The sequence below is a fragment of the Lotus japonicus genome, chromosome 1 (genome assembly GCF_012489685.1).
Source record: "Lotus japonicus ecotype B-129 chromosome 1, LjGifu_v1.2".
Lineage (NCBI taxonomy): Eukaryota > Viridiplantae > Streptophyta > Magnoliopsida > Fabales > Fabaceae > Lotus > Lotus japonicus.
Genome location: NC_080041.1, coordinates 76,762,196 through 76,833,293, shown reverse-complemented (window position 1 = coordinate 76,833,293; position 71,098 = coordinate 76,762,196). Strand labels below are relative to the sequence as shown.

The following is a 71,098-nucleotide window of genomic DNA, read 5'->3' as shown; positions in this document are numbered from 1 at the left end:
TTCTTTGCCCAAAGGAGAGATGGAGTGATATGTTATGGTATTTTCCTTGATTCACTAAATGAAATATGATGTATGATTAAACCCTCATGCTTGTAATTTATTAATGGTGAAGAATTTGAAAGTCGACCAGGATTAATTTTTATCCCTGAAGAGCCATAGACGCACTTTAGTATTGTAATGTTTGATGTATATGGGTTTATACTCTCTTATGAACGGCATGAAGTACTAGAGACAATTGTTACAAGGTTAAATTAGCGATTTGGGATGTAATATGATATTACTAGACTTGATTAATATTGTTTTCCATGAATTCTTTTCTTATATATTTCCGCTGCGTTCTTGAATATAGTTTTTAAAAGAACCATTAATTGGAGTCAGCATATCATGCGTCATATATTATTTTGGTGCTAAGCAGAATATCCTACTATTTTAAAGGATTTAAATGAAGTTAGCATATCTTCCAATTTCATAGTGATTATTGTTGGAAAGAGTGGGAGCATATGTAATCAAAAAGTGCAATTTTTCAATACTATTTTGAATATGCATTTGCTTAGAAAGTTATCTTGGAAGATGATTCTGTGATTATCTTGATAATTATCAACCATAGACAATGCATGTTTATTTGTTCAATAAGGTCACCATTGATAATTTTATAACAATATTGTAATGCTATGACATTTGCTTCAATTTTGATTTGATTCACTTTTGAGACTGGAGCAAATTTCACGTCGTGAATAGTCTTGAAATGACCTCATCATTTAAACGTGTTTGACACAAGGGTAAAATATTTTACCTATTCCTTTCATTGGGGTACGTTTTCTCCATAAATTTATTCATATTTATGATAATGAGAATTCATATGGAGAGTAATAAAAGGTGAATCATTTTATTTATGTTCCAGCTGATATTTTCAAAATAATATTCTAAATAATAATAATAATAATAATAATAATAATATACCGTGTACTCTGATTTGATTAAGTGGTGAAACTGAGTTCTATTAGCCTATTTGATGTGCTTGGTTTGCAATTTTATTGGGTTGTGAGTTTCTATTTGAGCTATGCAACTACAAAATTTAGAATGCTATTTGAAATTCATGACCAATAGTGTTTATTTATGGATGCACATGGGCTTGAACTGAGTCATGATTTTGGCAAGAGAAATATTATTTCCTATGCAAGAACTTTATAAATTATTATGTGTGATACCACCAAAGTGAGATTACTCATTTTAGTTTATATAAGTCTCTTTGTAGTTTGAGGAATATTTTCAATCACTTCAAGCCTTTGCCTGTCCAAAGGGGTTATTTTATGTAGAGATTGATTAAGATTGACTTATGGATGAAGCTATTGGGGGTACATTGGTCTAGGTGGTCTATCCGCCCAATGGGGGTAGATTTCTAAACCCAGTGTATGCTCATTGAGTAGAATATTCTTGAAACTATGAATGTAGTTATTGGGGGTGCATTGGCTTAGAGAATTTATCTGCTCAAAGGGGATGTATTTTCAAATCCAATGTATGCTCATTGAGTAACTTCATTTGAGGTTCTGGCCTTGGTTGCGACCTTGGTGTGTACTTTCTTCCCAAAGGAGAATGTGTACTAATGTTTGCCTCATTAAGATAGCTTATGTTGATTAAAGCTATATATCTTGTTGTGCTTATTCTAATGCATTCCAGTTTGAGTTGATTGTGAAAATATATGTAAACGTTGATCACCAAAGTGGATCATTTACATAGATTGTAATGACAATTTGTTTGACATTGTGCTATGATATATCTCTTGTCTTTCTCTAAATTGTTGCATGTGACTGTTTCTCCAAAGAGGGCTATCATGTGTAGTAATTTAGGTGAATTTCTTTCTTAGCACTTGCAAGGAGATAAAGAGCTTGAAGAGTTTTATGCTCCTAGATAATAATATATAATAGTAGAGTTTGCTTCAACTGGATATAAAAGGTTAAATACTATATATTAAAGTCTCAAAGTTAATATTGATCTTATCCATTTATTTGAAATTATAGAGAATAAGAGGTTGTATTGTATATTATTTTCATTTAATTGTCATTTAGTTAAGTAATTTTCATTGAAATTTTCCTTTTCAATTTTTTCCCCCTTATTTTTAAGATGTACCATGAAATTGAGCATTGAGATGCTTGTGTTAATTGATTACTCATATGAATTAGTCATAGTAAGGATCTTGACATCAGTGGGAGGAATATAACCAAAGTCATTATTTGATGTCAAGAATTTGAGTAATAAATTTGTTATAATATCTCTTAGAGTATGTTGGTAATGTACGTGTAATGATGCATACTATATTACAATATGCTAGTAAGTTGATTTGTTAAGGAACTTGAGACATGACTTCATGTAAATAATTTTGTAGTTATTCTATTGACAAATATTATGCGATAGTTATATTTTGTAGTGGTTTTGAACCTTTTGATGTGAGGCATTTGATGTCAAATATATTTTGAGAAATAAAAACACATTAGTTGAACAGATTGATACCATGTTTAGTCCCATAACCAAAGGACTTAGGCCCATGGTGTTTATGAGCCATGTATATTGAGAAAATGGGCATGGTAAGTTCTTTTGATATGCTTGGTTAGTGGGAGCATTGTATTAATATTGTCATGTTAAACCTTTATCCTTGGACACTTATAGTGTTGGATTGACATGTGTTCTAAGCAATTGATAATACACTTTTGTTTGTTTTATATATCAGTGCTGATGCTTCTGTTTATGTGTATCAATTGCAAAATCTTGGAACTCGGTGTTGTCAGAACCATCGTGCTCATGGTTGACACCAGAATGGAGTTTGGGGCATACCAAATATTAGGAGCTCGGCGTCATTTGGGACCTCTGTGCCGGTGGTCGACGCCAGTTTGGAGCTGAGGCATATCGAGGCTCGGTGTTTTTGGACCACCATGCCTGTGGTTGACACCAGTTGGGAGTCTGAGGCATATTGGAACTCTATGTTGTTGGACCATCATGCCTATGGTCGACATTAGAGTTCGAGGCATAATTATAATTTTGAGCTCAGTGTCGTTGGGACCACTATGCCGGTGGTCGACACTAGATTGGAGCTGAGGCATAATGGTTTTAAGAACCATACAATTTCTTTGGCTCTAATGCATTTGAGAGAAATTGGTATTTTAGCTCGACGTCAATGGGACCTCTGTGCCGGTGGTCGACGTCAGTTTCGAGCTGAGGCATGATGGTTCTAAGAACCATACGATTTCTTTGGCTTTAAGGCATTTGAGAGAAATCGGTAGGACCAACAAAGAAAATAGTAGTTTGGTTGTTGGATCACATTGGCATGCTATTTTCTTGCTACACACCACACTAATGACTAGTCGACGGAGTCAGTGATGTTTGTAACCATGGAAGGTCCTATACCAATAAATGTTATGATGACCGCCATGATTCGATATTACTTGACTTTAGTTGGACAGAGTCTCAGATATCGCACATTGGATCATGTGTTTTCAAAATGTGGCCACGTAATAAAATTAGTCATTAGCCCGAGAGTCGTTTTTAAAATGTTTTTCAAAATATAAATTAGGCAATTGATTTTGCCCAAGTGGGAGAATGTAAGAATTATTAATTCTTGTGGGCTTCAATCAATTGCAGTTTTTGTTTTTAATAAAAACGGGCTAATTCATGATCCAGAGAAGTGCATATGTAAGCCAACTTAATCAGTTAAGTCATCTATTTATTTGGGCTTGGATATCTGTATTGATTAGTGTGGACTATAGTGTAGGCCTTAACCTATAGGCCCGTGATGGGAAGGGACTAGGGTTAAATATATGTTGGTTATGTCCCCTCTGTAATCACTAATCTAATCTGGCTTCACAGCTTGCCCCATTAATGTCTGTGAGAGGAAGCCCTAGTCATTTTCAGTCACTTGACTGTCACAAGATCCGGTGATGAAAACATGAGTCCTTATTTCGTTCATGATTTGTCAGGTACGCAATCCATCTCATTCTATTCGGCGTTCTATAATCATGTATGGATTCCAATTTATACTTACACTAACCACTAACATTTGCCTATAAAAAAAACCAAGGGTTTAATAAACATGAATTAATTTTGAGTTAAGTTTAAATAAGTTTTCAATCTCATATATATATATATATATATATATATATATATATATATATTTTATACTTAAATTTAGTTTGGAACTTTACCATCTAATTCATACATTTACATATAACTTTAGTTCCAATCCTCATTTTATAATGCATTAATACTCATTGTTAACTATTGGTCGTGTAACTAAAGTCTATGATTGGCTCAAAGAATGTCGATCTTGAGACTCAAAATTGTCAATGATATAAAGAGTAAATATGTTTCAAAAAGTGAATCAGGTGCAGTCTGTTGAAAAAGAGGTTCAATCACATGTATGAAGGTTTGTTGAAGAGAGGACACTTGACACTGAACGGTTGCTGACTGTTGGGGAGGTGATGGTGAATCAATCCCCTTGGACGGACAATGGCGGTATTGATGGTGGAGACAACTTAGTTTTGGGCATTACTCTTGGAGTTGATGAAGATCTTTATGGTCAAGGTTGGCTTCTTCTATCAAGGAGGATTTGAGTAGGATTACCCCTAGACGTAAGGAAATTGGTTGGGGTCATTTGCTGTTAAAGCCCTTAGGCCTAGGGGAAGACCCACAAAGTTGAGAAAATAGGTAGGAAAAAGGTCGAGCTAGCTAGGGTTTCCAGGGGTTGTATTTTATCTGAGGATATGACATTTGTGGAGGAAAATGAGGAGAATCAGTTGATGCTTCTACCACAAGACTTTTCGGAGCCGTAGAGGTATGATTGTACAGATGAGGTTGCTTTTGAAATAAAATTGAGGCCCGAATTCATGAGCGCATGCATGCCTCCTTAGGGGTGGTGGTCGGTGGCCTGGTGGTTTTGAACGAAGCTGTTTTATTGTTTGGCGTTGTTCTGGAGGGTTGCTCTTATGGTCTTTGAGTTCTTTTGGTCTCTAACTATTTTAGCTCTTGAGTTGGTTTTTGCGGTGTGGGGTTTCCTTTATTTTTGGTTGGTTTTCATTCTTGGTGTTGTATAGCTTTTTGGTTTGGTTTTTATTTATGGAAACCGCCCTTTAGTGTTGAGTGGTTATCTTTTTGTGGCTACTAATCACTCGTGCCTTCTTTATCTCCATTTAAGCTTTGTTCTTAAAATTGTGATTCATACGTCTTTTTGCTATATTTTTAAAAAATTATGTTCCTCCTCATGTCAACATATTTTATTGTTTATGGGAAATTGCACCTACTTGTCTTTTAGTCCAAGTAGCCATGGGCTATATATGACTTTTAGATCATAAGATGAAAGTTCTTTACGAAGATACATAACATTTTGATTAGTAATAGAAAGAGTTTTTTTTTTCATGGAGGCAAAATAAGTTACTGATGGTCATGACTCATGATCAACAAATTTAGTCATCCACGACTCCACGAGTTACCAATGATGGTGACCGCAAGAAGCGCCATTGGTAAATTTTACTGACAAAGTTCACAACAATCTTGTAATAATTTGTAAATTGTCAGAAACATCTCATTATTGACATTTTTTTGCAATCCATCGATAAAATTGAGTTTTCTTATAGTGATTTGGGTAAAAAATTCCACGTAAAAGTGAGAACACAATTTCAATTCTCAAACACGAGTTTAGTTAGAATAGATAATTGCAGTTTTTTTTTTTAAAGTGACAACATCTGATAAAGAAAGAAAAAATTAAAAATTAAAGTTACACCATACATTCCACAAGTTTCATTAATTATAGGGACCACCTGAATGTATCATGTTGTATTGCTACGAATGTGCACTAATTATGCATTCTCTAATGACAAGTGGAAAATTAAAGGTGATATATTATCCAAACAACAAATAGATGTCATTTGTCAATGCCAAAATCCAAAATATCCATATTTCAAGCCTTAATGAAAGCGTAACATGCATCTTCCCATATTAATTAATTAACATAACTACGACAAATTCAATTTCAATGAGCCGGTTTTCATTTATTTTGTTTGTAGAAAGTAATGCATGTGAAAATAATACTACTAGTAATATTCTTTACTAAAAACACTATGGTATCCGTACTTATCATAAATATTATTAAAATAACATTTCTTGATATTATTTGGTGCCCATAGTTTGTTTACTAATACAAAACACTCAATTTCCTCTTGTAAAAAAAAAAAACACTAAACAAGTCACCATAACATATTAATTAGTTCAAGTGTATGTGTTCAATTTCTCTTTAATAAGTTATTGAATTAAGTCTTGAATATGAAAAATATTAACTCTATTATGATGTTAATTAATGTTATGATGAAGAATACGTATTTTTATACCTATAAAAACGTCCGCATGGCACATTATAAAGACGGGGCCAGCTGCGGCGGCTGCATGCGAGAGAAATTGAGGGGGCTTTAATTCAGAAGACCTGAACTCTGAAATGAGTCCAAAATATGGTGGCGAAGCATGACCCATGAATGACAATGTAGTTACCAATTGGTCTTATTTTATTTTTATTTTAAAAAATCCCTGCTTGATTAACGGATGGTACAAGATATTTAATTTCTATTCTTGTGGGTGAGTGACATAGTTGGCATGGGAGATAGGAGAATTGGTGGCTCACAATCTGTCCTCTGTATGTACAAATTACAATCGTAATGAATTTTTGTAATCTCTTTAATAAATGTCTAACACGATTGCTAGATAGTTAAACTTCTTAAACATAAAATTCAAACATACTTACTTAATGTGATATATTTTTTTTTAAAAACTACTTAATGTGATATTAAAAACTTAAGAAAATAAGTATCATGGTTATATGATTGCTAAAATTAACTCGGTAAAAAAATTAGAACAACTTTTAACATCAATCAAACCTTGCCATACCACCGAAAGATGTTGCTCTACTTTTAGTGGGTCGAATTAGATTTCGATAAAAGTGGTCACGAAAGTTTGAATTAGGTGTGTAATTAAGTGGGTATAGTCTGATCCACGAATTCAATCAAATTGATTCGAATGGTAGGTTGGATTGGATCATTGGTTCGGTTCAGTTTTTTTACTGCATGATCACCATCGATTCGGATATCGGATTTGGAGATTGAAAATCGATCAATCCAAACCAACCTAATGAATTGAGATTTTTCTTTTCACATTCAGACAAAGCACTCCAACCCATTGCATCCCTATTTAAATTTGTATTCAAGATTTTGGTTTTATTTGGATTATATGGAATATGTCATTATCAAAATGTTTTGTTATTTGAAAATGTTGGATTTTTCAATTTTCTTTTATAATATTTCACGTTTTTAAAATAATTTTCGTATAGATTTCTAAATAATATTTTTCATTCTAAATTCGACCATCTAAATCTAACTAATCCAATTGATACCGGGGGTTGGTTTGGTTCGGGTCTAGAAGTAAAAATTAAGAAATTTAAACCAATCAAAATCAAACATGTTTAATTGGTTCACACATCTAAATGCCCTAAATCCGAACAAATCAAGTTCAATTATACTATTACCTTGAAGTTTGTAAAAATTATATGTTAGGAGGAACTGTATAATTACTCAAAATAATTTACACTCTTAAAAAAATCGGTTTTACATTACCCCATCTCATCATGAATACCCCAACAGAGAACTCCGGCCCATATTCCTTTTGAATATAATAAGATCAACTGCTCTTAACGACTGTATAGGGCCCAGAACAACTGTATATGTATATATTGTAAGTGCAAAAGGTGATAAGCATGCTCGCCTATGATTGCATATGGGCTTGAAACTCATTTGCTCCACATTTGTCTATGAGTAAGAGAATATAATATAACCTTTAATAAATCTTGTTTTTTATCTTTGAAAACTACACGTATATTATATTTTCTTATTTTATTTTTAAAATAATGCAAAATATCATTATGTTTGGCTATTCATAGATTCTTTACATTAATTAAATCTTCTAATAATGCACAAGGTTGATTATCATCTAGCTGAAGTGTCACTAAATCTTAAAAAAAAATCGTCTAATCAAATTGATTTTTAAAATTGAGTTATTTTCACTTCACTTCACTTTTTAATCATGTAATTAAAGATATTTTACATAATTGAAGAATTAAGTTGATAAATTTTAAGATTTAACATGAATTTCAATGTTATGAAAAATTAATGGGTCATCGAACTTGTAAATGTATTAGTCAATGATCAGAGGCGGTGGAGGGAGAAGGATATGGTGGTGTGATGAACCTCCCAATCTTTGATGGTATACTTTAGACAAAGTCTATAATGTCAAACATATTTAACCTAGGAATAATGGAAATAAAGAGATAAAGAATTTCTACCAATAAACATAAATAAGATAGCATTCAAATCACATTACACACAAATAAGAATAACACAAAAATTAAGTAAATCAGAAAAATTAGGTTTGAGATGCATGCTTGTCTTCAACATGAGAGGACCTAGGACGAGGTATTTAATCTGATGAAGATATTTTTAGAGTCATCTTTCAAGACTTGAATTCCATCATAACTTAAATAGCTAGTATTGTCCATATTTTCAATATGTTTTTTTTTTTGTTACATTGTTTGTATTTTGAATTAGGCTTGTAATGAGTCACTTAGGTTTAGTATTGGGTTTCATATTGGGCTTAATAGCTTATATTTAAGCCCATATATGATTTAGAATTGAGTCTTACACTTTTTAGACCAAAAAGATTATTAGCATATGAGTGATGAGTAGGAGAGGGGTAAGTAAGGAACTAGACCACTTAAGCTTGACCCAAGCTAGCTAGTACAATTTTGTGGCTTATAAAAAAAACAGCTAGAACAAATTTGTGGATTTTACACCCTATATAAAGGTAAAGTCTTTGTATTTTTTCACAGTTTTGGTCATAATATATACTAAATTTGTATTTTGCAATGTAAATTAAGAGTTTCTCTCTAAGAGAATCCCTTCATGGTTATCAATCATCTTTCCTTAGCTTATACGTGGCTCTTCTTCACCATATGGCTTATCAATATAATCTCCTCCTCATAGGGCTGATTGTGGCACCACCTTCATCACCAGGCCATCTTCTAGCTAGTCTTCCACACTATCCACTTTATCCGACTTGTTCTTGAAGATTCAAGATGCTGGATAACAATAACTTGAAGATTCAATCATGGAGACAAAGGATGAATATCCACATCACTTAACACCTAATATAATTAATTTGTTCCTCGTATATATAAACTTTACATATATAAAAATATGTAGGGTTAAGCGTTATATTGGTCCCTGTCTTTGTGTCGCCGTCTGAATCAGGTCCCTCCCCAGAAAATTTATTGATCTGATCCTCATTTATGAAATATTCTTGGGGCAGATCCTCGCCGGAGGACGGAGCTCCGGTGAGTGCATATGGCATGCTGACTAGCTTTAATGAAGTGAGGTGGAATTAAAAAAAAATAAAAATTCAAAAATAAATTACACCTCAGTTTTTTAAACACAATTAACATACTCTTAATTAAACTCTAACTTGATTAACCAAAACTAATTCCCCCCCAAACTTAACCCAATTCACCTCACTTAACCCAAATTCCCAATTTCCAAATCAATCTGAAGATTCACACTAAAGAACCCTAAAATCAAGATTAACCACTCCCTCCAAACCTAGAAAATTTACCCACAAATTAACATTTTCCAAAACAACAACCAACCCACAAAAATAAATCACCCAAAATCCATAAAATCTGAAAAATGTGAACTGAAAAATCAGCAAGCAGAGTAAACCCCAAAACTGCTTCATCTCCTCCTCCTTCATCTTCTTCTTCTCCAACCAACCCCCACCTGCAATCGGTACCCCAACCCCAACCCCACCTGCATCGAAGGTTTAGAGCGTCCAAAACCCCAACCCAAACTGAAGGTTCGGAGCGTCCAAAACCAGAGCGTCCAGAACTAGAGCGTGCGATGGTGATGACCGCGGAGCAAGGGCGTGGGCTCGGAGGAGATCCCCAACTCAGATCTCCATCGATCTGCTTCGTCTCAGTTCGAGAGAAGACCCACCGTGCTTCCAAAAGTGGCGGTGGTGGCCATGGAAGAAGAAACCCAGGATATTGAGACCCAGAAGTGGTGGTGGTGGCGTCGATCCCCTGTTTCTCTCTCGCCCCATTCTCTGTTTCAACCTGAATCGTTCTCTTTGTGAAATCTGGAAAATCTGGGTTTGGATTTTTTCTACTTTTGGGATGAAAGGAAATAAAATTTGGGTTCTTTATGATGGAGATGTTAAAAGGGTTTGTGAAAGGAGCAAAGGAGCTATTTGTTGCTGCGTATGAGGGAAATTGGGGAAAATAGCTTTGGCTACTGATTAGGAAAATTGGGGTTCGTCAAAATCAAGTTCCTAGACTCCTGGGTATGAAGAAGAAGCAAATAGCTTTGTGCAGCAATCAGATCGTGGAGCTAGCATTAGGGAAATTGGGAAAAAGTGATCTTTTGATTTTTTTTTCTCTTATTGGTTTATTTTTCTTAATTAAATTAAAATTTCTGATATGTTATTTAATTTTTTTTTTCCTAATCTTCAGATTGATTTGGAAATTGGAAATTTAGCTTAAGTGAGGTGAATTGGGTTAAGTTTGGGGGGGAATTAGTTTTGGTTAATCAAGTTAGGGTTTAATTAGGATTATGTTAATTGTGTTTAAAAAATTGAGGTGTAATTTATTTTTGAATTTTTATTTTTTTTTAATTCCACCTCACTTCATTAAAGCTAGTCAGCATGCCACATATGCACTCGCCGGAGCTCCTCCCTCCGACGAGGATCTGCCCCAAAAACATTTCATAAATGAGGACCCAGATCAATAAATTTTCCGGGGAGGGACCTGGTTCAGACGGCGACACAAAGACAAGACCAATATGACGCTTAACCAAAATATGTATGATATATTTTATCGGCTGTATATTTATTTAAGAGTATTGTTATATAAATGTTACGATGTACAACATGTGATATAGGAGTATAATGTTCACTGATATCATACACATGCAACACCATTGCAATTGCCATAGAGGCTAGGCTTTGCCGCTTTGGTTTAAGTAGTCAAGGTCCTTTCAAATATTTGAGACTCCATTTACTTGGGTTAGGGAATCGTTTCTCCAGGTCCAGCTGTAATTTTTTTTACGGTTATGGTCCAGCTGTAATTCAAAACAGAATCAACAAAGCTGTAATTAATTTACTACATTTATTTTCTCCTTTTTTCTTGCAGTGGAATTTACCTAATCTAGTTACAAAGAAAATAAAGAAAGAAAATGCAACAGAAAGAACGAAACGAACTTCAGTTGAAGCATTCAAAACAAAATCTCTCATAAATTTCCTATCGTCAATTCTCTTCAACGTTTCTTCATCTCCGGAAACGCCGCACTTCCATTCATTCCTCACCCTCTCTCTCTCCGCCACCTAATCACCTCTCTCTCTCTCCGCCGCGTGTCTCTCTCATTTCGCGCCTTTCCTTTTTCTTCACAAACTTCCTTCACCTTCTTCCCCAATTCCATTTCCCCTCTTTCCACTTTTCAATTCTCAGAGGTACACACAATTTCGCATTTCATCGCAATTTCTTCGATCTTGTTCGTGCATTTCAAATTTCCAATTCGATCTTGCTCTTCTTCTTCTTCTTCTTCTTCTTCTTCGTTCGCGCATTGCTAGCTGTTAATTTCTTGATTTGATGATGTACTCTGTTCTTGTTGTTGTTACAGGAAGCGGCGGCGACGACGACGGAGATCATCAGTTGAAGGTGCGTCGAGGTGATCGACAGCAATGTCGAATCTCGAGGCGGCACCGCACACGCTGACGCGGCGGCCGTCGAGAAGCGCCGCCATGACGACCTTCTCAACGGAGGTTTTCGACAACGACGTCGTCGTTCCTTCCTCACTCGCCTCCATCTCGCCGATTCTCCGAGTCGCCAACGAGCTCGAAAGCGAGCGACCTAGGGTTGCGTATCTCTGTACGTTCCTCGATTGATCCAATTTCGTTCGTTTCCTTCGATTGATCGCGTTTTTCTCATCTGCAAGTAATGATGATTTGATTTGTTTGTTTGGAATGAAGGTCGATTCTACGCGTTCGAGAAGGCGCACCGGTTGGATCAGAGCTCCAGCGGCCGTGGTGTGAGGCAGTTCAAGACGCTGTTGCTGCAGCGATTGGAGAGGGTGCGTAACTAACTCACACACTCACTCTCTTCGTTTTCCCGCGCTCGTAACAACGCAAAGTGTTTTTGTCTTTTTCTTAGCTTTTGATTATAGTTAAAGAAGAAATATGCATTAATTGAATATTAATTGATTAACTGCTAGTAAAACACCCTGATCATTTTTTAATTCGAATGAAAATTTGTCAATTTGTCATATGAAACTAAGATGATATTAAAAAAACAACTTCAACTCATATGAATTTTATGAAAGCTCTTTATTGATTATGTTTTTAGATGTTAGTATTTTTTTGCAATTATTAGTGCATGTTTTGTTTTGATAGTTAGAATAAACACAAACATGATTTTACATATCTTAAGATATTAATAAAGAAGGTATAAAATTTTGTAACGACAAATTTAATGTGAATCAAAAAAGTAAAATTTTAGCATGTTAACTTAAACGTGGATACATGTTGAATTCAACGAAAATCCAAACGCACACTTATTCGCTTGATTTAGGCATGCATTGCTTCGAGTTGCCGATGCCAAGTTGTTTGAATTTCTTGTTACTTAATCGGATGTGAGTTATTTTCCCGCATTCTACCTTAGTTTAGTCTCATTTCTTATCGAGCTAAGGCCTCCCATGTAAAAAAAAGGCGTTTAAAATAAAATGTAAAAATTTAATACCGTTATATTTTTTATTCTTTTTCTACACTGCTGTATGACATGGTTTAAGTGTTTATATAAAAAAATGAAGTAATATTCAAATTTGATATTTATAAGTTCATATTATTATTTTATTTGAGCTATATACCAAAAGAAAATTAGCTTAATTTTTTTTTGAAAGCAGCTTAGTTAACTATTCACTATAGAATTGTTCGACTATACAAACATTATTATAACAATGTTATTATTACTTAAAAAAAAACAATGTTATTATTACTTTCAAAAAAAAATGTTATTATTGACTTTCATATTGTTTTTTTTAAACTTATTATTTATCATATTGTTTTAAACACTTTACCTGGTTGTAACAAAAAAAAAAACACTTTACCTGGTACAACACATCGTGTTCTGCCGTATCCCTCCTGCCCTACTAGGCTACTACACCACCGATAGACCAATTTTCTCGTTTGTTTGTTACATTGACTTACTGTGATGGATTCGGGAGACGTTATAGTTCATGGGTTTGGAGAACTCAATCGGGAAATTCTTTTGGAAAGGAGAAATGGGGTCAGGGATTGATTGGTTCCGTAGAGTTGTAATTGGTGAGCTTGGTCTTCTAACCAGATGATGAACTGAGCATTCAGTTATAGCACAATGCAAACTGAACTAATTATTTGTTTAAAATGGAGTTAGTGAAGAGTAGCCTTATGGTTTCTAAAATGCAAACTGAACTAATTATTAGTTTCTGCAACTGCAGGACAATGCCACCAGTCTTGCCGCTCGGGTTAAGAAGACAGATGCAAGGGAAATCCAATCTTATTATCAGCAATACTATGAGAATTATGTCAGGTCGCTTGACGAAGGAGAGCAGGCAGACAGGTGCATAACTTTCTTATCTGGTTCATCTTGAAATTTAAGGGAAATTCAATCTTATTATGAGCAATACTATGAGAATTATACTTAGCTGGTACCATTAAAATTATTTTGTAGAGCACAGCTCGGCAAAGCTTACCAGACCGCCGGGGTGCTTTTTGAAGTGCTTTGTGCTGTTAACAAGACTGAGAAGGTCGAAGAAGTAGCTCCTGAGGTCAGCCTTGATTTGTACAAGTTTCATTTTCATTTTATTTGTGAAATTAGGTACTTGCGGCATTGGTTTTCTCTCACCATTCATGTTGAAGATTAACAACAAAGAATTTTGTGTGTTCAGATTATTGCTGCCGCTAGAGATGTCCAGGAAAAGACCGAGATTTATGCGCCTTTTAACATTCTTCCATTGGATTCTGCCGGGGCTTCTCAGCCTGTTATGCAACTTGAAGAGGTATCACTTTTTCCATGGTTGATGTGGAGTCTCATTGTTTTGCTTGGACTTTGCACTGAGTTCATTGGCTTTGTTTTCATGTTTTAGATTAAGGCAGCTGTTTCTGCATTCTGGAATACTCGTGGCTTGAACTGGCCTGGTTCATTTGAGCAACATCGGCAGAGAACTGGAGATTTGGATCTGCTTGATTGGCTTAGAGCCATGTTTGGTTTCCAGGCATGTCTTTTGGGAGAAGGTTTATGACTAAGTAAAATTTGTGTAGGCAGTATACCGCAACAGACTTGCTAATGTGTTTGCTTTATTTTGGCTCAGAGAGACAACGTCAGAAACCAGAGAGAGCATTTGGTTCTACTTCTTGCTAACAATCACATAAGGCTACACCCCAAACCTGAGCCTCTCAACAAGGTATGTAACTGTCTCTCTCTTCATCCTGTATTTGGCCAAACATTCATATAGAATTCAAATTGATGAAGCTATACCAAAAATCAGAAATCAAGAGAGCTTTTTGTGAAAATTATATTTTATAGGGGTATACACGACTAGGCTCTGACCTGTAGTTAAATTCTACTATGATTTTTTTTGGACAATTGCAGCTTGATGATCGCGCAGTTAATGCAGTGATGAACGATCTCTTTAGGAATTACAAAAAGTGGTGCAAATTTTTGGGACGAAAACATAGTTTACGGTAAGATATAACAATATCTCTTTCAGAAAATATTATCCTACTTTTCCTTATCAAACTTTTTATGCTAAAATGCTTTTCTTTTTTATTCAGACTCCCTCAAGGTCAGCAAGAGATACAGCAGAGGAAGTTACTGTATATGGGCTTATATCTGCTTATATGGGGTGAAGCATCCAATCTTCGTTTCATGCCGGAGTGTCTATGCTACATATTTCACAATGTGAGTGTATATATTTCATATGTTTCACACTATCTTGTGCCAGAATGTCTTTGCAAATGATATGTAACTCTTTTGCTTTTTTTTTTTTTAAATTCTATAATTTCACATACATTATTAATGTTCTGCATGTATTTAATAATATTTTACTACAACTTCAGATGGCATATGAACTTCATGGTTTATTGGCCGGGAATGTCAGCATTGTTACTGGTGAAAACATCAAACCTTCTTATGGTGGTGATGATGAGGCATTCTTGCGGAAGGTTATAACTCCCATATACCGTGTAATTGAGAAGGTATGATTTTTTCTGTTATGGATATTGTCAGCTTACTTCAGGTACCTATCTTCTCGGTGATGAATTATAATCATTCTAATAATATAGGAAGCTGAAAGGAGCAGAAATGGAAAGGCTCCTCACTCAGCCTGGTGCAACTATGATGATCTAAATGAATATTTCTGGTTTGTTTGGCTTTTGATTTTTATTTCTAATTGAAATTTTTGGCTTGTTTCATCTTTCATTAATTGACAACCTATTGTTTTGATGTTTTCGTTGCAGGTCACCTGATTGCTTTTCTCTTGGATGGCCCATGCGTGATGATGGTGATTTTTTTAAATCAACATTTAATTCGACACCGGTATTTATTCTCTAAGTAGTTACTTGCTTGAATGTATAATACTTGTTAAGCTCAGTACTAATATAAATTCCATACCAGGGAAGAAAGGGTGCTCAGAGAACAGCTGGAAGAACTGGCAAATCAAATTTTATTGAGACCCGGTCATTCTGGCACATATTCCGGAGTTTTGATCGCCTTTGGACCTTTTATTTTCTTGGTTTGCAGGTATTTGTTTTCGGCAGAAGGAAATAATTATGTCAATGTTTCCTGTGATTGTTGTTCTGACAAGACCTTACATTCTTATTACAGATAATGCTCATTATTGCTTGGAAAGGAATTTCAGTAATGGAAATCTTTCAGAAAGATGTCTTGTATAGTCTCTCTAGCATATTCATCACAGCAGCCGTTTTCCGCCTTCTTCAGAGTAAGATACAGTCACTTAAGTGGCTTTATATTTGTAAAGTTATCATGCTACTATCAAAATCACTAGTTGATTTTTTTTTCTTCTTCCTGATTGTTGTTTAAACAAATCATGAAGTAATTGACATCTCATTTGTTCCTCTTTATTTTGATCTAGGTATCTTGGATCTGGTTCTGAACTTTCCGGGCTATCATCGTTGGAGATTCACAGATGTGCTAAGAAATATTCTCAAAGTCATTGTTAGTCTTTTTTGGGTTATTGCTCTTCCACTCTTCTATGTGCATTCCTTCGATGGTGCCCCTGAGTTTATCAAGAAGGTGCTTTCCTTTCTTCATCAAATGAAGGGGATTCCACCATTGTACCTCCTAGCAGTGGCAGTGTATCTGCTTCCAAATTTACTAGCAGCTGTTCTCTTTCTTTTCCCAATGCTGAGGCGTTGGATTGAAAACTCAGATTGGCACATAGTTAGACTTCTCTTATGGTGGTCACAGGTAATTTTTCATCTCATTCAACACACTTGCACATTCGATTATTTCTCTTCATAATAATAACATGAAACTATTTTTTTTTGGTCTGATGCTTGTTTCAGTATACTTGTTGTTCACTGTGAAAGTAATGCATATACCTGATCATAAAAATCAGGGGAAAGCAAATTTTTTTCTATTTTATCTTCATATGCAGCTCAAATACCTAAGTGTGTATAATTAATGGTTGTTAGAAGTATATATAAAATGATTAATGTGTCAACCCAACAAGCTTAAGCTTTTGGGATAGTTGGTTCATAATAATGGTTTAAAATACATGTACACACTCGTACATGTGTACACATGATCATTCCACAACAGTTAGGAACTGATAGTGACACACATACACACTTAGTACCTAGTTATTTTTAACTATACATACCGTCAGCCTGTTTTTGTAATTTATTCTCCTGAGAATGAATACAACAACGAAAGTCAAAACCTTAAACCTGCAGTTTGATGTAGTTTTTTCTAGCAGTTTTTTTATCATCATAATTTTTGCGAAAATCTTTTAGTTGAAAAAAGCAAAAACAAAGGATCCATAATTGAAATTGTTTGATCAAGGCTTTCTTCCACTTTCCGGGGCACACCCATTACACGAATACTAACTATTTATGACAACAAATTTGTCCAATGAGTTTTAAAAACTTCAGAACACTTTTTTTTTTCTTCTCATCATTCTCTTTAAAATTCAGCAACTTTAGTTGCCCTAAATCTCTCTATATCTCTATATTTTCTGCAATCTTTTAGGGAGTGCTGATTATGATGTTTAAGTGATCTTTGATATCTTGTAAGCGAACATTTGGCCATAAATTTTTTTATGACTTTGAATTTGTACATTCACAAGAGAAGCATCTATTACCTACCTGAGCATCCCAGTTTGTAGCCCTTGTTTTATTTTTGGTGTGATTGTGGTTCAAAGTTTGAACTGACAAATTCAAATGAGGGGAGGGAAAACACATACTTTTTTCACCATGTGGGTGACCGAACAAGAGGCCTGATGACACAATTTTTTTTTAAGCCAGTCTTATGTGGATGTTCAATATGCATGAGTAATATGAGTCAGTGACTTCCAATCTTTCAAAAGCCTATCTGTATTAGAGGATCTTCGACAATTATTTGTTCATTTTCTGAATTATTATTTCTTGCTTGGCAGCCTAGAATCTATGTTGGAAGAGGAATGCATGAGAGTCAATTTGCTCTCATAAAGTGAGTTTCACAGAAAAATATTATTATATATTTAAGATTTGCGCTCCTGTTATTTGTTTGAAATTTGTTTCATCATCTAATTTTTTTTTCAATCTTCAGGTACACTCTTTTCTGGGTGATTCTTTTGGCTGCCAAGTTTGCATTCAGCTTTTTTGTCCAGGTAATTTTTTCAGGTGCAGTAGTTATCTTCCTATAATGTCTTGTGAAATTGTTGGGCCTCTTTTAATTGTTCCCTCTTCAGATCAAACCTCTTGTTCAGCCAACTAAGGACATAATGAGCATTCACCATGTTGATTTTGCTTGGCATGAGTTTTTCCCAAAAGGTAGTTTCTTCTCATTTTTAAGGGTTCCATTTTAACTTTCTGTAAATTCTGTTTCTCTAATATTTCCAGTTTATGCAGCTCAACATAACTATGGTGCAGTTTTTGCTCTCTGGGCCCCTGTACTTTTGGTATGTGTCTTATATTTCATGGTTACTTTGAGATATCTGTTTGTTTGAGATAATTCTGTTTGGAACGGATTTTATTTTGTTATGATTCTATTGTGATGTATTAGGATAAGATATATTTGTTAGCATAAATATTGTACCTCTAGAAACTTAGTCTATAAATATTGTACTTCTGCATCGCGTAATATCAATCAACTATTCAAGTTTCAAGATGGTATCAGAGCAGTGTCATCCTCATTCCTCAGTGACCTGCCCACCACTATTCGGTTGCTGAGTTCTCCAAAGTTTGGAACCCTGTTATACTCATAATAGTGGCATTCTTTCCCCTGCAAGTAATCTAGTCGATCCTTTGTCCTGATTTTTTCAGGGCTTCAACTGTTATTAGTGTTGACTGACTCTCTAAAGTCGTCAAGGGTTGAAGGTAACATATTAACCTGTCTCAGAAGGCACTTATCGGTCAATCTTTTGTGCGTCATTGCTTCATTCATTTGTTTTCTTGAGCTTCAGCTGCTGTAATCACTGGCCCACTTTCTGCAATATCAAGTATCGAAGTTGACACCCTTGTTTATCTTAGAAATCATCAACCGATTGATCCCATGCCACTATTTGTTACGAGACTGAGACTGTGACTCCTATTCTTCTTTGACACCTTGTTCGGCCTTCTGGTTTCTTGTTTCACTTCCTTGTTTAACCCTAGATGGAGTACTTTTAGGGTGTGCTTCAGTGCATATTCTTTCATGTTTTTTATTTTGCACCAAGCTGCTCTACTATCTCCATTTTGGTGCTTTTGTTTGGTTGCTGCTAGTTTGTTGTTATTTCAGCCTTGTTTTTATTTTTCGGCGTATTGTTCCTAGTTTGTTGTCTACTTCTGTTCGCTGAATCAGCTAACACCGCAACAATCCTGGAGAATCAGATTTGACTTGCCACAATATAGGCAATGACTTACAAAACTAGTGACCTCCTATGGTTGAAAGTTGAAACATGTAATTCAGAAATTTCAGTTACGTGATGTTAGTCCTATGGAGCTAATGTATGTTAATGAGTCAGCCTTGCATATCTCCTCCAATCCAATCTTCATGAAAGAACTAAGTATATAGAAGTTGATTATCATTTTATCAAAGAGGGGAGATTCTTTCTAGCATAATCAGAACTTTTTATGTTTGCTCATAGGATTAGCTTGCTGATATCTTCATTAAATCCTTAAGGGGTTTAAGAATATCATACATAGGCTCCAAACTTGATGCGTATGATCTATAATTTTATACGCTCTTGCTGGGGGGGGGGAGTGTTGAGATATTTGTTATGGTATAGTTTGTTGATATAATTCTAATTGGATATGATTTGTTAGGATTTCATTTTATACTGTTATGATATAATAGGATAAAATTTATTATTCTGTTATTGTTTAGATTTTATTCTTTAAACTTTGTAGTTGACTGGGAAGCCTCTGAAAACCTAGTCTATAGATATTTTACTTCTGAATCAGGTTGATATCAATCAACTATTCAATATATTCAAGTTTCAAGAGTTATGCTCATGTGCAACCTTTTAATTTGTTCGGGATATGTTTTTTCAGCGTAACATCTCATTTTACATTTGGAGTGCAGGTTTATTTCATGGACACTCAAATTTGGTATTCTGTCTTCTCAACTGTGTATGGTGGTGTTATTGGAGCCTTTGATCGTCTAGGAGAGGTATTGTTAATTTTATCTTATTTCTAGCTTGCTATATCCGAAGAAGATTTGAGAATTGGCTGTTTTCTTGGTTTTCTTCATTTTTGTACAATGTGTGCATACAAAAGAGTGGAATCTATATGATCTATATTTTAGGCCCCTTTTGGACACATAAAATACTGGTCATTGTTAACATATGTCTGTATATGTTTTTATGAGTTTTTGAAGTCTCTTGTGAATAAAGTCAAATTTCTCTTTTGATTTTATGGGAGAAGTTGAGATTGAGTTACTCTTGTTGAACAAGAAAGATAAGATACTTCAAGCCCCCAGCTAGTTAATGTTGTTCTCTATTTGCCTACACAGATACGGACTCTAAGCATGCTTAGATCACGGTTTCAGTCATTGCCTGGTGCATTCAACACATACTTGGTTCCTACTGACAAGAAACATAAAAAGAAATTCTCTCTCTCAAAGCGATTTGCTGAGGTTTCTATCTCATTTTCATTTCATTGCTAACTAGTTTAAGCTACATGTAATATCTTCACTTATGTTTTCATGTTTGTGTAGATTTCTGCTAGCAGGAGGAGTGAAGCTGCTAAATTTTCCCAGTTATGGAATGAAGTTATTTGCAGTTTTCGTGAAGAAGATATCATAAGTGACAGGAAAGGCCTCAGAACCAAGCTCTTCAGTTGCTTTTCTTTGTCCTCAATCCTAGCTTCTACTCTTTTTCCTTCAACTTTTGATTTGTCATTCATCGCCTATTAAGGACTAAACTGTGTTTGCATCACTACAGGGAGATGGATCTTTTGTTGGTTCCTTACTCATCAGATCCAAGCCTGAAAATAATTCAATGGCCACCATTTCTGCTTGCAAGCAAGGTCTGTGTAGTTAAACTTTAAAAATTCTCGTGTTTGTTACCAGTTCTTATAATTGACTCCCTCCCTGTCAACCTATACAGATTCCTGTTGCACTAGATATGGCAGCTCAATTTCGAGGGAAGGACTCCGATCTTTGGAAGCGCATATGTGCAGATGAATATATGAAATGTGCTGTGATTGAATGCTACGAATCTTTTAAGCATATCCTGAATGCTTTGGTGGTTGGAGAAGCTGAACAAAGGTGGCTTTTAGTATATTTCCTGTTGATGTTTATATATTTAAGTTCACACGTCACTCTACAAACCTTATCAGTAAGGGATATTTTCTTAGGTAGCTCAATTATGATCTAGTTCTAATAGCATTGTATCCTGCTTTGCTTTCCCTTTTTTTTTGCGCAAATACTCCAAATTTTGCTCTTTCTGTTTCTATTGAATTCCATTAACAGCAATTAGCCTTGTATGATCTTCTTTTACTTGTCATTTACAAGTCTCTTTCTGGACCACTTAACAAAAGAAAAAAAAGAAAGAAAGAAATGGTTAACATACCCTATCACTTGTTTTGGTTGAACCACGTTAATCTAAAATTTTCTGTTGCATTAGAGGTCATTCAAAATTTCATGTCAGCTGATTTTTTTGTTCTTCTTGATTAGCTGGTAGAACTGAGGCTATAAAAATTTCATTAAAATGAAATCATCATCAGTTGTTCTAACTTCATTGTGATTGAACAGGACAATCTCTGTCATCATAAGGGAAATTGAAAGCAGCATCTCTAAGAATACACTTCTTTCAAATTTCCGTATGGGGTATTTGCCTTCCCTTTGTAAGAAATTTGTGGAGCTTGTGGAAATCTTGGTGAGTCATTTAAAGGATAACTAATCATATCTTCCCTTTGTAGTAGTCTTAAATGGTTTCTTGTTCTAACTATCCTATTTGGAAGCTAACATATTCTTTTTTTATTATAGAAAGATGCAGATTCTTCCAAGCGAGATACGGTGGTGGTCTTATTACAGGACATGTTAGAAGTGTTTACTCGGGATATGATGGTGAACGAAATCAGGTTAATTGTCTTAATTGCACGGGATTTCAAGTATAATATTTTTGTGTCTCTTTCACTAAAAATGATAATCCTTTCTTTTTATACTGTGATGTTCATCAGTGAATTAGCAGAACTAAATCATAGTAGTAAGGATAGTGGAAGGCAACTTTTTGCTGGTACTGATGCAAAACCAGCTGTTCTCTTCCCTCCAGTGGTTACAGCACAATGGGAGGAACAGGTAATCAGTAATCTAATTTTAAATTATAATGTTTACTCTTTTATAGTTTGTATTATTATTAACTTTCCATATGCTTCTTTTCTTCCATAATAAAATTTAGTTTCCAACATGAAAGAAAAACTAAACAAATGCTTCAATAACTTATGATTTTTTGGGTGTTTCAGATTAGACGGCTTTATTTACTCTTGACGGTGAAGGAATCTGCCATTGAGGTTCCAACAAACCTTGAAGCACGCAGAAGAATTGCATTTTTTACCAACTCATTGTTCATGGATATGCCACGTGCTCCACGAGTTCGTAAAATGCTTTCATTTAGGTATGGTGTTTCCTTAAATTGCATTGAACAGTGGTATCCTTGCTTGCACATCTTAATGTCTGATACATTAGACATAAATTATCATTTTTTCTGGGCTGTTTAATATTTTATTTTTTAAAGCAATTTATGATGCATGTATGTTTAAATCTGATATATTCTGAAGTTATCGTGTGCTTATAAGTAGCATTTTGCTTATTGTTTGCAGTGTCTTAACTCCATACTACAGTGAAGAGACTGTTTATTCGAAGAATGACCTCGAGGTTGAAAATGAAGATGGTGTGTCCATCATATATTACCTGCAGAAGATCTACCCTGGTTTGTAATAACTAACCCTATATAACTTGATTATATTTTTCTAGTAGAGAAAGGACTTGGCTAAGTTATAGTAAATATCAGATGAGTGGAATAACTTCATGGAGAGACTTGATTGTAAGAAAGATAGTGAAATATGGGAGAAAGACGAGAATGTATTGCAGCTACGTCACTGGGCTTCATTACGAGGACAAACGCTTTGCAGGACAGGTAATGTTGACTTCTCCCTCTCCATTCCTGCAAGCAGTTTTTGGTTGACTAATAATTTTTTTGTACTAATAAACCCATGCAGTTAGGGGAATGATGTACTACCGCCGAGCTCTAAAGCTCCAGGCTTTTCTTGATATGGCTAATGAACAAGGTAACAATAGTTCCTTTTCATTCTGTGCAATTTAGCTAAATCTAGTATTTACTGTGGCAGTGGCAAGCATATATTTACAGCTTTTTCAAATCCTAGGCCTTTACCTTTACTGTAACAGTGACTTGATGCAATCACGACACATTCATATTTGTCATATTGGTTGACAGAAAAGTAGTTATCATTCAAGAATAGATGACTTTATGGTTTTTGCTATCTTGTGGGCAGAGATACTTGATGGCTATAAAGCTGTAACTGTTCCATCTGAGGAAGACAAAAAGAGTCATAGATCACTATATGCTAGTCTAGAGGCTGTCGCGGACATGAAATTCACATATGTCGCTACCTGTCAGAACTATGGGAATCAGAAGCGTAGTGGAGATCGCCATGCAACAGACATCCTGAATTTGATGGTTAAGTATGTTCTCCAATTGATAAATTATATCCGTTCATGTACAGTTTATATTTGGCTTTTAGTTTCTTGAACCCACGTGATTTAAGAATATAATTGCTGGTTCTTTGTTTGTAGCAATCCCTCGCTTCGGGTGGCATATATCGATGAAGTTGAAGAAAGAGAAGGAGGAAAAGTACAGAAAGTTTATTACTCCGTACTGGTCAAAGCTGTGGACAATCATGACCAAGTAAATGCATATTCATTTTAGAAAATAAGTTAATTTACTCTTGAATACTTTGAACTTATGACTTTATTATTTTCTCTGAAGGAAATATATCGAATAAAACTGCCGGGTCCAGCAAAGTTAGGAGAAGGGAAGCCTGAAAATCAAAATCACGCAATCATTTTTACCAGAGGGGAAACCCTTCAGACTATTGACATGAACCAGGTAAAAACATTCTGTGATCTCTTTCATTTTTTTTTTTGAGAAAATTATGTACTTCTAAACTATACAAGGTGAAACTGGGTGTCGGTGCCTATTAAACTGGTATGTTGCAAATTTCATCTAGGATAATTACTTGGAAGAAGCTCTGAAAATGCGTAACCTTCTGGAAGAATTTAATGAGGATCATGGGGTGCGCCGACCTACTATATTAGGTGTTCGTGAGCATATTTTCACTGGCAGGTTTGATGAATTAAATTCCACAAGAGTGAACAGTTTGTCATGTTAAGCTCCATATTACTGATTTCTATCAATTGCTACAGTGTTTCTTCCTTGGCTTGGTTTATGTCAAATCAAGAAACAAGCTTTGTCACAATTGGTCAAAGAGTTCTTGCAAGACCCCTGAAGTAAGTCAAGTGATTCTATGACATGGTTGACTTATAGTATTTGTTTAACTTCTAGGGTAAATCAGGAAACCTCCTGGTAACAATTGGCTAATACAAGACCTCATCAACAGTCAAAGTAGTGATTTTATTTTAATGAGAATGCATGCAATTTCATAGGTTAATGTATTATTCCAATGATACTTTGCTTACTGATGAAATTTATGCCTTCTCTGGCCCTCTTATTCATGTTAATTGCTGGATTGTCATACCCCATGGTATTCGAATTTTCGGAAACAAGTTGTGAACTATTGATTTTTCTTTTCTTTTCCATCTATGGTACCACTGTTGCAAGAAATAAATCCTTAGAATGGATTTAATACAGAGTACATTTTCTGGCTTATGATGAATCTGTTGAATTCTAGGGTCCGATTCCACTATGGTCATCCAGATGTTTTTGATAGAATTTTCCACATTACCCGTGGAGGAATTAGCAAGGCTTCTCGTGGCATCAATCTGAGCGAGGATATTTTTGCCGGTAACATTCATGAAACATCTTTCTTAGATTTGATATTTATGTTTATTCCTTTACATCATATGCCTTTTCCTGTACAGGATTCAACTCAACACTACGTCGTGGGAATATTACCCATCATGAATACATCCAAGTTGGAAAGGGCAGAGATGTTGGGCTCAATCAAATCTCACTTTTTGAAGCAAAGGTGGCTTGCGGAAACGGAGAGCAGACGATAAGCAGAGATATCTACCGACTGGGGCATCGTTTTGACTTTTTTCGCATGCTATCATTTTATTTTACGACCATTGGATTTTATATCAGCTCAATGGTAATGGTTAATGCATTTAGGATTGCACTTTTTTTTTTGCTGCTCAAAACTGTTATTAAAATTAAACTAACAGTTTAGTCTTAAAAAAATAATCCCAATGAGTAATGGATCTGAAAATAATCTCTTATTAATCGGTAACTAAGCTTGAGTATTGTTACACCTAGAGCTGACAAATCCTTTTATGGAGTTCTAAAATTTGTCTAGGCTACACACTTACATATCTATTTGAATTTGGGCTTTTGTTTTTTTGATTTGTTAATTATGCATAGGGCAATAAATCTTTCTTTTGTTAATGTACAGATTGTGGTCCTTACGTCTTATGCATTCCTATACGGCAGACTATACTTGTCATTGAGTGGTATTGAGGCTGCAATAGTGAAGTTAGCTAGGAGAAAGGGAGATGATAGTCTAAAGGCAGCAATGGCTTCACAATCCCTTGTCCAAATAGGACTTCTAACTACTTTGCCCATGGTCATGGAAATTGGACTAGAAAGAGGGTTCAGAACTGCTCTAGGTGACCTCATAATAATGCAGTTGCAGCTAGCACCTGTATTTTTCACTTTCTCACTAGGTACAAAAGTGCACTATTTTGGGCGCACTCTTCTGCATGGAGGGGCAAAGTACAGAGCAACTGGGCGTGGTTTTGTAGTTCGCCATGAGAAGTTTGCCGAAAATTACAGGCTGTACTCTAGGAGTCACTTCGTAAAAGGGATTGAGCTCCTAATTTTGCTCATATGTTATAAGATCTATGGATCAGCAACACCTGAATCAACTGCATATGCTCTACTTTCTTGGTCGATGTGGTTTTTGGTTTGTTCTTGGTTGTTTTCTCCATTCCTTTTTAACCCATCAGGGTTTGAGTGGCAGAAGATAGTTGAGGACTTTGATGATTGGACAAAATGGATAAGTAGTCGCGGTGGTATTGGTGTTCCTTCAAATAAGAGCTGGGAGTCCTGGTGGGATGAGGAACAAGAGCATCTACAGCACACTGGGTTTTTGGGGCGGATTTGTGAGATAATTCTTACCTTCCGTTTCTTTGTCTATCAGTACGGGATTGTGTATCATCTCCATGTAGCCAGAGGTGACAAGAGTATCATGGTAATTATGCTTTCTAATTTAATTTTATTCAATGCTATCATTCAAACTGTGGAACCTGCATGAAAGGGTTCAACTTCTTTTAACACCTATGCTCTGTTCATACTATACTGCAATATAACATTCATGTTAACAGGGACTAGAAAAAGTAGTTCGTTGGATATAAAGTTCATTCCCATTCCAAATACCATGCTCTCATTTGCCACAACCCCAAACCAAGAAACAAATGACAGAAAATAAATTGATAATATATAGAGGAGTTTTCTGACATGCATTTTCCCTTCAGGTTTATGCTTTGTCCTGGCTTGTGATAGTAGCTGTCATGGTTATCTTGAAGGTTGGTATTCAGTGATAAAAAAATTATTTCTGAATGAAAGCATCTATTCTGCTTGTGCAGATATGATTTTACTAACTGGTTCTGGTTGCATCTGAAACTGCAGATTGTGTCTTTGGGTAGAAAGCAGTTCAGCGCAGATTTCCAGTTGATGTTTCGTCTTCTCAAGTTGTTTATGTTTATTGGAGCCATTGTTGCCATGGGCTTAATGTTTACTCTGCTAAGTCTCACAATGGGAGATATCTTTGTGAGCCTCTTAGCTTTTTTGCCTACAGCATGGGCACTTATTCAGGTATTGTTTCAGAGTCATTCATTAACTCTTGTTTGGTGGACATTTGTATCATTTCATCGTGCCGAACAAACAAGTTTGTATGCTGGACATATTTGTCTCTGTAATTGTTTAGTAGTTGCCACTAAACCATCTTCAGGCTTAATCGTCATTTTTTGTTTATTCTGTGTTTACTAATCATAGGAAAATATGTTATGCTTCATAACATATTACAAGCCTTAATCATTTCTCTATACAAGATCTCAAAATCAAGTAGCTTAAATATCTTTCTCTGTTCATGTAATTAATAAGTTTCCCTCATGATTCCTGATGCTACAGTGAATATAAAATCACTTGTTTCTTACAACGGTGGTGTTTTGTTGTGCAGATAGCACAAGCATGCAGACCATTGGTGAAGGGTGTTGGAATGTGGGGTTCAGTGAAAGCTTTAGCAAGGGGCTATGAATACCTGATGGGAGTGGTTATTTTTACACCAGTGGCCATATTGGCATGGTTCCCATTTGTTTCAGAATTCCAAACGAGGCTGCTATTCAACCAAGCATTCAGCCGAGGGCTTCAAATCCAGCGCATTTTGTCTGGTGGCAAGAAGAATAAGTAAGACTGAATCAAACCCTCTGCACCATTCAAATCCAGTGCATACAAAGTCCAAAAGTTATAAAATTGTATCATGCACTATGTCTGGTGGTATATCAGTATATCCTCTTATTAGACAACTCTAGCACTGCAGCTTACAGGACTGGTTTGTGTTTGATAGTGGAACAATTCTTTGAGCCAGTGTTAATAAATGAGAACTTGAATCCTAGTGAGAGGACTTTATACAAACCTTGGCGCACTTCCTCTATCCCTCATTTTCCATGAAACATGAGATTAGGATCCTTATATTCCAATAATTTTGACCTTAATTAAACAATCAGTGGCTCAGGTAGTTTCATATCGCAATAATAATAATCTTTGATGATTGTTTTAAAATGATTGAAGTGCACAACTAAATCGAGTAAATTAAAACCTTCAGTAATTAAAGATTGAGCTATTCAATACAGTTTTATTTTGAAACATTCGATCAAATAATAGATATCACCTTGTTATTAGATCTCACTTCTGTACTATCCTAATTTATATTAACTATCAAGAGTTTATCTGTCATCTACATTTGCAAGATATATAAATAATTAAATTGAAAGCTGACAAATGAGCTCAGTTTATTTATACATATTTTGGGCAGCTAACTATGAGCTTTAATCCTAAAAACGTTACTGGTATATATCTAAGTAATGGAACAAAATGCTGACAAATGAAAATAATGGGACAAAGCGTGTAAAATGAGCTAACGAAATTGAAGCAAAATATTAACCGTTCCTTAGTAACCATATATTTTGAATTGCCTAGAGACCGGGGATGGAGGCACCTTAGAGCAAAGGGGGCAATTGCCCCTCATGATTTTTCTAGCTTTGTTTTAAATATCCTAATTGATTCTTTTGTTTTTATCTTTCTCCTATGATTGTTTGGCCAAACACATGATGAAGAGAGACAGCTACGTGCCTTGTTGAGAGTTAGGAAGAACCAAATGCTCTCTCTGGTTCCTGACGTTGTCTCTCTGAGCCAAACAAATTAACACTTTGTTGGGCTATATTGTCTAAAAATAAGTTTAGTTAGTCATAATCTTTTCTTGGGAGCAAAAGACATGCCTGGAACGCAAACATGGCTCTAAGCCAATCATGCAAAACCAAATCTCCAGTTCTTTGCGGATGTTGCTTGAATGAACCAGACAATAATGAACCGGGCCAGTTCAAGCCAGGAATGTAGAAACAATTGCCTTAATATAAACATGAAAACAAAGCCAATGAAAAGGGTACAAACTCCAAGCAAAATGTTGAGACTCCACATCATTCGTATTTCGTACCATTCATGACCAGAAGTGATGCCTCTAAGCTGCATAACACCTAACAGGTTGAGAAGCTCTGGCATAATCTAATGGAAGAATGTTAAAGGGCGCATAGATCTCAGTCTTGTCCTGAACATCTCTAGCGGCTGCAATAATATGAGCACACAAAATTCCTTGTTGTTCCCAACAGTAAACTTCAATAAAAATATTAAGATTATTCTCAGCCCCCAATTTCATCCTCTTCCATTTTAACTTAGCTTTAAATTTAAGAAGCTTTGATGAAGATCTTCCGAGATGATGATTATCTTTAGGTAACCTTGTGATGTTTCATTAAATGTGTCAGTCGCATACTCGCATATGCTCGGCTAGTGCTTGGATAAGTTGTTCCTTAACCTAGTTATCTCGGACCTACATGGTGCTCACTTAGTTGTGAGATCTTTAGATTGACTGAGATGCTATTAGACCTTGTGGTTATTTGAGTCGTCACAACTAGAACCTCTAATTTGGCTTGTAATCCAATGTAATGTCAAGTTATACCAGTTAGTCAAATCTCGATATTGTGGAAATTAACAATCCGAGACTAGTTTCAAGAGCCCTTTCCTTTTTGGTTGAACACATACAATTAGTCTTTTAATATGAACTTAACCTCTGCGGTTCTCCTAATTCCACTTGACCAGTTTGAATTTATAATATCGTGACGAACCTACAAATGCCCTAAGACATGCACGTATGGCTCATGAGTGTGTCATATATGTGCGACCCTCAATGCAGCCACTTCTTTGAATTATGTGCTTCATCCTAGGTTCCCCAACTGTTTGTGTTCTTTTAGTTTAATTTTTATCTTTTCTAAATTGGGGGGAAAAGAGAGTTACAGAAAATTTCTCATACTTCCCCCTCCTCGTAATAGTTAACGTTATAACATTTCATTAAATGTGTGGGCTGCATTCGCTCGACCAATGCTTGAATGATATATTTCTTAATCTAGTTATGAGTCATCTATGTAATGTTCACTTAAATGTTAGACATTTAGGCTACTTGAGATGATATTATAGGTGGTTTAGGGGTGTCTTCACCACCAGCGCGGGTAGTGGTGTGTTTGTGTGTCCTTTTACACTTAATTTATTGCTTATCCAAGAAAAAAACAGTCATGTCACTCATGTGGTATCAATATCATGCCTTGCCAAGAGGGAGGGCTTTACTAGTTGATTTACCTTTATTTAAGGCAATGTTTCGTGCCTAACACAAACAAAAACAGAACCCCGTTTCTTAACCAAAAAAATAAAGAAGCCATCCCCGAATCGTGCTTAAATTAAGCTTGAAGCAAGAAAATAAGTGATTGAAAGTAGAAGCAAACAAACAAACACGGTGGAGTAAAACGATTGGGTTGCAGTCCAAAACGATGAGGGTGCCTTCCTCCGCCAGCAAGCAATGTAAAAATGCTCAAATAGTAATACAACCAATATTTAATTATATATGGTCCACCTCAAAGAAATAGTTTTCATTGTTTGTTTATTAATTTTTTTTATTCATTTACGTGTACATGAACCAAATGGTGTTGGTTTAATTCATAAGAGGAGAATTTCTCCTTTGATATGAGATTGTCATTGTATTAGTGAGTGATATGTACGTATTTCTAAAAGCGATTTATAGTTTTGAAGGCATGCCCTGCCTTATGGTAGTGATCAAAGCTGAATTCATACAAACTTTTATAATTTAATAATGATTAAACTCATTTTACTATTTAGATACTTATACTTTGATTTTATGGACAAATTAATGCTTGATAACATGAACGGTAAGGAATTTAATTAATTTGAGGAAAAAATATATTTTAATTTGCAAGAAAAAAATCCTATTTTGTTTTATTTGTAGTCTTTAGAAATTTATATAAAAATGGTAAAATAAATATGTATTTTTACTGTTTAGATGAATATTTTAACTTTACAACTTTTTTTTGAACGTTGTTAATTTTACAACAATAAAAAAGAGTTTTTCCTTAAATAGCCATTCAACTTAATTAAATTATTCAAAACCCAAAGCAACATTCAGATACCTAAAGTAAATGTACCCAACAAAAGATACCTAAAGTAATAATGTGCCAAAAAGGGGCGGGGTTAGCAAGAAAATGATACCCAAGGTGCTAAAGTACTAAATGAAACAAAAGTGTTATTTACTCACATGGCTAGAGTGGGTAGCTCACATGGCGGGAGATGAAGGGCCATAGTTGGTTCGGATAATTAATAATTTATACTAATTTATTATAACAACTAACATTTACCTATAAAAAAATTATATTCTTATAAAAGTAAATGGATTCAATAAAAATAAAATTAAGAGAAAATAACAGAAAAGAAATTGAATAACAGAAAAAAAAAATGAAATTTTTTAAATTTTGTTGTTTATTTTTTAAGAGAAAAAAATGATAAAGTATCATATAAATTAACTTCCTTACCCTTGGAAAAAATAAAATAATGAGCGGGAAAGAAAGAATAAAATAATAAATTTGATTATATGTTCACATATATATTATATTAAAAGAATATGAAATGTATAATTTAACATCATCATAATTTCTTTTTGCTTAAACAGAAAAAATAAAACAATCACTTCTTTCTTTGTCTAAGTAATAAAAGTTATTTATTTATATTTCTATAAGTCCATCCTATAAGTACGTACTTTTTACTACAAACAATATTGTTTAACCAAATTTATAACATCACTTTTTAAGTATTTAATAGAGCCCATATATGCAGTGTAGTCCTCCGAATATTTTTTACATTATTTTTAATCTTCATTTTCTCATCCCCATTTTTACTGCTAATAATTCAAAGCAAGCACAGCAAAGCACCAGTTGGACTTCTTTTTCAGAGCAGCAGGCGATTTCATGTCCCCTAAGGCCTAAACCAAAGAATCAATTCAAATGGAAAACAACAAAGTCACTTCCCAAATTCACCTCTAGCTTGAAAAAGATAGAAACAGAAGACACTAGAAAGAAAGATGTATATAGATGATATAATAGAAAGAATATAGACATAAGAAGAAGAAGTGTGTAGAAATGGAATTGAAGAGAAAATGAGGATAGATATTAAAAATTAAAAGTATTAACTACAAAAATAAAAATAATTAGGATACTTAGACCCAACATCGATCCTCCTACAACTATTTTCTCTATAATTTTCTGCTGTCAATTTTTGGCCAGTGGTTTTTATATTAAGTGGTTCACATTGATTAATTAAAAGTTGTGTTGTCATTTTGTTGCTGTAGAGGTTGCAGAGCAGTAGATGATCCGAATTCATACTTAGACACAGTATATCTTGGTAATTATTTTTCCACCCTCTTATCTAGTTCTACTTTTCCCTACTGCGGAAACATCACACTTTCAAGTGCGTCAAACTAGATGAGAAGGAGGTGAGAATAACAATTACAATATATATATTCCATGTTTTTCTATCTCTCTCTTCTTATAATATCTTGTTGTATATCCTGACATATTCATTATTTATCTCTATTGTCTTCTATTATCAATGCAGGTGCATTTTTAGTTTAGTACTGATATCATGTATTTGAATCGAAAATATTTATATTCTGGTGAAGCTAGCTCTCTTCCCACCAAAACTTTCTTTATACACAGTATTTAAATTCAAAAAAAAAATTGCTTAAGAGAATTAAAGTATGTACACTTGAACCGACCACTCTTTGGTTCTCACTCAAGGTGTTTTCTGTTATTCAACATTTATCATAGCTTTTCTAAATAACAGTTTTAATACATTCATATTCACTTTCTTTTTTTTATCTAATTTTAACTCACTTTTCCATTTTATCTATCTCTTCTATTTCTACCACTTTGTTTATCATATCTCTAGTTTTTTTCCCCTTCTATCATTATTTGTCTTTTAAGGTGATTTAGATACCCGTTGAGTTACTATTTTAATCTCAATTCATAAGAAGAGTTTTGTTCACCTTCTATCTAAAAGTGAGGCTTATATATATATATATATATATATATATATATATATATATATATATATATATATACACACACTAACTTGCCTTTAAAAAAAACAACGATTATCCAAAATATCATTAAACTTCGGGTGAAATTAGGATTCTAATGTATTACTCCATCTGTTTTAAAATAACTGTATACTTTTAAGGTTGCAACGCATCTTAAAAAATGTAATTATTATAGTTAACTTTTTTTAACATTTTGTTTGTTTTTCTATTTTAACCTTTAAAATGTTTTTTTATCACTCTTCATTTATTCTTTTAATAAGGGTTCATAGAGGAAACCACCAATCATTGCTCTGTTGAAATTGTAAGTAGACATTTATTTTAATTTTTTTTTTCTTAAAATTGACAATTATATTAAAACAGATGAGATATTATTTTTAAGTTTAATTCTTAAAAAAACCTGCATTGTACTCTTATTCAAGCCACCATAATTAAGGACGGAGGTGTACTTTGGTTCCAAATAAAAGTGCAACCAAATATGCAAAGTGTCTCACTTAACATAACCCCTGCTTCATTTCGTCATCAAAAGTTTGATAAACAAAGGTTAGAGAAGCCACTTACCTTTTCCTCGTTTTCTTCGCCCATAACCGAACCCAACCAAAACCTCACCCTTCCCCATAAAATAAATCGCCCCCCATTTCCTTCATCCCAAAAGAAGAAAAAAATACCCCATGATGCTTCCTTTACCACTCATTCCTTTTAGTGCTTACATGTATCTTCTCGCGAGATAATCCTGTTCGAATTAAAAACATTTATATTACGGTAGAGTTAACTCTTTTAGTTGTTTTTCCATCTTCCGTGCAAGATAATTCCATTTGAATCAGAAACATTCATATCACAGTGAAGTTAGCTCACTCTCCGAGCTGTTTTTCCATCCTCCGTGTTAGATAATTTCATTCGAATCGAAAACATTCGTACTATAATAGAATTAACTTTTTGAGGTGTTTTTCCATTTCCACGACTCATACCCAAACCTTTACAAATTAAATATGTATCACTTAAACCCCTTGCTGACTTTACCACCCCTTATGATGTTAAAAAAAGCATCATCCTCATCATCATGTGCACTCAGTCACTCAGCAACGTCACCACCATTCTTCTCTCTCTCTCTCTCTTTTCTCTTCTCTTCATTCACTGTTACTGCTGAACTTAACCGTTTCTCAACCTCCCAATGGACCGTCGGCGACGCCGTACCTGGTGTTGCTCCTTCGCCGTGCCACCCTCCAGCCCGGACAACGCTTCCTTCACCAAACCACACCGCCACAAACCCGGCGACGCCCAATCCAAACCCACCTTCTCCGTCCCAACCTCCCCTCAGAGCTTCAAATCCAGCGGCTCCCGCATCGTCGGCCGGATCGACCCTCGCCGGATCTTATCCCCCGGCAGAGTCTCCCCCATCGAAGACGCCGCTGCCGTTCCAGACCCCTCTCCCGCTCGCGATTCCGTCACCCGATCTCGGAGCTTCCGCGCACCCCCCGTCGCACCGCCGACTCCGCCGCCGCCAGTTTCCGTGGAGGGGCTTGACGTGAGGATGAGCTTGAGAGGGAAAAATGGTGGGTGCTTGGTTCTGGAGCTGAACTCGGGGATTCTGTGCGCGAACTCGGAGCTTTTCGCGGGGTTGATTGCGGATTACAAGAAGGGGGTTTCTTCTTCGAGTGGTAGTAGTAAAATGTGTAGGATTGAGGTGCCTGAAGTTGACAATTTGGGAGTTTTCAGAGACACCATTGAGCTCATGTTTGAAGATGATCTTACCCGAAAGCTTCTCAACCTTGGTGTTTATCGATCCATTGATGTTTTGGAGGTTCCTAGTTTCTTCCCTTTTCCCTTTTTTAACAAAAACTTGTTCTAAATTTCTAATCAATTCAATTTCTTTGTACATTTTGTACTTAGGTGTTAATTAATGTTTCATTAGCTATTAATTTTTGTGTTTTACACTTTTTTGTTTCATTCTCTGTGCAAAAATAGTAACACTAAGCTTTTATATAATGCACTATGAGTCTATGACTTAGGGGTGAGCTGGGTTGTGAAATCAAGGTTATGGATCATATTTGTAGTATTTGGTTTATAGTTTATACTTTATATTCAGATGCAATGCTAGAAAAAGTTGTTTTAAAGTTTTATATAAGGCATGCTAGATGATTTTTTTCTTCCTTTTATATCCATGCATTAAAGTTATATTTCTGTGCTGTGTTTTCCATAATTTAGTTTTTGATTGAGCTAAGGGGTGTAGTGTGATCCATATAATCGACTTCACTTGGTGGGATAGGGCTTTTGTTGTTGTTGTTGTTGTGCTGAGTTTTTTATTTGATGGAAGAATCTGTTTTCAAGGGATCAAGATCAAAGAGTTGCATGAAGTTTAGGGAAACAAAATATACTATCTTACCTGGAAGGAAATATTTAGAGAAATGGAGCAACTCAGCAAGATATATAACGTGCAAGTTGCAATTAAACCTTTTGATGATTTTGGTGTGGAAGCAATTTTTTCTTTTCATTTTTTGTGTTGAGCCTGCACATTGGTGCCTCTTTTGTCTCTTACATGGTTGTCTTTTGTATCCCTAGGTGTCTGCAGGCATCATGTTCACCAAGGGTGTCTTGTCCTGTTTAAGATACCTTGAGGCTGTTCCTTGGACTGAGGAAGAAGAAGAAAAGTTGAGGAGCCTATTCACGAGGTTTAAGTTTGATGATGAAACAACAAGGGACATTCTAGGAAGGCTTCACTTGCACAATGCAGTAGATTCCGAGCCAAACATAGCCCGGGAACTTGTTACGTCTATCACCACTTGTGTGGATGCCAATGCAAGAAATGAACTTAAATCCCTAGTCAAGGGTCTTCTTTGCAAAAGCTCGGTATATGAGAAGAACCATCTTGACCTCAGCAAGGAAGATTTGTATTCTGTTTGCCATTCATGTCTGGGTTCACTGATCAGCCTCTTCGAGGAGGCGAATGATGCCATCCATCCCAAAAGGTTGACAAAGAAAGAGATGAAGAAACCGCTGATTGAGCGCGTCTCGAGACAGGTAGATAACATCAACTGGTTGTTGGAAATCATGCTTGATATGCAAATAGCTGAGGACTTTGTGGATATATGGGCAGATCAGCACCAACTTCTTCAAATCCATGATAAAGCATCCCCCATGGTTAGATATGAACTCAGCCGAGTGTCGGCAATTCTGTTTGTTGCCATGGCTACTAGAAAGTTACAATGCCGGTTGGAAGCTAGATCAGGGCTTCTCCAGGCATGGTTTAAACCTATGCTGTTGGACTTCGGTTGGTTGCAGAGATGCAGAAAAGGGCTTGATATAAAAGTGTTGCAAGAGGCAATGGGTCAGACACTTCTTACTCTACCTCTGAAGCAACAACACATGCTGTTCATGGAATGGTTTCGGCACTTCTCAAGCCATGGCACCGAGTGTCCAAATCTAAGCAAGGCTTTCCAAATTTGGTGGCGCAGATCGTTTTTAAGAGGCTCTGAGACGTGTGCCATTGAATCAAGGTAAAAAATAGCACTATTTATCATTTTTAGTGTTTGTGTACCGTGTAAAGAGTTGCAATTAGGTGATGGATTCTGAGCTGTGTACACTGAATAACGTGGTTTGATAGGTGATAAACTCCATAGGTTGTTGTATTGGCAGCTTCTTATGCCTAAATGGTAGTATCAAATTTTCTAGGGAATTTTTTCCTCTTTGTTTATTTCATTGTTTTATGTGCATCAATAGCTCAAAGCTAGTTTATATTTTTTTTAAGGAGTGCAATCCAATAATGAAAAGAGAATAAAATGAGTTAAGTAATTTTTTATGAACAGAAGAACTTTGATTGTAGAATGTTAGAGAAGAAGGAGATCATAAAATGTTGCAACAATAATTCTCATTAGGTGCCTGTCTTATTTTCGATGGGCATTCACAGGCTTTGTCAATCAATCAATTTTCCAACATTTTCTTGTCTTCAACTTCTGCTGTCTCCATCCTTTATTAATAGCATAAACTTATTGATTTGTATATAACTACTCACTTGTCGAACTATCAAAATCATTTCGACATTAACATCTCACGAATAAATTTTTGTTTTTGTTTTTGTTTTAGATCGCTGGATTGAGTTTTTTTTTTTTGAAAGACTGGATTGAGTTGAATTCAGAGTTTTGCAAGAAGATTTATTTGATTTACGAAAGTTTGCAAATCAAATAAACGAAAGTGTTTTATGCTCCTATATTTTACTTTTACTAACAGCTATAAAATTATCATAATTCTACGTTTTTTTTTTCAGAGTCCAGGACGAAATACATTTTTTCCAATTCATTCACTTATATAAAAATAACATTAATTTCATTTTATTTCTTTTCCTTTAAGAAATTATAAACGAAATGGCAAAGGTAATTGCAATTTTTTTTTTATTTCTTCACATCTTAGAAACTGAAAGTGATTTGCAAATTATACAGCATTTTTACCCAACATCAACTAAATAGAAATTACTCATGTGAGTAATTTTATCCAAACCCGACGGACCAATGATAATATGATATTCAACATAAGTGGATTTATCCATTCAAAAAAAAAACATAAGTGGATTTATAATTTTATAAAAAAATAAATTATTTATAAATAATTTCATTGGTCAATTAGACAATTTTTTTCAAATCAATGTATAGTTGCCTGAGCAGAAGATACAGGTAACCTAAGTTAAAAAAAAATGACAATTAAATTTTATTTATTTTAAAATTTCAGCAAAAAAATAATTTTATTTGAAGCTAATAATCAATCTCATAAAACATGAATTATGATTGAATTTTTTTCATTTATGAAGAAAAAGCAGCACCTCCACAGGAGGAGATACAAGATCAATAACCGCACATTGCAAATCTGCACCAATTTCTGCTAGACAATCAGCTAGTACATTTCCTTCCCGAGGGGCATGACAAATCTTGACCTCCCAGTTCCTTGAGAGAAGATGGATGTCCATCAACGCACTACCATATTGATGGAAATCATACCTGCCTTTTCCCATTGTGCTTACTAACTTCAGGCAATCCACACCACAAATCACCTTCCTCCAATTATTCCGCCAAAGAAACTTCAACCCCAACAACAAAACTTGCATCTCCGCGTAAAGAGGGTCACCATCAGCAGCTCCTGCAAAGAATCCACCAAGCCATGACCCGGTCAAATCTCGAACAAGGCCCCCCATACTCATACGTTGTTGAACGCTGCTATAAGCCCCATCCCCCATCAATGATACACACCCACTTGGGGGTGGTTTCCAACGTGCATTAGCCCGCATGACCTGAACCCTCAAAGCCTCACACCCAAGCCAACGACCATGATCAACCAAGTCATGCCTAATCTCCTCACAAGCGTAATGGACAGTCTAACAATTCTCACCAATCACCATTTCATTTCTCCACCTTCATTGCCTCCAAACAACCACTAGAAACGGCGCTGCATGTGTACCACGGAGCTGCATTTGAACCAAGTCTGAATTGACGTCGCGAAGAATCTCGGCCACGCTAGAGCACCAAAACAGAGCCACACTTCCCTAGCATATGAGTGTCTTTACTTTGATTTAAAAAGAAGTTAGAATTCCTTTTTTTCCATTTAAAAAAATCATTCTACTTAAACCCCAAAACATAGCTAACTAGTATTTAGCCCGTTTACCCGTGCGATGCACGGGGAATTTTCGTTTGAATTAAATACTAATTATTATGATTGAGTTTAGATGAATATTGATATATCTGGAATATTGCAATGATGTAGTTACTGATTGTAATTATTTTGATATTTTCTATCGATGTTTATACATCTCACCTTCCGTGTGGAGATTATATGGACAATTTTCAAATTTGTAATAGATACACCCTCTATATGAATGATATTATGCACAATATTGGATGTACATGGCAAGTAAAGTCACAAATAAATATAATATATGAAATAAAAGTTATTGGGCCAATTAGGTATGACTGGTAGGAGATTGTTTTTGGATAGAGATTGCAGAATTTACATTGGGCCAAAAAACAAAAAGGCCATCAAAGTAATGAAATGGATACAATTAATTTTTAGTCTTCAGGAGTGTTCAACAATGGGCAGTTTTGCTTTCTTGGAGGCATGGGCCGGTTTGGCTCGAGTGCCCTTGGGCTCCTTTTAATGACAATGAGACTTTGACCAAAAGAAAAAAAAAAGCCTCGAACGGTAGGGAGAGACTCATTAATACGCATAAAAGAAAGGAAATATTTTGTAACATCATAAGACTCAATCTTTTTTTTTGGTACAAATCAGCTTAAAGAAAAACAAAAGACAGAACACTAGCACCTCATAAATAAGGTGCCACGGTAGTCATCCGCAAGAAGAGGAACAGCAGCCAACGGAGGAGCATCCAAGCACCGCATCCGGCAATCCCCACGAGCACCCTCCTTAGCTAAGGCATCCGCAACCGAGTTGCCCTCACGGAGAATGTGCTCAAACTTAACCACCCAATGCTGATCAACCAGCCTCTGAATCAAGCAAACCACTGCAGCATATGCATGAAATTTCCCACAGCCATGCTCCAACAAAGACAAGGGACTCAATCTTTTAATGTAATTAATGTGGTGCAGAGACATGATTCATGCTCATAGGAACTAATCATTGAGAGTACACTCACTTTAGTGGAGTCAAATTTATAAACCAAAGACATAAACAAATTTCTAAGAGACTTATAGCATAAGAATGACATAACCAAATTTACCTCATTATCATAAAAGGATATCAGTGACATCAAAACCTTGTGTTTGCACTCAAAGCCTTTGGTAAAAATGAAATTGGTCAATTAACATTAAAAGAAATTAGTAATGTCTTAAATTCAATTAAAAGTTTGAACTTCAGTATTTTTTTTTGAAATAACTTCAGTATCTTAAATCTTATTTTACTATTAAGGTACCGTATTGCATAACCTCTCTTTATTATAAAGCAATGCAAATGCAAAATTTTCAGTGTTTTTCTTATAAAATAAAACCTTGTTAATAAAATAAGATGTATAAAAAGAAGAGGAAAACAAAATCCATCAAATGGAGAAAAATATATTAAAGAAAGAAACTAAACACTCATAAGAAAGTAGCATAATATCTTTTTAATTCAAATTTGTGATGCTCCAATCACCCAAGGTACATGTGGCGGGTAGACAGCGACAATCAGATTAAATTTATATCATAATTACATATTCTTTTAGAAATAGCAGACTATAGTGACACAAATAAGATATTAAGTGTACATCAAAGTCTCTTAATCCAAGCAAACTCCGGTTTTTTACATTAGATGATCTAGTAAAAGCTACACGGTCATCAATTACCATCAATTTGCTGTGAACATTGACTATTAGATTTGAAAGATCTAAACTAAAATTTCTATAACCATTTCAAGATCACTTAATAGCATGATAAAATAAGATGAGATACTGGCTTTATGCCATATGACTGCATCTCTTGAAGCCATATGACCATCCACGTAAAGACTACTATGAGATCTTAGACCATATAAAGAATTATAATCATTTGTCTTGGAACCAAGAATAGCTCCAAGATTGTGCAATATGAAGTGTTTGACTCTAAAAAAATTTCTATATAGCAAATGTGTTAATCCCCCCAGTTATAGAACCACCTTCACGCCTTTTTATTATTCACTATCACACTGTGTTATCATCACCACAATAAAAGATTTAGGTACACAAAAAATAGGAGCAGATTCATCAGGGACTATCCTTGTCCTGTCATTGAAGAGTATCTTGAATTCATGTGAGGTTGGCCAACCCCACTCCACCATTGGTCACCAAGACAAAATAGATAATTTTATAGACCTTTCCCTAAGCAATTTCACCCCGGTACTTCCTGATCATTGATTTCCGAATGATTGCTTCAATCTTCAATTTTTTGGCCCTGAACCAACAAATAACGAATTGCATAAATAAATAATACCAAAAGCTCAAATGAACAATTTTTCAGCAAATCAACAGAAAATTGAAGAACAGACTCCTAATGGAGTTAACTGCCCAAAATTCTCCACCATCAGATGAATATGGAGAAATTAGGAGAAAATCAATGAAGAGAAAGATGAGGTACAGAACTCAAACCCAAAGCCAATCAAAGGCAGATTTGGGGATGCCATTCGAAATAGAAATCAACCACCTAGGTATTTATTAAAAATGAGGTAGATAGATTTTGAAACCTTAGCGAATATTTCAAATAAACCTAAGACAAATTTGGGATATCCATTTCTTCAACGGGTCGGTGGTCTTTAGCAATGAAATTTCGTAGACTGGACCATTTAGGGTCCGAAAAGCCCGATCCAATCTGAAAGGGCTGGGGGGAAAAAACTCGCACCATAATAGTGCAATATAATGTAAATGAAAACTTGGTCTTAAGTGTTTGGTGGACAGTGGAAAACAGTGCAAACGGGAACTTGGCATTTGGGACTTGTAGATAGTGTAATTTCAATATGGTTAAACTTAAATCTATCCATCATTATTCCAAAGATGGAGATCTAGAAGAAACACCATGTGAATGACATATTTATGAAGTCTAGAAAATAACAACAATTTGAATTTGTAAACAAAACTAAACAACTCAATGGTTCAAGGAAAATCTGGTGGTAGCAGTACCCTTCTTTTGCTACATGTTCATATTACATATTAGATTCACATATCCTTTAGGCAATGCACCGATCATAACTTTAGGCAATATCTATAATCTATCATGAAAAGTGAGCTTTTTACCATCAAAATTGAAATCATATTTTGTGTGACCAGAATCTGAAAAGCAAGTACTTGAGCCAACCATGACTATTGGTGGCAATATTTGACAATTGGTACCCAAGCTCGACACTAATCAGTTCTAAAATTCAAAACTAAGCAACATTATCCCCCATTCCCAGTATGCTAAGGTTTACAAAAAAAATTGAATTGATTGTGGCATATTGTCAGCACTCAATGAACGATGAATTAATATTAAAAGGGTTAGCAATCTTACTTTATAGAAGAAATATGCTGCAATCAATCCAGTTTGTGCATTGTCAAGTACAGTGTATGTACTGCTGAGTAGTGCTCCTTGCAATGCCTGCAATATGAAATATAAGATATATTCGTAATGCGATTAGTGTTGGATAAAATGGAGCATAAATAGACATTTACTCATACAGTTTCATATGGCTATATAAAGAAGTAAGTTTCACCATTTTATCATGTATTTTTTTTATAAGACAAATTCATTAGATAGAAGTAAAAGGGCATTTCAATCTCAATACAAAGAAATAGAAAGGATACAAAGAGAAAGGTAAACTAAACATACATGCTAGCTAACTCCTAGCAAAGATAAAAAATCTTACAATGCTCTACCCCATCTCCCACCAGAACAAATTAGATCAATTCCAACCCAGCTTATGCAGATAGAACAATAGAAATTTTAGAGAAAGCCTTCTCCATATCTCACATACATAGCAATCAAGAAACCAAGTGGTCATTATTCACCTTGCCACCTTCCATAGTAGATTTCGTGACCAGAGTAATGCAAGAAGGCCCTTTATCCACCTACTATTTCACACAGTATCTTCTCAGCAGAGGAATTGAATAAAACTAATGCAACACTTTTATCATGTATACATTATATAATGAGAACCGGTTTTCACCTAATGTATAATAATGGATAATTGGAAATTATATGCATAGTTTGTCACATAAAAGAAATAGTATTACAAAGTGATTATTGTGTATATACAAATAAAGAGACTAATATACTTCTATCAATGACAAATAACAAACTATTTATTTTAGTGGCAACATAACTTAAGGCATCCAATCCAAACTGGGCTTTAATTTTTATCCCTTTTCTTTTTTACCCCGAAGTAAGTCTTCTTCATACCTCACAAAAACATACAAAAAAGTGAATACAGCTTACAGATACAATGAAAACATCTAAATAAGTATGAAATTTCAAGAAGTAATATTATTGAGTAGTGGCCCAAACCTAGCCAATTGCATATGACTCTCCATAAATCTCTTTCAGGAATGAGATTTCTGATAGAATTAATAGCAACAACCATCTCAGAAAACTCAGAAATAACAGATGCAACTGGAAGGGGATGTGAATTGTGGTGAAGTGAGGGTTGTGTGAACATTTATAGGCAAATGGATTTGAAGAAACATGCAAAGGAGAAGGTTCTCTAAACTCATACCCACTATAACTCTCCAGCTACAAAGTACAAACCTAACCCAACTTCAACTTCAAATCAGATTGGAGTGACAGATGCATAAAAAATCAAGGAACTGAAAATCACAATGACGTCGGAGAAGCCATGGAAAGGGGCCAAAGATCGCGAAGAGTAGATTTTGTGAACTGCCAGACGTAACCACAGCTGGAGCGGGTGAAATCTATCACAATCATACCGCTGGCCTAGCACAAAATCGGGGAAAAGGTCCCGGAGATGATGGAGGCGGTTCTGCTACAACACGTGATTGAGACTTCAGAGGGGAGGAAAACGGGTTGGGTAAAAAAAAACTAAAGAAAAGAAAGCCAGATGGCAGAACCTGATTGGAGGTTTCTTATGAATAGTAACTCATGAATAAGATGTAGTAGATTAGCTAAATTCATAATAAACTTAAATAAATTAAGCATTCATTCTCACAAACTTAAGCATGGTAAAATAATTATAATAAACTTAAATCAAAAGAGGTTAATTTTGATGGTTTTATCAAATAAATTATCATGTTAATGAGTGCTTCATGTTGGAAAATATTTCGGTGTTGTTTGTGTACAGATGAATCATGAATGGTAGGTATCAACCTTTAGCTTGCCTGCCAACTATTTGATAAAATGTTTAGATGAGTATATGTGAAATGAAATCTATTATTGATCAAACAACTTTTAACTTAAGAGTTACTTTTAAGATGTTAAAATATGAAAACCACGAAACAACTTTAACTTTATTTTTAAAACTCTTATTTTTAACTTCAACTTTTTTTAAGGGAATTTTTTAACTTCAACTTATAAGTAGCTTATAAGCTTTAGGCCAAACGCTACCTAAATGTCGCTAGGTACTACCTATTAATATATCTGACTCTATCTTCAACAAGTAAAAATGCATAGAATGTAGATATTGGGAAACTCCTGCATAAAAAGAATTAAATCAAAACAGAGACATAGTTTCCAGCATGACAACATGCTAGCTAGTTCAAGAAATTAATGCTCAAATAGACAAAACTTATGCCACCCTAAGGCGTTCTTAAACGGAAAACAGTAAGAGAATCTATGGCATTTCATAATCCGCATCAGGTACTTGCAGCAATAGTTATTACTTGCTCAATTTTCTTGGCTCCAACTTCCACCTTGTTTAGTCTGCCAGAACAATGGCAGATCAAGAATCAAGATCAATCAATTCCAAGAAGTCTCCATCACCGCAAAACCACGAGGACGTAGACAGCATTTCGTTTGTAGTACATTCATCCTCCTGGCCACGGGAAAAAGGGTCTCCTCTAAGGTCTGCTTCACCCAATCCAAGCAAGCTATCAAGGTCCCCTAGTTCACCAAAAATCTCATTTGGATCTTGATAAGGTCCACCTTCAGCATTATTTGCCAGATCAGGATGATCAACCTTCTGCTATCCCATAAAAACAAAATTAGTATGAGAAATGGAGGATAAAAGCAAGCATATTAAACATTTTATATGATTTTGTATAATTATAGGGTTAAAAATTAAAATATACCGAAAAACTACACAATAAACTTGGAGATAAAAGACCATACAATTTACATTATATACTGACATTTTGATTAGTAGCTTTAATTGTTCAACAACTGAGAAAAAAAGGTTAGACAGCAACTCAACATTCTCATGCCTCACAGCAAGCTACAAGAATGAACATAGAAAAAAGGGCAAACTACTAGACAAAAATCTTCTCGAAACTAAGGCCCCACCCATACTGACCAAAAAAAGGAGAGATTGCAAAATTAGGTCTGCTTCCTATAGTTTATTTCATGGAAATTAACCATTACTTGCTAGTTTCCTGATGGGGAGTTATCAGGCGGATCCTCCAATTATATTAATAGTCCAATTTAGACAGAAATAGAATGTAGAATTCCTTTAAATCCTTGAAGGTACACAGTTAAGCTCGTACAAAATGAAAAAGGATAAGAAAAAAGCTGGTGACATGCGAAGTCATAAACAGATGCGAAGTCATAAACAGCAAACCAATCACACCAAGATTTCACAAAAAGTATAATAAATAACAAGAAACGGATTGTGCACCTCATTTCCATTGTAATCATTCACGGATAATGTGTTATCATATTCTTTGAACTCGTCAACTTGATTGTTTGGAGCTGAAGGATGTGTGGAGCAAGAGGGCACCAATCCTGATAGACATGATTCAGAGGTCAACCCCATGCATCCACTTGGAGAGGCATGCATGTAATTTGTGTTATCAGATTCTTTGAACTTGTCAACTTGATTATTTGGAGCTGAAGGATGTGTGGAGCAAGAGGGCACTAATCCTGATAGACATAATTCAGAGGTCAGTCCCATGCATACACTTGGAGAGGTATGCATGTCATTTGTAACCGCAACAAGACTTGCAGTGGGTAGAACAGGACCTGGAGCAGATGTAGTAGCAACAGGCATAGATTGTTTACTGTCAATTTCCTCATCTTCATCCCAATCTTCCTCATTAAATGGTTTTCCATACTGTGCACCATTCCTGGGTCCAGGGCCCTCCTTTTGGAATACCCTACAAATTACATAGGAATCCTGCAATACAAATAAACCAGTCGAACAATTTACATAAATACACAAGAAAAACAATCAGAAATACACAAGGAGACAATTGGCCAAATATACCAATTTAAGAATGTACCAAAGGGATGCCAAATTAGTCAAATGCACAGTAATAAAATCACAAATAAAGTTTGGCATTTTATGCCATATAAGTTAAACATACACTGAGCATCTACTGCCATAAATCAGTTTATAAACTTCATATAGTAAGGTTTAACTTGAAAACACATTGTGCATCATTTCTGGGTCAAGGACCCTCCTTTTGGAATACCCTATATATTAAATAGGTACAAATAAACCAGAAAAATTAAAATAAATACATGAGAAAAACAACCAGAGAAAAACAACCAGAAATACACAAGGAATCAAATCGCCAAACAAACTAAATTAAGAATGTACCAGGGGAGGTCCACAAGAATAAAATCACAAATAAAGGTTGTCACATCTACTGCCACGAATCAGTTTATATATAGTAAGGTTTCACATGAAAAGACATAATTCAATTCTGATACCATATCCAACAAGCTCTAATCTATATGAATTGAAATAGGTTCCATTAAAGACATTCCATGCATGCACTCACAGGCACAAACCCAAAATCAGTTCACAACCAACTAACACATTTTCTCAGTCAAAGTTATTTACTAACCTGCGGAATGCCTTTGTCAGCCAGGTCCTTGTGTTCAATTCTGAACTCGTGCATAACCCAATCAGTTCGGTCTCCCTTAGGGGCTCTGCCGATGTGAAATACCAGGGTTCTTATCATCCCCACAACCTGATTTTTGTGCTCAACTGATCTGTCCTTCCCAGTAGTCTTCCAGTACCCAAATTCCGTAGCCCTGTTCAGCTTCCCTCCAGTGGAATATTTCATTCCACGAGGACAAAAGAAGTACCATTTCAAATCCCCAGTTTTGAGCACAGACTTATCTGATAATAAAAACAATAAATACATCAGTTTAACAAAAATGGTACTTATTTTACGGTATTACCACTATAACTCTATTATGCTATACTATATATTACCATTCTACTACTAACCAACAAAAAATTAGATCATTTCATTTCTACGGGAAGCCACACTATACTACACACTACATTACACTACACCACTCTAATAGCAGGCAAAGAATGGAGACAAACCTGGAAGATCCCACGGAGCATACTTGTAAATGTCAAGTTCAGCAATGACATCAAAAGGGAACTTTCGACCGAGGATCTTCCTCTTCAGAAAGTACATAATCAGCTCAACATCAGTGGGATGAAAACGAAACCCTGGAATCAATTTTGTATCGGCCATTGAAAGGAGAAAAAAAAAGCAAAAAACAACAAAACAAAAAACCCAAAGAGGAAGTGCTTCAGAAACTAACGAACGACCTTAACCAACAACAACAACACCGGAATCCAACAACACTTCCTCACCAACAGTGAAATTTGTGTCCGTAGCAGCAAACCAAACCAACAAGAAGAAGAAGGAAAAGCAATAAGCAGCAAATAATGAGCGTGAAAAATTTAAACAACCCTAAAAATGGGGTGAGTCAAGTCCAGTGGCGGAAGAAGAAATCCCAGGAACACCAGAGTCTGCGGCGGCTCATGAAGGAGGAGCAATGGCGGCGGAACTGGAAGCCCACAATGGATGATGACGATGCCTTTGTGAGAAGAAAAGTCATCGGCACAGTGGAAACCCTAACATTGCAAATTGAAATTGAAGTTCGTTTGAGAAACAAGGGTTTCAATGTTTCATGATCGCGTGAAATCGCAGTTCATCGGAGAACAGAGAGGAAGCTTACCAGAGAAGGAGGAGAAGGAGGAAGCACAAGCCTCGCACTCCGATTTCGAAATCGTTGGAATTTTGGAAATGACACAAGAGAGTGACACTGGTTAGTGTAGGGTTTTATTTATAGGCACGCGGATTGGGTTTTTTTTTTTATTTATTTTTAGAAAATGGAAAATTGTGTTGGTTGCTTGGGTAAGGGGTTGGTTTGTTTCTGTTTTGTAGGGTCCTTTGACCTTGTTCTCTATCTTCCTGAGGAAGCTGTAGGAATGGAAGGCCAACCCGCCAAACTAAGTGTTCAATTTCCACATACAATATGATATTTTTTTTGAAACAATACAATATGATTTACTACAACTTCATTTTATTTTTTAAGGAACTATGTAAGTATTTCATGTCATGGAAATGTAATTATTTTAGTCATTGATATTAAATTTATTTTTAATGTATGTTAGTTTTCAAATAATCTAACTGTTAATGCATTTCCATATAATCTAAATCTAAATCTAAATCAAATACATAACTAATAAAGTCGGCTTATGTGTCATCTTCACCTCGTTTTGGAGAGTGTATTAGAATTTATCTTATAGCATAAATGTTTACGAATGTGTTTGGAAAAACTTTTAACCTCCTTATAAGCAGCTTATTTTCATAAGTTGTAAAGAATAACTTATGAAAATAAAGGTTAGGCTTATTTGTAACTTATTTTCAATAAATTTCTTAAAATAACTTATGAGTAAGCACTTATATGATACGCGTTCATAAACGCTTAAATAAGTTGTTTAATTATGTACATTTACAATTAATGTTGTCATAATGTGTCACAGTATTAATTGTTAGATGCAATATATATGATGGTGTCTTTGTGTATATCTTATGCAACATCTTCTCAATATTGTTTGCTGATTACTCTGACATATGTGATTTCTAAATCTTGAATGACCATACGCACTTAATTAAGTTGTGTTTCCAAACGAGACTTGTAATCACGTAAAAATTGTGTCCTCTTATTCCGATGCAGCAAAAAAAAAATTGTGTCCTCCAAACAAGATTAGATTAAATTGACTTTCTCTTTTGTTTTTCTCTGCATTCAAGTAAACATAAAAATTACTCCAATTTTCCTCATTTCTCTTTTTCTTCCATTTTCTTTTCATTCATTAAAGGCATGGTTTCAAGGAAAAGTAAAAACTGGGTTCCAAACAGGGTGTCGCCAAAACTTTTATATGATTAATATGAAGGTGAACAAATCTCACCGTGAAAGTGAACATAATAATTACACACGATACAATCAAACATCATGAAAGAATTTTGCTAAAATTTCCCTGTGTGAGTCCTGAAGAATCAACTTTGAATGATAGACACCATAAATCAGCTGAGATCTGGAAGAAAGAACATAGAAGTTCGCCAATACTAGAGACCTGTCCATGATAATGGATGTCCAAAACGTACCAGATCAGTATTTGCTCAAACCCCTGAAAGCTTCCATGAATCAAAACAATTTACACAGAACTCATATTAACATCCAATAAAAATCCGGTCTGTTCTCCCGCTAAAATAACTGTACAATTGGCACTCTTTCTCTCTCCGTGTCTCTCTCATCATTTGGGAGGCTATTGCAACTCCAAGTGGCAGATCTTCATTTACAAGAAAAAAAGGGGGGGGGGGGAAATGTAAAACAAAAGAATGAATTTAACCTCGTAGGCTGTAATGCTTTTGCGAGTCAGAATCTTCCTCCCATGGCCGCCGAAGAAAAAAGGCTGCTACATATACTGCCACTTCTTAACCCTCATAAAAACTCTTAAAGCCATGCCTCAGTGAACCGATCATTCTCCAATGACTTGTAAATGAATAATTGATGAGCATTCACCGTGCAAGCTTTGTCAAGAGGGAACAAGCAAACATGTATCACCATTGACAAACTATGTCATAATATTCCATTCAAAACCTTCTGGTAATAATCATACTGACGAGTTCGCCATGCATCCAGGCTGCTACTAATAAGTGAAAGCACCAAAGATACACATTGCTGCAAGGAGAGGGGGGAAATGTAATGATAATTGCAAAAGAAATTTACAGTTAAGAAAGTAACTGATATTAATATTGAAACCTCTTCTGTTAAACTGAGATGGAATCGCTTTCTTAGGTTCTGTATTGTCCGTGAGCCACCTTTAAAGCAAGGGAAACCAGAGTCCTGATACCAACATTAGAAAACAATAATTCAGGAAAGCCCATCATGAATTCCTGACTTTCACCTCTGATGCCCACATACATGCATAATAAGTTAATAACAAGAGTTGATAGCTCCATTGATGGTGTAAATTTGCCAGAGTAGTAATTAAATTCTAATACAAATTAAGAGGCCAAAAAAGTACATTGACAGTTGACTATCAAAAGTCACATAAAATAGGTGAAATGAAATCTAGGATCATGTGGAAAGATGAGGCATTCGGCAAGGTTACAATCAAGCATTATTTACAATGCAGGGAAATAAGGAAACTTCTAACCAAGCAATAGTGTAACGTCTGTAACCTTTATGCACAAATTTCAGTTTAACAAATAACAGGTTGCATTTTCATTTCACATTGTTTGGGTTGGAAGGAATGACACTCCCAAGACCTGGTGACCTTTTTTTGTAGCCATGCTCTGGAAAAAATAACAACCTCACCTATTTGCAATCCACTGCAAATAAAAAGAAGAGTTATCTACCACCTTGTTTTGGACCAATTCAACCATTTCCCTCTGATTCTCTTATCACCTGATCTTTTATATTTTATTTTCTCAATGGACCAAATAGTTCATTCGTATTTCAGTCAGACAAAAGACGCCGGCCCAATTTTTTCATCATTTGTCTTAACCTAATGGCAGACCAAGCAAATATGCACTACACATCATGTCAGACAGCTGCTCTTCGAACAAGATGTGTGTATCCAATTGTTTGGAAATATAGTACACTTTGAATCACTTTAACTCTATAAATAAGGAATTCAAATATAATGAGATTTTTCACTCAGTAGATAGCTAGCAAGATTATTTGATATGGCATCCATCACTGAATTGGCAAAGTTGGACTAGTCCTTGAATATTAAACAGCTTGCAGTGGTGGCCAATAATTAAAAATGGAAGTTGGCATATTGCATGAATTAGGTTGGGGAAAACAATAAAAAAAAATTCATAACACAGCCTGTTCTGTTATAGGAGCTAAATTGCTAAAACCAGACAATGAAGCAGGGATATAATAGATGAAAGTGGGACTACAGCAGGGAGCTAACAATTCTGTTACCTGCAACATTTCAACAAGAAGAATAACACGCTCAGCATGCTTACGGCAAGTAAGGAAGCCTTGAATGCATAAAACCTGAATTACAAAGGACAGAGCATTGGACAGATTTAGAGCTAATAAAAGTATAGGCTATCATCATACTCTCCTCAAAAGCACTCCATATTTGTGTATAGTGTGTGAGTTTGTGTGTTGGGGGCGGTTATGTAAGTATTGTACCTTGAAATAATCAAAAAACTCACTTGGAATGCCCTCAGCATCAGAATCCATGACCTACTCACATTATCGTGATTATTGTATAGGAAATAGCTAGTAACCAATCAAATGGACACTCAACAATCAGAGGTAAAATAACCAGGATATGGTCTCAGTTTTACCTCAAGAAGCTCCCGAGTTAATTTAAAAGGTGCACTCTCAAAATTAACACCACCAGGTGAATTAGAAAGCATGAACCCAAAATCAATATGTATAATATGACCTTCTTCATCCAATAAGAGGTTCCCATTATGCCTATCCTTCACCTGGATGAAACGGAAGCAAAAATGAGAAGTGGTAGAACACAAAACTTCAATGACAATAAATAGCAAAATATTATCATTAAAATTGTGATTTAAGCAGATAATGCACCAGTTACAGAGAATGCATGCAAGTGCATAGTGTGTTTCAGACCTGCAGAAGGTAGCAAACCAGGGAATATCCAGCCATACTTTCAACAAAGTTCCTCTGAAAAAAAAAAATGTAAGCAAATCATCAGCAGATATACAAATGATATCTTCTCCATTTTTACGTAAAACCAAGGTGTTTTTCACCATATAATAGAATTAGTAAAATGATGCAAGCAGCATTATTCAAAACAAGGGGGATAACCCTTAAAAACTTAAAACCTGCAAATAACTTAGAGATGTGTTGTTCACTCACTCCCATATGTATTTTGTGACTGACTTCACTGTTATCTTTTATATGTTACAGCTTAGCAGTGGCTATTCTGTTAGCAGTTAGTTATAGCTTAAGTTAGGCAATTGCAATCTGTTATAGTCAGTTAGGAGGTGGTTAGCTTCTAGATGAAGCTTCCCAAGTCTTAAATATAATCTACTGTACCCATTCATTCAATAATACAGATTACTTTTCAGTTCAGTTTATCTCTTATCCACCTAGTTTAGTTTCTAACCAAACTGCAAAATTATGATAATAAAAAAATAAAGGGAAGCGAGTGCAAGTAACCACTGCCCACTAGGCAAGTAGTAAATCACAGTACATTACATTCTACCAGTGAAACTAATGGAAAAAAAAAACAATTTAACTTTAGTCCATCCCAGAGAGTACATTACATAAAAGAATGCAATTGGTTAACACAACACAAACACATGAATTAACCAGAGTTCCCAAAAATCTGTCATTCAGAGTACATGCATCACATTGGGATGCTTGTCAGCTGTTGTGAATATGGGCAGGAGAGCATTAAATTTCCGGAGGATATTATGCTGGATTTTCAGTAAAAACTTTTTCTGAACACATGCATATACGTTTTTAAAAAACATATTTTGCAATCTTTTTTCTGTTTTCAGGAAAGCCAGGCTGAATTAGATTTTTTTGCACGGGTCACATTCACATATCATGAGGTGGATTTGAGTTCATGACAACTAAGGTATACAAGGAAGGAGGATAGGAGGATAAAATCCTCCTTAGATAAACAAGTAGAAAAAAAAAAACCAAGATGGTGTTTGTTTCGAGCTATGTAGAATTATTTTGAAATTAGAAATATAACATTCCCGTGATTGGTACAAGCTATGAAAAAATATACCTAGGTATTATTGATTCAGAGGAAAGTAAACTATTCATATTTTCTTACCTTTCACTCCCATGATGGGGAATGTGTATCTTATTCCATAGAAATGGAAGTTATTTTACGACTCACTTTTCATTCCCACTTCATTCTACCACCTTATTTCAAAATTTCCCAATCATGTTTATAAATTTACCCGGGAATAACATTCCTAGTTATGGTATTCCTAATATAATCATATATACCTTGACACAAACATTGGAACAAATTTCCATTTAGCTCGTTTCTTTCTGTGAATGTTTTACCTTGCTATTTAATATAACATGAAATGAGAATGCTACCAAAGGGAGGAAAGCGAAGAAACAAAATATATGCTGGTGGAAAAAGTGCCTAATTAAGAATTCATTGCAAATTATAACATGAACGAGTTTGGTCCACAACGATGTAGTTGATCTTGGCATCTCTACATCACCTGAGCAAGTTTAAAACTCGGAGAATCTTCTTGATACTTGGCAATAAAGAATTCACGTAAACTTGATATGCCGTGGTATCTACTTTTGATAGAATGTAGAGAAGCCTGCAAATCATATACATATATTCAATAATTAGTAAAGAAAAAAATGCAGAAATTTCCATAATTTGAAATGTGTAAGCATGGAATTACCGTATCTGGAATTGTTTCAATAAGAGCAGTGTAAGAAGAAGTACATAACACTTCATAAGGGCGCAGCCAGAGAGGTAGACCCGCTTCTTGAAAAATATCTGGAATCAAAGTCTAATGATTGTAATTAAATGATCAATAAGCACAAACAGAAACCAGTTCTGCAGCACCATGGTGTAATCTGGTAACAGAACACAGAAAAATATGATCCAATCATGCATCTTCAACAAATCTCAGGTGGATCAAGCCTTTTCACTGGATAATTTCATTTACACTTTTACATACTTCTACTTTAATTTACAACTACTTCGTCGAAAACCGCAATCACGTAGATTTAGCATGTCTCCATGCTGAGATCCAACATGGAACTTAAAATGAGATCATAAAAACAAACATGTGTTCTTATAAGAACCACTTCAGAATGAAGTTTCTTGAATAGTTACAGTAAAACCTGCTCTGCAGCTTTATATAAGGTAAAAAGGCTACGCTAAGATCCAGAAATGCAAGCGAATAGAAAATGAAATGGAAGAATAGCTTATAACAAAAAAAAGAATTTTTTTTCAAATTTCCCTTTCTCTTCCCTGAGCACACCCCAAGGTTCAATTCATGTCATATAATAGTGAAGGCAGTGCAGAATGCAAAACCAATGAAAACTAGCATTATCGATCAGAAGAACAGAAACATGTGAACCCAGTTCTCACACCCAAACAAATTCTCACTTATGTCATTCAGAGCATACCCAATCCATTCAAAACCAATATTTATTAAAATAAAACTTGGTCTTTGAAAAAGAGTAGTCTGGTCACTGGTGCTAAAAAGCTCCCGCTATAGCCTATACATAGGGTCCAGGCCCCAGGGAAATATAATATGCATCTTCCTTGACCATAATCATACATAAAAATGAGAGTTGTAGTGGAGAACAAACAACAAGCGTGAAAAAGAAAAATAAGATAAACTAAAAGTATTTGCACCATAATGAACAGTCTGGAAGGGAGTTGTTAAATTCTGAATATGAAAGGGCAAAGGAAAAGTTTGAAAGGGACCACATACCATAGAAGTGTGAAATAAGTTGAACTGCCAGATGCTCCTGCCTACAGTCATCCCCACTCTTTACAATAACCTATGTGAATAGGGGTAATTGTTTGTATCATGCTCAAGAGAGATTATGATCTTAAAGCACAATTTCTCAAACAGAAACAGAACAATCTAATAACTTACGTAGCACAAAAACTGACTGTAATTGACACTTAACATAACCATATTGATAAAACAAAGAAAGACTAGATAGTGTAGATTTCTACATATTGGAAAAATCAAGTTCTAGTTAGATAAACATATACATTCTCATTCCTGACTCTATTATGTAAATCTCATAATGATATGCATACTTAAGATGTGCATCACAATCTCTAACAACACAAAAAATGAATGAAATATATCATTAATAGCAATATCGAGGCAAATTTTTCATGGCTAGCCCATTTTCCTAGCTAAAGCATGATGTATTTTTTAAAAAGCAAGTTTGCCCAAAAAGTAGTGTCAAGCAGCTCAAGCTATCTTATAGTTGCATTATTGATTAATATTCTTTCACACTGTTGTTCCATTGATCCCGTCTGCTTATACATTACAAACTATTTACACAATACTTTGACTGCAATAATTTTCATAAAATTACTTATCGCACTGCAATTTAAGTCATAAAAGATATGATACATAGCATTTCAATATTCTCAACCTCACTAGATAGCAACCTATATATAATTACAATAGCATAAATGTTATTTTCTGACTCAAGATAAATAGGAAATTAGTAAATAAACAAAACATTTCTTTAGATGATAAAAAATGATTGATCAATCGGTGCTTGGACATATTCGATTACAATTTACTTTTTTTAAGCCAACGGGAAAGATATTTTTTTGGTGTCCTTTGTTTTAGGACACTATCTAATACGCACTTTTATCAGTTGACATTCATGTGAGTACTACCAAATTGGGAGTGGAACCTGTATGATTTAGAGGATCCCACCTGAATTTCAACCAATAAGAAAGAGTATGTTGGAAAGAGTGTTGGTAGCATTTTTCTTCATGTTAATGGCTTTCCAAAATAATTACACTTTAAGCAAATTCTATTGATTGAAAAATATACTTACAGATCGCAAGTCCCAACCCGGCACATTCCCATGTATAGAAGCCTTCTGTATCCTCTCTTTCTTTACCTCCCAAAGTTCACCAGACAAGGCATCACTGGCTTTGGGAGTAATTCCATCAGTCTGTTCAGAGGAATTATGTCACATATAGCAATTCCATATTTCTAACGCTAAACGAAAGAAAACTTACAACAACTATGGCTTACCCTTGGTTGGGCATCTGATGAATCTTGACCAGCACCTTTCAAAGGGAGTCCAAGAGGTGCTTCCCCTTTTGCTGCCGCAGCCTAGCATATTTGAAATGTTAGCAAAACTATCATGTAACATGAACTGGTAAGTGCTAAATGAATATGCTAGTGACCAATTTGTTATAAGATAGCATCCTAATCCACACTTATCATTTGCTTATATTACATGTCATCAAGTCATGGTGTGAAATGAAGAATCTTACCTAAGCAGAATGACTTTATAGTGTACGTAACCTATACTATCGGTTAACTTAAAATACCAACAAGGCAACAACCTATGTCATGCATGGATGCATAGTTTAATCTATCATGTTCTTGAGCATATTATCATGAAATGGGATACATGACCTAATGTTTTCTGTTTTAATTATATTGACAAGAGTCAAGAAGACATATATCTAGATGCACTAAAACAGTGGACTTTATACTGCTCTAGCAACTTTACAGCAACAATAACAAACAATGTCTTTTCCCACTAGGAGGGGTCAAGTACATGGATATAAACACCATAATGTCCTATGATGAATCATGTCATGTCTAAAGCCAAACCTTTCAAATCCAAATCCTTCTTAATGGTTTGACAGTAGTTTTCTTTAGCCTCCTTTTATCTCTAACTATTGGACTATTGTCGATCTAATCTACCCTTCTTTCTAGAGTTTTTACATGCTACACATGTTCAAACCTATGGTAAGGCCCTGCCATCTTTTCCACAATTTTATGCAGAGAAATCAGTTGACTTTAATTACTTTGGCCTATAGACATTACATTAGACATTGATATATTGAGCTTAGAAGTTTCCAGCTAAGGAAAAGGTTAAACAAACTTGGAAGTTATGACATTAGATAAGAATAGTAGGATCTAGGAACTAATGCTTCAGAGCACTCCAGCAATATATGAGAAGTTGAGAACTAGACAACTAGTCTGTCATAGAAACTTGGCTGACCTTTATTACAAAGCCTCATACAAAATTAGGACTTCAAAAAATAAAAATAAAATATCGATTACAACATAGATGAAATAACGTAAAAGCATCCTCGCTATCTCTACTCTAAACATGACAAAAACTCACCTTTACTTCCTCTATTGCCACTGTGCTTGGAACACGACGATGTTCCTTCCGCCGTCGTGGTGCCTGATCCTCAATATCTTCCATTCTAATGCCAGGATCAGCTTTCAACACTACCCGCACCCAATCTACATCACTGTCATGTCTTGGGCTTGTCATTTCTTGTATACTGTCTCTATGAATTGAAGCACAATGCTGACTGCTACCACGTAGATCCACTTCAGTCTTCTCCAGTTGACCATGTGAATGTGCTTCCACAGAAAGATCCAGACTAACAAATTTTATTTTTGACCCAGAAGCATGGTTCATTGCCTGGTCAATAGCCTGAGCAGTTGATTTGGACATTCTATCGTTACTATTACGATACACCTCCTGTGCTGTCTGTAATGGATAAGCCCAAGGGGGTGGTTTTTGTAAGAAAGCATCTCCATTTGCCAAAGGAATTCCACCTTTAGAAAGTTTCTGGGAACTGGATGCCTCCCGGGAATTGCTATAACAAATGTTTTGTGGGAAGGGCAACACATCAGAAATGTGATTCAAAATTTACTTTTACTAACTGCATTAATTTCCAAAAGACATTCGGATTATTATCCAAGTAATACCTTGGCATTTCACATCTCAAAACTTCAACGCAAATCATGTAAGGCGCCTTCTCCCTAGAATTCAAGAGAACAGCTTCATCTTCAGGTATATGAAGCACACGGTACATGCCTTTTCCCAATGGAAAACAAACGCCTACGAATATTGGAAAGCAAGACTCATATACAGCAAGAGGATAAATGAAAACCGTGAGCAAAGGGAATGCAGTAGCATATTTGACACACCAAGAAAATGACATTTTAAGTAAATAACTACAACAGAAAACAATCTCTACTGCATAATAAATAAATAAAACTCCTCACAGTTCCTCCAAGAAATGGGAGATAAAAAACAGTGATGGACATATGGAAAATTTCAACACTTTCTCCACTCAAAGAAGAAAACTAAACATGTAAAGTCTTTTGACTTTCACCATAAAAGTGGCATAACTGCCACTTAGTATTTTTATACACTTTTTTTGAAATAACATGTGATCTTCTTACATGAAACATGACAAATAGTGGAACCCATTGAGCCCTATTGAACATCACTAAACTAATACTATTAAATTTAATAGTTAAGACTTAAGAAGTACCTCCAGTATTCTGAGCTTCTGTTAAATGTAAATTGATTTCTGCAAGTGACTTGAAGCACAGGAATAACAAAGAATATGTATGTCAGCAGCATCAGAATGTAACATGATCAAACATGTATAAAGTACATTTTATTTCCATCTCTAACTATGTCAATTAGATAAAGAAAACATCGGAGAAAAGTCTAAGGAAATAACCTCATGGAGAGCACGTTTGCGATCTTCAACTGGAAATACATCCACTAACCCAAATGATGTCTCACATAATGCAAGCACAAAATCCAATGACTCATGGTAAGCTCCTTTCCGGAACTGCAATGTATTAATTGGAAGTGGAGGCTTTGTTCCTGATTTCTCATTTTGCTGCTTCAGCGATCCAGGATGCTTCTGCCAAAGTAACATGATAAAATCCAATTGAGGCATAACAAAGTGATATGTGGAAAATTGTCGTTTATCTAATACTAAAAACCCGCAACAATATGAAGAAAATGAAAATAGACTTCAGAATACGTTGATAACTATGTTATTATTTTAATTCTAACCCACATCTACAATACGAAACATCAATAATAATGGCCATTTCTAAAGCCCCTATCTGTGTGCATAATATCATGCAACCATGTCGATAAAATGACCATTACTGATATAACAAGCGCAGGAAGCCAATCGTGTGGTTGAAAAATGTAATCAATGATTCAACATCAAAATCTAGACGAAAATCGTAAACTGGAATTTATATCATAAGATCATAGTGCAATTCAGCCATTTGTATGGTTAAAAAGAAAATCATTTAGTGTGCCTGAATATGAATTTGGTTCGCAGTTTTTGGTTTTCAATCCACTAATATACAGATAAACTAGATGTCGAATGTTAATAAATGTTCAACAGACCTCTTTCTCCTTTTTTGACCCCAATAGCTCTGAATCTTCAATTGAGCGGTCACGATCTCTAAACAATTTGCGGAAAAAGTTTTCCGTGCCTGGACTACTTTCAAATAAACCACTATTGTCGTTTTCATTTGCTGGACTACTTTTATCCTCTTCAGGGTGCACACGAAAAAGTCTTTTGAACAAAGAAAACTCAGAAGGCTCTTCTTCCTCAACAATGGTAGTACCATCCTCCATTTTATCATTGCTATCTTTTTTATCTTCAAATTTATCCTTGAACAATTTCCGGAAAAACCCTTCTCTTTCTTCCTCTTCAGCAGACTTACACTTCTCTTCAGAAGTAGCAACATTTCCATCATTTGCATCCTTCTTATCTTCAAATTTCTCTCTGAAAAACTTACGGAAGAATCCCTCTTTGTCTTCATCTTCCATTCTTTTATTAGCGTGTGTTTTATCCTCAGGATCATTCTTGCTATCGCGAAACAATCTCTTGAAGAATCCCTCTGAACTAGAGGCCAAATCCTCATCTTCACCTTTACCATCCCTTAAGAGCCTTCTAAAGAAACTATCCTTTTCAGAGTCTTCATCATCCCCTCTATCCCTTAGGAGCCTTTTAAAGAAATTATCCTTTTCAGAGTCTTCATCATATTTCTCAGACGACTTGCGAAAGAGATCTCGAATTTTCAGGCCGAACTCATCATCACTTTTGCTATCTCTTAAAAGCCTCTTGAAAAAACCATCCTTTTCAGAGTCATCATCATCTTTATCTACTGATTTCCTGAAAAGCAAAGCATCTCTAACCTTTGGACCTGGCATAAATTTCCTAAATAACTTGTTCTCTTCAGGAGACTGCTGACCACCATCCTCTTGCAAATTGTTTCCTGAAGAAGGGGAGAATGACAAAGATCTCAGCGTAAGCGGGGAAGATGTTAGCGACAGAAATCGCTGTTTTGACGAAAATATCTTATTCAAAACTTGGTTCTTGCCTCCAGGGCTCGAAGCTGCGCTTTGAGGCTTTATCAGAGGTGGCCACTCACCCATCAAGGTGGCTCCAATCTGGCACTTCTCCTGAATCCTACTAATCCCTTCATTATCATCAGTGTCCTCAAGCTCCGCCAACAAGAACCAATGCACCTTCAAAGCAATCTTAAGCGACTTGGAGCACACATCTATGACAAACTTATCCAAAGACGGGCTCGGCTTGTGTATCATCATGTAACACACTTGGAACAAGTAACCCTCAACTCCCTGCAAAGGAAGTGTATACATTCTATTACAGAGATAATCACGCACCCCGGAATGCTCATGCTTGTACAAGTAGCTAACAGCAATCCACTCACAGAAGAACGACGAGTCAAAGAACCTGATGAGCCAACCATTTTCACTGGACTCACTCGTCAGATTGGACCTCGATTCAATTTCCCTCGGTTCATCCGCCACCCCGCGAGTCAATCCTAAAAACCTCACCATCTTCAACCAATCATCATCATCATTAACCCTCAAGGGATTCACTATTCAGCCCCAAAAAAACAAGCCTGATTCAAATTAGATCACCACCTGAAACATACTTAAACCCTACAAATCCCTAAAACCTTCGCTGAAAACCCTAATCCTCCCTCAAATCGGAATCAGCACCCTCACCGATCATCCGATTGAGGCGTCTGCTGAAAATTCTGATAACAACGAAATTGATCAGAAGAAAACCCTCGCATCAATGGAGAAAACGTTACAGCAAAACAATCAACGCTCTATCGTGTGAAATTGTAGGACGGTACGAATTTGAAGGTGCAGTAGGAACAATCGGTGCACCTTACCACGAGAAACCGCAACGCAGCTTCAAATTGAGGAAATGAAGGTACCGAAATTGCTGGGAGATGCAATGTGAGACTCGGTGTAACTGCACGAGAGCGTGGAGCGGCAATGGATCTCTGCACGTTGTTGTGAACGACGGCGTTTGGTGGTGGTGGTGGTTACGGTGCGGTGGTGGTGGTCGTTGTTTATTTGTCATAGAGGAAGTTCAAAGGAGGGGTACGTGTTAATTTAAATGAAAGGGTAAAAATGGAAATATATATGGTAGGATGCGCTGCGCATAACTGTAACATGCACGCTCCTGCCTCCTAGGGTCGTGGGGTACACTATTTTATTTCCCTCCATATTTGAAAATGGATTTTTCTTTGAACAGGAAAATGGAAAAAATTTGGACATTCCTAATTGATAATTTTTTTTTTGAAAATGGCTGCTTAAATTCATTAATTCAAACCTGGCCAAGATGCTATTACATCATTCTGAACCAAAAGATCTGCGGCTTGAGAAACATCTTCTACCCACACAGTGGTAGGAAAATATGAGGCATTCCTAGCTAAAAAATCCGCAACTAAATTACCAGAACGTCTTACAAAAGTAAAACTAAACAAATCAAAAGCAGAAACTAATGAACAACAATCACGAATAACAGAACCTAAATAAGATAACCCTGATGCTCCCTTTGTCCACCACGCATAGAGTTGGAGACAATCTGTTTCAAAACACACCGAACGAAAACCAAAATCCACCGCAAACTGGAAGCTTCTCCCAATGATGGAGAAATAACCCGGATTGGATAGCTAGCTGCAACGCCCATCACCTCTTTGTTCGCATCTTGCGCCACCATCCCCAAGCTACCAACCCCCTCCTTGACTGAAGCATCAATACTAATCTTGATAACACCTTCCATTGGCCTTCTCCACGTAGCATGGCGAGTAACTGAGTTGTGCTGCTGAACCTGCATATCCTCCACCCGAGGCATAAGAAAGCTTGCCCACCGCAGCACGTCAAGTCGTTGACCGCGAAAAAGCAAGGAGTTTCGGGCTTCCCAAATTGCATATAGAAGTCGTTGAACTACTGTTGCAAAATTTGATTCGCTTCCTCAAGCACTGATGTCATGAAATCCGACATAGATGCAAACCCCTCTGTCCTCATTTCCATCTTTGAGGCAAACCAGACTCGCTCAACCGTTGGGCATTTGAGAAAAAGATGCTCCTCCGTCTCCTCTTCCCTCTCGCAGAAAACACAATAGGGACCTACCATCACCCCTCTCCTCGCAAGCGCACCTCTGACCGACAAAAATCCACTAACCGCGCGCCAAGCCACGTCTTTGCAACGAGGCAAGGCCGGGGTAGCCCATAATTGCCACCACTGAGCTGCCATAACAGGGCCTGTAGTAGCCGAAGCTTCCTCGTGAGCATCCAACTCTCGGATGATTTTGTATCCCGACTTGGATGTGTAGTAACCATCCATAGAATCTCCCCAATACAGCAAATCAACACCTCCGTAATTTGAGAGGGGAATAACATTGATTTTGCTCACAGTCAAGGGACTAAACACTGAAAGGAGTAAAATGTTGTTGGATCATTGTTTGACATAGTGTTTCTAATTCTAAACTATACTAATATCATATGTAGAAATTCTAGTATTAGACAATGTTAATTGGGATGATGAGTTAAGTTTTATGTTCGTTTCTTGAGGGTAAATGAGTTGAGTAATTAGACATTGGTCATTCTCATATCGGGATATTATGAATATTAAAATGGATAAAGACACATATTAACCGTACTAGACTATTCGTCTTGAATTGCATAGCAACCCCACATGAGAGGTGCTGCCAAGTGTGCCAATATCCAAAAACTCAAGTATACGCTCAATTAACGAACAAAAACTCTAACTCACCATCAAATTCAGTGTTGTAGGAATTTTTGTTATCCTAAAAAACATACATCACAAACATTGACAAACGCGATTAATGCTAACATTAAGCCATTAGCATTGGTCCCTCCTGCAACTGACTAGTGTTGATTTTTTTAACGCTAACCTTGTAGGGGCCAAGGAATTAAACAAACATTAAAATATTAGTTTCAAACCATTTAATGTTTACCTGACGTTGATGCTAGATTCGCTTTTACATCGACGATCAAAAGCACAGTAATTCAAGTTACCGATGACCAACACCATCAATAAATCAACGACCCCATTATTGAGGAAAGTTCTAGAAAACGGGGAGTTATCGATGATCTTGGTTGTTGGTATTTTAAAAAACACGACCCAATTTATTACCGATGATTTTGAGAGTTAAAAACACGACCTCTTGTTGAGGTTTTGATCGTTCATTACCGATGATCAAAATCATTGATAATTTTAATTTAGCAAATGTTCAATAGGTAACAACCACAATCCAAAGTGGTTTTCCCAACAATTATGTGTTAGAAAACGAATAGGCTTGATCGTGATGAAATCACTTTCCTTAAAGTATTTCAAGCACTCTCTGAATTTGTCTTAGAGTTTGGATGCAAGAATACCCAGGATAATCAGCCTTGCTTCGAGTTTGCACAAGACTAATGAAAACTCGAAATGAAGGGAAGTGGTTTTCTGGAAAACAGAGGATATGATTGTGCGTTCTGAATTCTGAACATGCACTCTATTTATAGGCAAAAACAGAACAATTTATAAGGTTGCGACCCTTCATAAATTATGTCTGTTACCAACAACTATGTGAATAGTTGCGACCTTCGCGAACAGGTGCAAAATTCGAATTCTAAAACGAGCAAAACAAACGGACGTTACGGCAACCGGTTGCCGCCGCCGTCGATGCGTCGTGCTAAAGTGCCTCAAGTGTCGTGCCGTCTACAAGCCGCCACTAGTGTAAGACCTGGATTTTCAGAACAAGCTAATTTCCGACTCACGCGTAGAATCAGTGTAAGCGTGACAGGAGTTTGATATTTGAGAAAGATTAATGAAGAAGAAAGTTCAGGAATTGCTTGAGGAATGTTGCGTAGTCATTTTAGGAATTAGAGCGAGTCGTCTGCACACCCGCCTTATGGCAAGCGTGTCCAGAATAGGCTAATTTCGCTTTAGAGCAACGTTTTAAGTGAGATTTCGAATCCTTGGAAAATTTAAAGATTTTCTTTATTTTTCCTTCGACCAGCGTTTCATTTCGGAACTCTAGACTGTACGCACGATAGTATTCACTTTTCGGAAGTCCGACGACGCTAATTTCCTTGCTTCGAAACCCTAGATTCGAGCGATGGATGAAGACTTTTTCTATTCGGGACTTCTAACGAAGTTTCCGTCCGCGTTGCCAGATTTGTTTCGACATTTCCAATCTTTCTTCAGAAGGAAGTTTTGTCGTCTGAGCATCACAGCAAAAAGTAGTTTAACGGGACAGATTAACTTACACCGCCTTTGGGATTTTTGATATCGTTTTTCCCAAATCATAGATAATTGTTTTGAGTTCTGGAATTCTGACGCTAGAATCTCTCTTAGAATTCCTCGGTGGACGTGCTGCAAAAATCGGAATCGCGAAATTTTCATTTTCCCGCGATTTCACCTGCCTATAAATAGCTCGAAAAAGCAAAATCTCTTCATTCTCACCCATTCAAGGCCGCGAGCAAGGAGAGAGGAGGAGAGGAGAAATTTTCGCGAAAACTTGACCAATCTTCGTGCAGTTCGTCCCTACTTCTAGGTATTGAGGTAACTAGCATGAATCCTACCTCTGTTTACTGTTTCTGTTGCGTTTCTGAAGTCGTTTCTGTGCTCACAGTTTTGAGCTTTTTCTAAAATTGTCCGATTTCCTTGATTTCTTGGTTGGGTTATGTTCCTTATGTTCCCATGAGTCTAAAACCTCTGTCAGTAATCGCCGATTGCGATTCAGTTGTCCAAGATCTGAAAAATTGATTCAAAACCCCATTAGTCGCACATTTCGAAACTTTATTGTCGAAAAGCTGTAATCTGACTTCGTGCCTTTAGGATTTGTTGTCACGGATGTCATGAGGATCAATGCTGTCAAATTTGTTTTCCGAACTGATAACTTTGAAGTTTTGAGCCTTTATTTTGGACCAAAATGCCCCTGGATAGTCGTATTTCGACCCGATTGTCCGAAAATTGTTCCGACAATTTCTTTGCCTTAGTTTTACCCTAAAACTACCTTGTGAATTGATTTAGATCGAAGAAAAAGTTCGAAAACCCTATTTTCCATAGTGGCCGAAACCTAATTGCTTGGGTACCGTGTCCAAAAATAATTTTTGGGTCTCTATGACCTGAGCCATTGCGTAGCTCTTTCAATTGTCGAAATTTTGGCGCCGGTTTCGTGTCATTCTGAGTTCTGTAGCTCGAGTTATGCTCGTTTTAGCGAACGAAGTCTCCGTTGTCAATTTGTGCCTAAATAGGAACTCTGAAGCTTTAGAGGCTTTCTTTACGATTTCGATTAGTATTAGTAGATCGTGTTGCTCCTAGTGAAGCTTGTGTTGATGATTGTGTTTTCTTTGTTCTAGGTTCGCAATTTCCATGCCCAACTTCTACTCACGAAGGTAAGGGTAACTCGGTTTTAGAGCGTCTTTGAGTCTTGCATGCTTTTATCGCACTGCCTGTGTTTGAGATGAAGATGTTTATATTGATTGGAAGATGATTATGATTATTATGCTGAATTTGGAAAATGTTTTCTGAGAGGCTTCGACCGTTTACTGGTTTCTGTCGTTACTGCTTCCTAGTGGATGGAACATGTGGTTACTTTGGATTGGTCCTTGGGTGGGCTTTGTTATTGTCTGACTTGGCATATAGGGCTTGAGTCAAGTGGCGATGAGGAGGTGTGTCCTATCATTGTCCCATCTTGCGAGGTGCTAAGTGGCGATCAGGAGGTGTGTCCTATGATTGTCCCGTCTTGTGTGACGTTAAGTGGCGATTAGGAGGTGTGTCCTATGATTGTCCCGTCATGTATGACGTTATAAGTGGCGATGAGGAGGTGTGTCCTATCATTGTCCCGTCTTGAGAGACGATATTGATCGATCCATTTTGTTAGCAGCATATAGTTGCATTATAGGGAACTAACACCTGACCCTATGTTGTTGGATTTTCGTATTGGTTTATTGATATCTGATTTGATGTTACATTGTTGAGGTTAATATTATCTGAGTCCGATTTATGTTTAAGTTGTTGATATATGAGTTGAGTTATGTTGCTAGTTATTTACCATGCCAGGTAATTAAATTCGAACAGCATGATTTTTCTCTTTTATACATGGTAATTGCATGGAGTTAACCCTTTCTATTTGCTACTTGTTGTTTGGGCGCTTAACGCTATTAGGCGATGGAGATCCTTCCGCCGAGGCATAGCTACTCGAGTTGGAGATCGAGTTGTAAGCGGTGGAGTAGAGGTATGAGAAGCAGCTTTGCTTCTCTTCTTGTGGATTATGTTGGAGTCTCTTTTACTTTATGAGAACTCTGTTATTAAAGTCTTGCTTCCGCCACTGTTAAAGTGCGCATGTTTATTCTGAACCTTACTTATGGTATTGTAAACTATTATTACTGTATATCGGGAAACAAGTTATCTAAATAAAGTTATGGTATGTTTCCAACCTTTTAGCCGAAGTGTTTAGTTGTTTTACAGAAAAAAAATTCCCTTGGTTTTTAGGGATTGCAGATTGGTCCTTAGACTTTGTTAGGTTACTAATGTGACTCCTCAGTTGAGAAATTGGGGTGTTACAACTAGCGCCTCTACGCCCACGCCGGTGTCGCCGGTCGGCGAGGGGTGGTGTGAATGGAACATGTGACATAAAAGCTTGGGACCATCAAACCATGCACATGTGGCACTATATCCTCTCTTTGTCTCTTTGTTGAATGGTTGACATTTAATGATATATAAATGCTTTGAAAAGTTACTCCACTTTCTATGTGAGACTTCATTCAAATCCATTCAATGCAACACATTTGTCATTTTGGAACACTATGTAATTATTACTCCTTGAGTAATTATTACAACAATCCCCCCCACTTGTTACATAAATGACAATGCCTATTCCAGAAATAGAAACACCTGAGTGTTAATACAGTTTAGTATCTTTCGATTTGAACTAAACCTTAGTAAATATTGTGCAAAGTATAATCGAAATATTAGGTAGCTGTGCTTTGAACCTATATTCCTAATGATCATACCAGCATAAAAAATACACACACTCGTTTGTGATCCTTCGCCTACATTTTCCTCGCCTAGCACTTTTTATGGCCATGTGCTTTCCTGTTTTCGTGAATTTTTATGAGAGAAACTCCAACTCTCATTTGAGACGGCACCATCTCGAAATTCATATAGGTGAAGTTCATATCGTATGTGATTTTCGCAAAACCACATATTTCGATCATGAAGTTCATTAAGAGTATATTGATACTCAACCCTCAATATCTAATAGTCAACATTGTTGCTTAATGTTGCATTGTCATCCAAATCAACGATTTGTTGTTACCCATTGAATCTTAGGTTAAGGTTTTCTTAACTTCAGATTGGGTTGCTACCGTTGTTGGAACTCTTACTCAAGGAGTTTTAATCCCATACCTCTCGTGGTATTCTTTACTAAGTCTCTGGCCAGTGGCTTAGTAAAAGGATCTGCTAGATTATAGCTTGTTCGTATATAAGTCAGTGAGATAATTCCATCTTTAATCATCTTTCTCACAAGAGAATGTCTCAGACCTATGTGTCTAGATTTCCCATTATATACTTCACTGTATGCTCTGGCTAGGGTGGCTTGACTATCACAATGTATCAACACTTTTGAAACATTTTCTTTAGCCAATGGAATTTCCAATAGAAGATCTCTTAGCCATTCAGCTTCTTGTCCTGCAGAAGCTAGAGCCACGAATTCTGATTCCATGGTGGAGAGGGTAATACACGTCTGTTTCTTGCTCTTCCAAGAAATTGCTCCCCCAGCCAATGTGAATATCCACCCAGTGGTGGCTTTATGATCTCCAGCACTCGATATCCAACTAGCATCGGTATATCCTTCTAGTATTGCTGGAAACCTATCATAATGAAGTCCAAGATCTTTGGTTTTCGAAAGATAACCAAATATCCTTGTAACTGCCTTCCAATGCTCACCATTTGGATTGCTAGTGTATCTACTCATCTTACCAACAGAGAATGCAATGTCGGGTCTGGTGCATTGCATTAGATACATTAGACATCCAATAGCGCTTGCATATTCCTACTGGGCCACTGCCCTTCCTTTATTCTTTTCAAGTTTGACGCTAGGATCAAAGGGAGTATTTACTTCCTTAAATCGTAGGTGTTTGAACTTATCTAACATTTTCTCAATGTAATGTGTTTGACTAAGTTCATAACCCCCACTATTTCTTTTAACTTTAATCCCTAATTAAAATGGTATCAACTTGTCCAAGATCTTTCATCTTGAAGGAGGACTTTAGAAAATTCTTTGTTTCTAGAATTCCATCCATGGTATTGCCCATGATCAACATATCATCCACATAAAGACAAAGAAATATTGCAGTATCGTTCTGCACCTTTGTGTATAGACATTTGTCGCAAGAATTCGGAATGAATCCATTTGAAATTATGACCGAGTCAAATTTCTGATGCCACTGTTTTGGCGCCTGTTTTAGGCCATATAGAGATTTTACTAGTTTGCACACTTTCTGTTCATTTCCAGGAAGTATGTAACCCTCTGGTTGTTCCATGTAAATTTCCTCATCTAGATCTCCATTTAAAAATGCAGTTTTAACATCCATTTGATGTACTGCAAGATCATTTATTGAGGCTAATGCAAACAATACTCTAATTGTGGTTGTTCTTGCAACTGGTGCATATGTGTCAAAGTAATCAATACCTTCTTTTTGTCTAAATCATTTGGCTACTAATCTAGCCTTATAGGTGTTTAATGTTCCATCAGTATGAAACTTTTTCCTAAATACCCATTTACATCCAATAGGTCTTGAACCTTTTGGAAGATCAACTAGTTCCCAGGTTTGATTAGACAAGATTGAAACCATTTCATCTCGGATTGCATCTTTCCAAAAAGAGGAATCCCTTGAAGCCATGGCTTCCTTATATGTTTTAGGATCATCCTCTAATTGTAGAATAATAGGAATTTTATGCACATCATTATTACAATTACCTTCAACAAGGTAAAAGGAAATGAGTTGAGAATCGATTTCATCTGAACCTAAGTTCTTAGTCTTTCGAATTCTCTTACTTTTTCTAGGTTCAGGTTGTATTTCTACAACTTCTTGAGAATCTATATCTCGAGATTCCTCATTAGTGTGCGTTTCATAGTCTTTATTCTTTGTTATAAGATTTTCAAAGAATTCCACATCTCTGGATTCGACTATGACATTAGACTCAAGATTTAGAAGTCTATATGCCTTACTGTTTGTGGCATATCCGACGAACGCACATCTAATTCCACGGGGACCCAATTTTGTTCTCTTTGGATCCATATTTTTGTAATATGCTACGCACCCCCACACTCTAAAATAACCAATATTGGGTGATCTACCCTTCCATATTTCATATGGAGATATTCCGATCATTTTTAGGGGTATTCGATTCATTATATGACATGCAGATAAAAGTGCCTCGCCCCATAGATTAAATGATAATTCAGAGTGCATTAGCATGCAGTTTATCATTTCTTGATAGGTTCGATTCTTTCTTTCAGCAAGACCATTTTGTTGTGGTGTACGCGGTGCAGAACATTCATGTATAATACCATGTTCTTCACAAAAAAAATCGAATTCTGTAGAGAAATATTCTCCACCCCTATCACTTCTCAAAACTTTGATAGTTTTATTTAATTGATTTTCTACTTCTGCTTTGTATGATTTAAAGGCATTGAAAGCATCATCTTTATGCTTCAATAGGTAAACATGAGTGTACCTAGAACAATCGTCTATGAATGTTATGAAATATCTATTTCCCCCACAGGTTAGCATGCCATTAAATTCACATAAGTCAGAATGTACAAGATCAAGTAAATTAGACTTTCTTTCAACACTTTTGTAAGGTTTTTTGATCATTTTAGATTTAACACATATTTCGCATTTTTCAAATTCATGAATGTTACATGAGATTAATTTGGACTTAATTAGTCTATTCATAGTACTAATACCAATATGTGCTAATCTAGAATGCCATAAGGAAATAGAATCAATCATATAAGCAGAATTGGAAACTTTATTAATAATGTTATCAATAGTACATAATTTGATCATTCCCTCAGCGAAATATCCTTTTCCTACAAACACCCCATTACGAGTTAATATGAGTTTCCCGGATTCATACACAGATTTGATCCCTGGTTTTCCCAACAAGTCCCCACTAACAAGGTTCCTACTCATCTCTGGAATATGCAGCACATTAACAAGAGTAACTTTCTTTCCGGAAGTGAAATTTAGTTCGACAGTTCCAGTTCCGACAACCTTTGATCGAACTTCATTTCCCATCTGCACTTCTTGATCATCAGTTGATTCAGAGTAAGTCTTGAACGATGCTTTGGCATATGATACATGAACAGAGGCACATGTATCACACCACCACCCTGGAACTTTACCCTTTACAGCCATAACTTCGCTCACAGTAGCGATTATTTCATCATCAACTTGGACAACATTCACTTCCTTTTTAGCCTTGTTTTGTCTGCAGTCTCTAGCAAAGTGGCTAGGCTTTCCGCAAACATAGCAGCCACCCTTTGGACCTTTTGTTCCATTGTTGTTTTTGAACTTATTATGTTCTTTCTTTGGTCCGAGATGTTGCTGTTTGCCATCATATTTTTTCTTGCCTTTTGCAGTTACAGTATTTGCCTTAGAGAAACCAGAAGACTCAGCCTTGTCTCTGACCTTCAATTCCTCCTCGATTCGAAGGTGTTTCTGAATTTTCTCCAAAGAGAAGTCTTCATAATTGTGCAGCAGTTTCTTCCTGTAACCATTCCAGGAAGGTGGCAATTTTGCAATGATTGCACCAACTTGAAAGGCTTCAGGAATATCTATTTTCACTGCCTTCATCTTATTTACGAGAACTTGTAACTCGTGCACTTGTTGCAGAATAGGTTTTGTATCTAACATTTTGAAATCGAAATATTTAGATATTAAGAACTTTTTGGTACCTTCTTCCTCAGCCTTGAATTTGAATTCCAATGCTTTCCATATTTCCACTGCGGACTGAGTGTCTGTGTACAGATCATAGAGGCGGTCGGAGAGAGTATTCAGAATGTGTCCACGGCACAGCAACTCATCCTCTCTGCGCTTCTTTCTTTCGGTCTTAAGTTCATCAGAATCATCATCTTTTGGTTCAGCAATTGGTGTTAGATCAGGGTCTAACACATAATATATCTTCAGTGCAGTCAGGAGAAAAATCATCTTGTCTTGCCAGCGAATGAAATTCGTTCCATCGAAGCGATCAAGTTTGACAAGATCCTGGTTCATAACTTTGATACTGGAGACAGAAGCATCGGTAGCCATTTGAAATTACTTTAAGATTGTTAGAAAACGAATAGGCTTGATCGTGATGAAATCACTTTCCTTAAAGTATTTCAAGCACTCTCTGAATTTGTCTTAGAGTTTGGATGCAAGAATACCCAGGATAATCAGCCTTGCTTCGAGTTTGCACAAGACTAATGAAAACTCGAAATGAAGGGAAGTGGTTTTCTGGAAAACAGAGGATATGATTGTGCGTTCTGAATTCTGAACATGCACTCTATTTATAGGCAAAAACAGAACAATTTATAAGGT

General features: G+C 35.9%; 4 protein-coding genes, 1 long non-coding RNA gene and 1 other non-coding gene across 13 annotated transcripts; 3 read left to right on the top strand and 3 right to left on the bottom strand.

Annotated features, from left to right (window-relative positions):
* Positions 1-11,432: 11,432 nt before the first annotated feature.
* LOC130712869 (callose synthase 5) lies at positions 11,433-27,675 on the top strand. The gene is made up of 43 exons (XM_057562686.1): positions 11,433-11,580; positions 11,751-11,998; positions 12,100-12,200; positions 13,602-13,723; positions 13,835-13,931; positions 14,052-14,162; positions 14,250-14,378; positions 14,475-14,567; positions 14,756-14,847; positions 14,938-15,064; positions 15,223-15,360; positions 15,448-15,524; positions 15,622-15,700; positions 15,779-15,904; positions 15,989-16,103; positions 16,257-16,591; positions 17,781-17,833; positions 17,933-17,993; positions 18,075-18,156; positions 18,235-18,284; positions 19,889-19,975; positions 20,318-20,440; positions 20,522-20,617; positions 20,749-20,832; positions 20,913-21,073; positions 21,560-21,683; positions 21,794-21,888; positions 21,988-22,105; positions 22,270-22,421; positions 22,627-22,736; positions 22,818-22,943; positions 23,026-23,094; positions 23,320-23,509; positions 23,621-23,732; positions 23,814-23,933; positions 24,055-24,170; positions 24,251-24,334; positions 24,736-24,848; positions 24,926-25,155; positions 25,456-26,253; positions 26,537-26,587; positions 26,691-26,876; positions 27,241-27,675. The coding sequence occupies exons 2-43, from the start codon at positions 11,812-11,814 to the stop codon at positions 27,469-27,471; spliced, it is 5,751 nt and encodes a 1,916-aa protein (XP_057418669.1). The 5' UTR covers positions 11,433-11,580; positions 11,751-11,811; the 3' UTR covers positions 27,472-27,675.
* LOC130734909 (small nucleolar RNA J33) lies at positions 23,023-23,101 on the top strand. Its single transcript, XR_009018244.1, has one exon. It is a non-coding gene; the product is annotated as a small nucleolar RNA J33 (small nucleolar RNA).
* A 6,128-nt stretch (positions 27,676-33,803) lies between the features above and the next one.
* On the top strand, positions 33,804-36,480 carry LOC130712855 (BTB/POZ domain-containing protein At2g13690). The gene is made up of 2 exons (XM_057562673.1): positions 33,804-34,567; positions 35,326-36,480. Exons 1-2 carry the CDS (start codon positions 33,938-33,940, stop codon positions 36,262-36,264), a joined length of 1,569 nt encoding a protein of 522 aa, XP_057418656.1. The 5' UTR covers positions 33,804-33,937; the 3' UTR covers positions 36,265-36,480.
* A 3,786-nt stretch (positions 36,481-40,266) lies between these two features.
* On the bottom strand, positions 40,267-42,740 carry LOC130712837 (uncharacterized). The gene is made up of 2 exons (XR_009010900.1): positions 41,754-42,740; positions 40,267-40,664 (listed from the first exon to the last, which is right to left on the bottom strand). It is a non-coding gene; the product is annotated as an uncharacterized LOC130712837 (long non-coding RNA).
* A 1,133-nt stretch (positions 42,741-43,873) lies between these two features.
* On the bottom strand, positions 43,874-47,493 carry LOC130712809 (NAC domain-containing protein 82-like). Of its 5 annotated transcripts, none has more exons than XM_057562641.1 (6): positions 47,337-47,493; positions 46,690-47,232; positions 46,199-46,476; positions 45,369-45,522; positions 45,025-45,269; positions 43,874-44,373 (listed from the first exon to the last, which is right to left on the bottom strand). In XM_057562641.1, exons 2-6 carry the CDS (start codon positions 46,844-46,846, stop codon positions 44,134-44,136), a joined length of 1,074 nt encoding a protein of 357 aa, XP_057418624.1. In that variant the 5' UTR covers positions 46,847-47,232; positions 47,337-47,493; the 3' UTR covers positions 43,874-44,133. The 5 variants fall into 5 exon arrangements, with proteins under 5 accessions (XP_057418624.1, XP_057418631.1, XP_057418616.1 ...); XM_057562648.1 differs by having other exon boundaries at positions 45,025-45,131; XM_057562633.1 differs by having other exon boundaries at positions 45,025-45,522; positions 46,690-46,821; positions 46,924-47,232.
* A 1,034-nt stretch (positions 47,494-48,527) lies between these two features.
* Positions 48,528-60,633, bottom strand: LOC130712790 (phosphatidylinositol 4-kinase beta 1-like). 4 transcript variants are annotated; one of them, XR_009010898.1, is made up of 17 exons: positions 58,566-60,627; positions 57,874-58,062; positions 57,679-57,727; positions 57,107-57,239; positions 56,508-56,994; positions 55,397-55,477; positions 55,194-55,313; positions 54,092-54,161; positions 53,045-53,142; positions 52,853-52,957; positions 51,267-51,320; positions 50,975-51,118; positions 50,817-50,870; positions 50,601-50,675; positions 49,428-49,511; positions 49,015-49,346; positions 48,528-48,738 (listed from the first exon to the last, which is right to left on the bottom strand). XR_009010898.1 is itself a non-coding variant. In XM_057562607.1 (16 exons), exons 1-16 carry the CDS (start codon positions 60,030-60,032, stop codon positions 49,245-49,247), a joined length of 3,312 nt encoding a protein of 1,103 aa, XP_057418590.1. In that variant the 5' UTR covers positions 60,033-60,627; the 3' UTR covers positions 48,528-49,244. The 4 variants fall into 4 exon arrangements, 2 of the variants coding, with proteins under 2 accessions (XP_057418590.1, XP_057418596.1); XM_057562607.1 differs by having other exon boundaries at positions 48,528-49,346; XM_057562613.1 differs by lacking the exons at positions 48,528-48,738; positions 49,015-49,346; positions 49,428-49,511; positions 50,601-50,675 and adding an exon at positions 49,533-50,600 and having other exon boundaries at positions 50,840-50,870; positions 58,566-60,631.
* Between the last annotated feature and the right edge of the window lie 10,465 nt (positions 60,634-71,098).

Excerpts from the sequence above, each read along its gene's own strand:
- LOC130712869 (XM_057562686.1), top strand. The coding sequence starts at position 11,812 with ATGTCGAATCTCGAGGCGGCACCGCACACGCTGACGCGGCGGCCGTCG. Across the intron at positions 14,379-14,474 it reads GAGCCATGTTTGGTTTCCAG|AGAGACAACGTCAGAAACCA; the intron begins GCATGTCTTTTG and ends ATTTTGGCTCAG. Across the intron at positions 20,441-20,521 it reads TCTCAAAGCGATTTGCTGAG|ATTTCTGCTAGCAGGAGGAG; the intron begins GTTTCTATCTCA and ends ATGTTTGTGTAG.
- LOC130712855 (XM_057562673.1), top strand. The coding sequence starts at position 33,938 with ATGGACCGTCGGCGACGCCGTACCTGGTGTTGCTCCTTCGCCGTGCCA. Across the intron at positions 34,568-35,325 it reads GATCCATTGATGTTTTGGAG|GTGTCTGCAGGCATCATGTT; the intron begins GTTCCTAGTTTC and ends TTGTATCCCTAG.
- LOC130712790 (XM_057562607.1), bottom strand. The coding sequence starts at position 60,032 with ATGGTGAGGTTTTTAGGATTGACTCGCGGGGTGGCGGATGAACCGAGG. Across the intron at positions 57,240-57,678 it reads AGAAGCTCAGAATACTGGAG|GCGTTTGTTTTCCATTGGGA; the intron begins GTACTTCTTAAG and ends CAATATTCGTAG. Across the intron at positions 49,512-50,600 it reads TTCTTGTTGAAATGTTGCAG|GACTCTGGTTTCCCTTGCTT; the intron begins GTAACAGAATTG and ends TGTTGGTATCAG.
- LOC130712809 (XM_057562626.1), bottom strand. The coding sequence starts at position 46,846 with ATGGCCGATACAAAATTGATTCCAGGGTTTCGTTTTCATCCCACTGAT. Across the intron at positions 46,477-46,689 it reads TGCTCCGTGGGATCTTCCAG|ATAAGTCTGTGCTCAAAACT; the intron begins GTTTGTCTCCAT and ends TTTTATTATCAG. Across the intron at positions 45,523-46,198 it reads CTGACAAAGGCATTCCGCAG|GATTCCTATGTAATTTGTAG; the intron begins GTTAGTAAATAA and ends TTTGTATTGCAG.